The following is a 55199-nucleotide window of genomic DNA, read 5'->3' on the forward strand; positions in this document are numbered from 1 at the left end:
AATAGTATTCATGACAAACGTATTACAATGCTGCAGAAATGAAGAGCGGTTATAAATGATTAGCTTTAAAGGTCTAATTCAGAAAAAAGAACACAGTCATCCGTAATGCTACAAGCGGATGATAAAGGTGAGTTTTTTTTCCTTTCCTTTGGCAGATGAACAGAAGAGGTGCACCCTGAAAGAACAACACAGGGATGATTCAATTATCCACCTTGGCTCTCGCGCAGGGACGCCCCCCTCTCTCAATGTCAAAAAGACTAATGTTTTCCCTCAGTGCAATAAATAACTTTTTATTCCCACTGCCTCGGAAAGTTCACCTGCACAGACGATCACAATGTCTGCCCTCATATTTGTTACTGTGGCCTTTTAATCTGACCTGAGCCAACCTGTCATGCTCCATCAAACGTGGGAATCGGATACCTCAGGAACACAGGCGCCTTTGCTTTGCGTTATGCCATCCACCCCCTCTGCGCCTTAACACATTGAGCTCGGGAGCAGAGAGAAAGTCACCCGCATCACATGAATCAAGCACTGTGACAGGGGTCCGTTGGGTCTGGGATCACACGGAGGATCACAAGTCTTTCTTTTTACTGCTCCCTCTCCCATCTCGGTTAGCTGGGGATGAGACGGGCGGGATGGCCCTCTAAAGGCATATATTTCCGTTGATGAAGAGATAAATCAGATCATTTCTGGAGTAAGGAAGAGAGCACAGAGAGAGCCTTCTTGGTTGTCCCCCTTTGAGATGTAAATGGCACGGTGGCACTGAAAGAGGGCCAGGTGTCCGATGCAAAGAGGGAAAGCGTGACGGTGCATGCATTCCTCTGAGACCTAGACCATTAACTGTTGCTGTGCCTCATGTGAGCAAACATCAACCTGATCCCATAATGGTCCATAATGGCTTGGTAGAATGACAGAATGGGTAAGTATGATTATTAGTTATTGACAGGTATTGTTTTTCAAGTGAGATATTAATCATATGTACACACACCTGACCTACCTGCAGTTAGACTGGTCATATAGAGCAAATGGTAATTGTACAGACAATTATTTCCACATCATGTGCAACTGGCTCTTGTAATTACTGAGTCCCTTGTGACCAGAGGTCAACAGCTGCAGCTCACGCCTTGCTGGACGATTAGAAACCAGTTAGCGGGCTTTCTGAGGTCATCAAGGTAGCAATTTGCAATGAACTCTTTCAAGCCTGAGGCAAAAACCTTAAAATATACCCACACCTCAAGGTGGAGAAACGAGGCAGTCGGCAGTTCAAACAGTGAATTAAGAAAAGAATAACAACCTGTTATTAGTCTAAACGAGGAGACAGACCAGGAATGACTTCTTAGGGCAGGGGGACGGGGGGACGTTTTGTAGCTGAAGAAATAGCCTTGAGTAGAAAGGTCAAATATTTGTGTCATGACTAGATACACTATCTTTTTTTCATTTTCAATATATACCAGACCATAGACTCCCATTTGATAAGATGTTGTACTACGTAGTACTATCTGAGGTGATAGATTTGACTGCGCAGAATTACAAAGTTGATCACTGCAGAGTCTAAATTCCATCATTATACTAACAGTGGTAGAGAAATGTAACTAGTCATCATATATTTAGAAAGCTCTGAAATCCCAGACCCCACTTTGGTAACCACTGTTTAAATTTGTTTCAAGGAAAAGTTTCACATCTTTGGTAAATATACTGAATCACTTTTTTTTTTTAGCAGAGTTAGATAAGAAGTTTGATATCACTCTCATACGTATGCTAAATATGTAGCTACAGGGGGGCAAGCAGCCAGTTAGCTTAGCTTAATATAAAGACTGGAGACGGGAACAGATCCATCAGCACCTCTAAAGCTCACTTAGTAAGACCAAAACATTTTCCAGCACATATCCCATTTCTTTTGAATACATTAAACAACCAAGATATCACATGTCAATTAGACTGGCATTCCCAGTCTTTGTGCTAAGCTACGCTAACTGGCTGCTGGCTGTAGCTTCATATTTACCGTACAAAACATATGTGTGGCCAAGAGTCAATCTTCTCCTCTGACTTTCAGCAAGACAACAAATAACCACATTTCCCCAAATGTTAAACTATTCCTATAAATCGTGGCACCCCCATACCCCCCCCCCCCCCCACCCCACCCCACACACACACACAGCACCTGTGCAAGACTGCATGTGCATAGTTATAATTGATGTTAAAAACCTAACATAACAAATAACAGTGATGTAGAATATGTGTCAATATGTGCTTCAGACGGCTAGACCAGCACCTTGCTTGGTAGCTCGCTGACATCGAAAATTGTAAAGTGCTCTAGATAAAACACTATATAAATGCAGTCCATTTACTATATGAATTAATATTAAGTTATTCTCAGAAATAAAATAAGCAGTTTCAACCATAAATGTTGCTCTGCGCTGTAAAATATATTCCACCTCATTTACATAAATTATCCTGTGACAATCTTTCCATGTTTATTCAAGCATCCTTGTACTCTGCACTATTGCACTTTTGTCTCCATTTCATTACGATCATATATATATACTTTGTATATATATTTATGTGTCCATAACAGTTAAATGTTTATGCTTACCTTTGCTGTATTTTGTTGTCCTTGTTTTCTGTTTGTCTATTTCTGTGTATGTACGTTGAGAGCAACAGAGAAACCAGAGCCAAATTCCTTCTAAGTATTTGCAAACATGGCCAATAAAGCTGATTCTGATATGAACAAAAATGTAAAAAAGAAATTGAGTATGCTAATTGTTTAAATGTATTTCTAGAGATTTGTTTGAAGGTAAGGCTGTCACCAACCGCAGCTGTGAACTTACTGCATGTCTTAGACAAGTTTTAAAACCCGTAGGCCCTTCATTATGACGCCCCAGGGTGCCACAGCACCATGCACATAAACCACTGCTCAATTCAACGGGATAACTGGAGCTCCATCTGGTGGTAAAAACAGAATATTTAACCAACTTATGGTCATCAATTAAAACAGGCGAAATAAGAAAAGGTTTTATGATGGCTTTAAACAAAGATTTATTTGTCAAATTTAAGCTCATGATGATGCATACTGCCCCATGTTTGTCAAACATCTCTTTAATAATCCTAATGTGAATGATAAAGTAACACCAATTCATCTTTAGAGTAACAAAATCATTTTCACTTGTAAAAGTTAGCCACAAATTTCAGATTTTTCTAGTGTTACAAAGATATTGTCCTACACTTCAAATTATTTAGAGATGTGTCCTCGGTTTATGTAACTGCTGCATAAAATATAGCGTTATACATTGAAAAATAGATTTCATTACAAAACAAATTGTTATTTTACATGTATCTACACAATGAGCATTAAATTAAAATATAACATCAGCGAAATGTGAGGTGTGTAATGTAAGCAACTAAAAAACTACTGCATACAGGCAAGTGGCTGCTTGACAATGTGTTAACCTGTTAAACCGCACTGCTCTTTATAACTGACCCAACACATGCATTGTTTAGCAGACTTTTCTTTATATTAATCATATACAAAAACACATCTTACACATGTGTGCTCAAGCTTGTCAAAACTCCCTTTACTTTGTATCATTGTGGTGAAAACAGACTTGGACCGTCACAAAAAAAGGATTGTCCAATATGCTTTGAAAAAAAAAAGAAAGAATTAAGCCTCACAACCCCTGCACGTCGACATAGTTCGCAAACAAATGAGCCAGGTTTTCAAAAGAGAAATGCTACAAATATCCCAAAGACATCTTGAAATCATTTGCTCCCTCTTGACTGTTCAAACGGAGTACGCCTGGTCACAGGTAGCGTTTGTAGGTCATCTCAAAACAACAGTCTTGATCTGCTTTGGAACTTCTAGCATAATATATATATATTTTAAAAAAAAAACAGACCCAACACAAGATCTTCTTGGCTCTAACTGGATATTTGAGCAAAGCCAAGAGGAAGGTCAGCACAATTAAGGTGATTTGCACTCACTCGCTGTCACAGGAAACACATGCACAAATACACACATTATACACAATTGCATTTGGCAAGAGACAGCTTTCAGACTGATAAGCTTTTAACAAGGCAGGAATGTGTCATCCAGTGAGGAATGTCCAGTGTGCTCCTCTCTGCTGCCAGAGTAACGGGAGTTACCGCTGCTCTAAAGTGTCTGGAAGTGCCTGGCACAGTGAATATTGGGAGTTAAATCACATATATCCTACACATTCTGAAAAAAAAAAAAAAAAAAAATGAACATTTGTGCACTAGCAGGGTATGCACAATCAACTAATGTCATGTTTAAACTGTCCGTTAAATAAGGGTCGTAGGAAAAGACGTGCATGAACACAGTGTCGTGTGACTCGATCTCATGGGTCAATTCAAATTTAAGAACAAAAAACATGAAATGCACACGCTCCCTTACTGGAAACAAAACAACACAAAAACAGAAGCTCAATCTCAGAGTTGTACCTCCCAAAGTTAGTGAATCCTTTAAAGGAATCCCATCCCTGCTGTGACCAACAGGGAGTGTAACAGCTGAAAGCTCGGCCACGCTGCCCTCTAGTGAACGAAACGCTGAGTGAAAGATAATGGCGTTGATAAAAGCATAGAGTTGGACAATTTACATCCACCTTCTGCACAGTATGACTAATGAATTCAATAGTGTTGAATGTGAGTGGAAATGTATAGAAAGGCTGCATTAGCTGTGGCACCTCATTGTTCTTTAGGTCCCATTTTAAACCACACTGCTATGACGACATGACGTTGCTCCCAATGACTCAGTAACACGTCTCTCTTGCAGACAGAATACTTAAGGTCTGAATAACAGCATCAACAGGAGCTAACATCAGCTTCACGTGAAGAAATGGCGTAAGCATCAAAGTAGTTGTCGCCATGATGCTTTAGTGTATCACAGTAATGCAATAGGCAAAACGGTGTCTAAAATGAATAAATGAATACTAAACAGTCCAACATTAGAATAATAGACCTTGGCAAGGCTGGCTGGTCGTTGGCTGAAGGGTGCTGGTGCTCCGTTGACACTCACTCACACACACACACACACACACACACACACACACACACACACACACACACACACACGCACACACTGACTGCTGTAGAGCTACAGGTATGTATCCTGCTCTGTGCTGCTAAGGCTTTGTGTGGATCGCTTAAGAGGAGATTCTTTGGCACAGGGAAGGTCTGTAGGAGGCGCTTGCTGCTGATGAGATGGGTCTGTTTCAGTCTCCGGCACAGTCTCCGGCACAGTCTCCGGCACAGTCTCCGGCACAGTCTCCGGCACAGTCTCCGGCGTCTTGTTGCTGACTGGAGTAGGAGCTGGTGGATCTGAAGGGGGCGGTGGAACGTCACTGGGAAGAGAGTATGGATTAGGGATCTCCACAATAGGCTGGGATTTCTTAATGCTGCTCCTCTTCTTCATGCTTTTCTTTTCCTCCTTTTCCTTCTTTTCCTTCTTCCTGAGCTGCGGGGTGGGCGGAGGCACCTCAAGCACAATGGTGGGGTGCTGCTGCAGGTCCTGGCGTCTTAGCGGCTCGGACAACATGATGATTCGAGCGCCGTGCATCCTCGGGGGGGATTTGAAATTCAGCTCTCCGTGGTTCTTCTTCCAGCGCTTCAGCTGGCTGTGGTTCTCCCTTTCCACGTCTCGCGCCGTCACCGGCACCTCCAGAATCTGCGACAGGAAGAGACACGTCATTAGGTCATAGCTGGAGTCAATTTCATGTTCAATATATAAACCTTTTCAAAGGAACTGTGTGGGAAGAGACATACAGCAATACAGTTCCTTCCACATTTGGCCATTGTGCTCAAAATGTGAACTTTTTCAGTAAATGCCAAAGGGCCTCAAGGCTGCATGGTCATCCGCAGACAAGACAAGCCTTCATATAAGAGGTGGTATTGTTAGCCTGGACAGAGACTCACACAAAGCTTGGCACAGGAACCAGACACTGAGCAGCCAGCGCTCGGGTCAATTTGTCTCTGTATCACTTCAATTCACGCTCTCAAGAGTCTCAACTGTTTCCATGGCTGCATTTCTGAGAACCCAGTGTTCATGACCGCCACAACACTCCACATCTTTAAATGATTATGGCAGTGGAATAGGACTCTGTAGTAGACGACGTTAACAGAAATGGACAAAATATGAGGCAAAATATCATCCAAAACATCGATGAACTAATCGACAAAAACACTGACTGTATTTAGGTTGTTTATATGAGTGAATAGACCCACAACAACTAAAAAAAACAATATGCACGGCCCCGCCTATATGGCCCAGCACTTGTGTGACATAATTCTTTCAGCATTTTGATATATTTAACTAATTTAACTCCTCCTGCACCTGGTGGAGATTGAGAATGTCATGCATGGACAAATAAGCAGGGTGAATGTTTCCCAACAAGGCACTTGCACACATGCATTCAGGTTTAAGACTAGTCTCCCTTGTCAGTGCGCCATGTTGCTGCCCCTCTGCTGTTTACCTCTCGGACCAGGTAGCCCTCCTGCATGTATCGAGGCTCTATGGCCCTGAGAAGCTCCATGGTTTCATACTGGCCCTGGCAGGCCTTCAGCTTCTCCCGGGTCCCCAGCATGCACTTCAGAAGCACCAAACCCACACGAAGGATTATCTTCACTCCTGGGAGAGGGGAGAAGAGTCAGGACCAGTGTGAGGAAGTTGTACCTACAAAATCTGGTCTCACTGCAACGACAGTGCTACAAGCCGTCGTTACCGTCACAGAGGAACATGTCCCAGACACGCAGCACAGAGGCCCAGGGCAGCGTCCTGGAGAAGGCACACATGAACCACTCAGTCATGTAGAGGATGGGGTCAATCTTGTGTTTCTCCAGATGGCGGAAGGCTAGCGGGGAGACGCGTCGCAGCAGAGCAAACAGGATCTCTCCATCCAACTGTATAGCTTCCTGAAAGAGACACAGGTGGGAAAGCATTAACAGAGAAAACAAAAGCCATTGTACTCTCTATTGTCGGGGCTGACACCTGATATGCATGTAGATATTCAAGCAGCCCAAATGCGTCATGTTGCTGGAAACACAATTAATAAGTATCGTTTCCATTTTAAATTAATTACATAGTAAGAAAACAATAATGCTGAGCAGTAGACAACAGGAAAAATGTATTACGCAAGATTGTTTACTTGTGTTGTGACGCAATCATAAATTATGGTCTGACAAGACTGACGACGCCTATTGGTTTCATCAGAGAGTTATGACACTCACACTGTGACCACTGCAACGACTAAATGCATCACAGTTTCACTCTAATCGTAGCCAAAGCCCAGCTAGTTGATCTGGATTATAGTTGTAGCAGCAAAGTCAGATGATGTATTACTGTTTCTCTCTCTATTCCTTTCCAACACCTGGTGATGTCATCGTGCACGCTTGGATGTGTTTCGATCTTACCAGGCCAGGACTGTAGTAGCCAGGAAGGTACTTCTCACAGATTTGGACCAGCCCCCAGAAGGCTTCCTGTGGAAACACATACAGATGACGTCAGGAAACCCAGTAGAACCGTTAGTTTTACAGGACATTTCTGCATGCTCACAAGGAAAGCCGGTTCACACTGGAAATGTTAACGTAGCAAAACTAAATCTAGCCACTTCTAATAAAGCACTTTGGATACGCGGCATAACAAGACAAAATAATGTTAACACTTTAAAGACAAGAACAGTGACATAGTTCAAACACTACCACTAACGTAGGTCACAAACCTAAACAACGAAGCTGGGAATGCTAAACTAAAATGGCCGGGATTTGCACAATTTTAGAGACATTTATCTGAGTTTTATGGCTGTGAATTAGAAAACCTACATCTACAGCCCAAAAAGGTCACCGTGACTAGAGTCATGATGTTCTAACTATTATTCAGTCTCTTGAGCAGCGCCAAGATTTATCTCCAGATGACATCATCTGTGCAGGCCGTCTCTGTGCGGTTCAGATTAAAATAGATCCGTCTAAGGTCATAAATTAAGACAGAGCTGTAAAAACGTAATTAAAAAAGAAAACGTGTGATTTCTATCCACGGTTGGATTTTTCTTTCAAAGACCAAAATATTAATGAGCCTTACAACAAATAAACTCCACAGCCCACAAAGCCTACCAACATATGGGGACAGTACACAGTAGTTTATATGGCGTCTGTGGTGGAGGGATGTACCTCAGCAGGCATGTGCATAAGCAACACGGCAGCGATGGGGGCCTGAGCCTGGCAGTATCCCTCCTCTGGTCTGTACAGAGTGTAGGCCTTAAGAACACGGAACAGGTCCTGCTGCCTGCGGAGCGTCAAAACACCAACACTCAATCAAAACAGGACTGTGGCATCGATCCCAGTCTGTAATGTCACATCATGTTCAGACAGCGTACCCGTGTCCTCCCCGAGACACGAACATCTCATGGAAAGGAAACTGTCGATGGAGGTCTTTCTCAATCACATCTACCCATTTGGGGTCTCCAGGCTGGCTATCCAGCTCCTGACAAAACACACAGAGGACACAGTGAGATGTCTTTATTACACACCAACGGCTTTTAAACAATTCAGAAAGTTGATGTTCTCTAAAACTCCCTCAACACTGAAATACTTCTTGCTTAAAAAGATTTGTATTCCACTATCCTGAAAAAGAATGCAGGCTGTATTATTAGCTCCGAACAGTTGATTTGACTTTTTGTACTTCCTGAACTAAATGTAACCAACACATCAGGGTCCTCAACCAAAGATGTAACCCACAATTTCGGCAGCGATTTCTAAAGAAATTTAAACAAGAAGAGAGCCCAAGTACAGCGGAGAAGAAGCTGCACAGATGGAAGTGAAACAGAAATCTCTCTGACCTGAAACTTTCCTGGGTTCTGCTCTTTCTTCACCTTCCCTCCCGACAGGTAGAGCCATGCGCGGCCTCGGAGAGCAGGAGGGATTCCTTTCTGGCACCGCAGCCTCACCTGAGCCACAGAGAAACAAATCACCCAATAAAGCAGCATATAGAGAAGGAAACTAGTGTGACAATGGCTTGTCACATGTCAATAAAAGTTGGTATATGCACAGTCTGTGGGAAAAGCACTGGACCCATCACTTGGTATCGGTTCCTTTTCTTGAATACACGCGAGTTATCTGATCAAGACACTGAGTAACGGCTCACCGTCTGCTGTGAAAAATCCCTTTTGACAATATTTACAAAGATGAACTGTTTATTTTATAAGACATCTGACACAAGCCAAGATTAAAGTAATACAATATCCTTTTCTAGTCTGCGAACATAATTGTACCCTGGAGCCTAACAGCTGAGCTAAGGTAGGACTTCATACCTACTGTAGCAGTTAGGAGGGAAATGGTTTTGGTCAAACATACCTGCACACAAACCTGGAAACTCTACCGAGATACTTCCTCGTTTCTTTGCTTGGCATTGCATCAGAGGAGGAATGTAGTGGCCTTAATAGACCCAAACTGTGTACAGTGTTGCACAAATACATTTCTTAGAATACCTCAAGCATAACTTGGGCAGGGTGTCAAAGTAGCAGTGAAGCCATAATCTGTCATATACACAAGCCACCTTTGACGCAATAGATTGGTTGAACAAACACTGGTGTTGGTTTGAGCTGCATTACAATATCTGGATTATATTGTTGTTGTTTTTTATTTATTCTGATATGAAGCTGACACACTTCCCCAAGGAGGGTGAGCTGTAACATTATTATGAATGAAGAATAAAGGGATCAGACACCCTGACCTAGTCAGGTATTTGACAGGGTCTTGCAGCTCAAACACACCGTTTCTTCTTCCTGTGAGGAAAGGCTGTCCCTTGCATTCGAGTACAGCTATATTTCATCCTCACAGCACCTTTATTACATGGTTGTCTGTCTCATAGGAGGTCACCACGGCCCCACCCTGAATCTAAGACTGTCAATTTGTCACATGGGGCGTTAAAGGGATGGGTTGTGTCCTGCCCTGCTGCTGACTCATGAAATTGCAACTCTGTCCTGAATTAGTTTCACACAGAACCAGCTAGGCAAGTGAAGCGCTGCTAATAATGTGTCATGTATACAAACTAGTCAGGATTGATAGTTTTGCAGCATGGACACAATGGGTGTAAAGCTGAGATATTGGCTTTCAAAAAGGTTTTAAAACAAAGAGAACAAAGAGAACAAAAGCAGGTCTGGCCCAACCACGTGGCTACGAAACATACAAACGTGACATTTGACATTTTGTGTTCTTGAGTTAATACTTGCTGCTGACCTTATTGAATCTCTTGATCATCCACTTATCCCAGTGGCTGAGCATGTCCAGCCACTTCACCTCCCTTTGCCTGAGCACCTGTGGGGGTAAATCCTGAGCTCTGGGGACGCAATGGAGAAAAGGAAGGGATGATAAAGTTCATATTGTGTCACATTAATTCAACATTAAACCAAATGAGACTGAACAGCTGCTGAGGAAAAAGGCAGTGTCATTTCAAATAAAGGGAAGTCTGAAATAAACATTTTAATTGGCCGAACATAAATAGGCGGTGTGTTGGGAGGGTGTGACAAAAACAAACAAAACAAATCCCCAGCAAGGCTGTTCATCTTTCTGAGTGCATCATCAGATCTGCATGGGTGGCCATTGCTCGTATGCAGCCAGTAAGCTACGAACCTTGTTTTGAGGAGACTATAAAAGACACAAACTCAGATCTAGTTAATTTAATGGCAAAGCCTGTTAGACCTCAAAGATCTGCAGGATTTGACTGTTTTGTGATGTAATTTAACTTCAAAAAAACTTAAGGGACCGCAAATAACATTCTCAAGCAGAAAAAGAAAACGTAGGCAAGTCTAACCTACATTAGAATGAGGTCTGATGCTTTACTCGGGTATGTCATTATCTCATCAACACAAGCCTGTAATCGTAGGGTTCAAACGTCTTCAAAGACAGCTTTGTCAAACTTGGGAAAGCCCTCTTCCAGTTCAAAAATTAAAAAAAGTTGTATGTTGGGGATCAGTACAACAATATCTTATTCTCCAGCTTCAGCTTCTAAAGACCGTAAGCAAGGATGAGTTACCTTCAAATCACTGCCACACAGTGTAAGTTAAAGCCTGGATTTGTGACCAACTATAAAACTGTGAGCCAAAAGAGGCCCTCTAGTAACGGGGCACCAGAACTGTGGCTCCAAGTCTGCCAAAACTCCAGAAAACAGGAAGCTCCCAGCCAACCAGTGCTTGGCACAACTTACACTCAGTCCTTCCACTATTTCAGTGCTGTGGGTTTCAGGCCCCCAGTAAAAAGGGGAAGAAAGAGAGGCCTTCTTAGGAAAAACACAAAAAACACACTGCAACTTGTCTCAAAAGGCAATCAAACAACAAAACAAGATAGTGTGAATTGCTTCTTCAGCTTTTCCTACACACGAAAATAAGTAAAATATCTGTGAAAAAGTGGTTTACATGACGGAATGAAGATAACAAACCATGCTACATGTTGTCTTAATCTGCTTGCCTCCAGCTTTTATATTTGTCATATCGGGTGAGGCAAACACTGGGCATAAACAGCACATTGTGCCACGCAGCTGGTCGCGAGCGCTGTCGTGCAGAAGACAACGCACTAACACAACTAGTGGGCTGTAATCACAGCTGGATTAGCTTCTACTTTTTGACCCTTTTCTGCACTTTGGCTGAAGTGGAATGAAAACAATCTAGTTTACAGCTGTTATATAATTCAGATGAGACGACACTGGCAAGAGTTGAGACAAACTTACGACTCCTCCGTGTGCTGCTGTGCCCCACCAATGAATCCATATTTATCGGTTTGTCTGTCGCTGGTGAATCCGTTGATCTCCGAGTCGGATCCCAACGAGCTTTCATCGTCCATGTGACTGCTGCTGATAGTCCGGATGCTCCTTGTGTCCACCGATTGACGGCCGTTTTCTATTCTGGCCATGGTCGCGAGAGAGAGAGAGCTAGCTGGCTAGCCAGGATAGCTAACGTCAGCGGCGCTAATGTTGACAGCCCGAAGTCAGACTTGCTCCTCTGCATATGTTGTCGAGCTCAACCGCATCGACGCCATGATTCTTGGACGCGAGTTCAAACTTCCCCAACTACTGTTCCGTCTATAAATGTCATGAACCGTTACGCTTTCAACGCCACACATCAAATAGGTTAAGAGTTAAGTTAGCGAGGTAAACTGTAACGGTTTTTCTGATTTAACATTAGCTAGCTAATGGTGGGCTGCTAACGTAAAGTTAGCCTTAAAAGGCTAGTGCTCAACACGATCAACAACTATTGTTATGACGATCCTACCTTCAACAGACTAACCCGGTATTGTCAGCTTGTATTTCATAGTTAGACATGAACTAACTATGCTGGATGGTAAACGGACTAGTTTATCAGGACGTCTTGACTCGTTGTCCTGTCATCCAGAGTGAGCTGGACAGATTTAATCTCGACCAAGTCGACCAACCCCTAGTGGCTGCCTTAGAAAATAATTCTAGTGTCTGGAAAAATACGCTAGGTTACATGCACTTTATATAATCTTAACTGTCCAAGTAAAGTTTAGTTTAGACTAACCTTTTATTGTTGTAATTAGTCTACATCACTAATGATCGTGCATCAGAGCACGTGGCCTGCATTAATCACATTAACTAGTTGCTAACCTTACACATCATGAAGCAACAAGCAAATTATTGTTTTTATTCCTTTATTTAGCATTGTGTGTCTCTACACGTTGTTACAAGTTACTATATACTGTATATCATCATGAAGAAATCAAGAGTTGAACCAATAGTGTGAAGACAGTACAGTACAACTCATTTAGCATTACAAGGGGACAATTAAGAAAAAGAACACAAGCACATTATAATTTTTGAAAATTGTCATTAAACTAAAATGACATGACAAGAGTGAGTGAAAAACACATTCACACGTATAATATTTCTTCTTGCTGCATGGCTCACTTCTTTCTTCCGCCTCTCTCCTTCAGTGCCAGGTGAATGACCGCGCCGTTGATCATGTTGTAATAAGCCAGGGAGTTGGAATCTTTAATGAAAATGCCCTAAAAAAAAGGAACAAAGAAATAATGTATTATTCTAGAAGTCAGGTTTAAAAAGGTAAAAAAAAAGGAAAGCTAAGATTAAAATAACAGTTTACCTCAAACTGTAACTTCTGTTTCCCTGCTGGCATGCCCGTAGCTTCGTGGATTTTGACTTTAATAACAGACACCTGTGGAGAGATTGCATTTGCAGATCCATAAGAATGCAGTTGGTGCACTGGTTTACACTTTAAAACAGGGAAACAATATGCCACCATTTGCAAACCTGATCTGTGAGCGGGACAGTGAAATTCAGCACTTGGCCATTCAGCTTCCATTCGGTCTTGTCCTGCATGTTGGGTACCTGTACTTTAACCGCCACGGGACCCTGGAGAGGAAAAAGAAAAATCATGGTTTAAACTAAGACTATCAGTAATTTGGCCATATCAGTTACAGCTATATCTACTTTTATTACTAAAGAGATTGGTTTAGTAATGAAATCTAGGAATATTGACCTACTTTACTCATATTCATCACTTTGATTTGGTTGTTCCTCTGTAATCTGTATATTTAAACCCCTGCCCATAAATTTGTCTATAATAAAAAGTTTGAATCCTGTATTTTGTCTAAATGCAGATCGCAGATTTCACGATTAACTATTGGAAATAAACAAATAACATTTCACTGCTCTAACAAACCTTATTTCTGCGAAGGAACTCCTCCTCTGGCATAAGGTTGTCCTCGGTCTTCATCTTCTTGTTGACTGGCTCATCATCATGAGGTGGCGGTGGGTGGGATGGTGGTGCAGGAGCAGAGCTCGGGGGTTGTGGTATTGGAGGGGCAGGGACAAATGCTGAAAGAAAAAGCAGTTATTTCAATTTAAAATGATAATGAGGAGGCCTATGTGGGAAAGGGTTCCCTTAATGTCCCAAATATTTGCATGTATGTATTTTGATTATCAGTGATAAGTGTATGGAAACCTTCGTCTTACCACTTGGAACAACCATGGGAGGTGGTCTGGGGGCCATCATGTGAGGTCCTGATGACTGCATGGGGACCACATTGATGCGGGGACCAGGAATCATGGGAGGCATTGAGGCTATAACTTGTCCTGAAGCAAGGCGCACCACAGGAGCCATAGGCGGTCTTGGAATTACAGGTACAGCAGACAGGAGAGTGGTGCGCACCGGTCCCATCTGTTCAATCAACACATTAGTGAGGTATTAGTTTTATAATTTAATTTAATTACAAATTAACTGTTTTTTGTAGTTACTTACATTGTGGGGTGGGCGAGGCATCATCATTTGGTGACTGGGTTTAGGCATACCCATTTGGGAGGGCATGGGAGGGTGGTGATGAATATCACTCGGCTTGCTTGGGCCAATTTTCTCCTTAGTGTCGTCCTCTCCCACCAGTCCTTTGGCCTTATGAATGGCTTCGATCTGCTCTTGCAAGGTGATGTTGGCCTGAGCCGCCTGCTGGGTACGAGCCATGCTTCCTGAGTGGCCATCCCAAGTAACCTGGTAACGTGGAAAGACAAAACAACATACCGATTCAGAACCTCAGGAATTCCTTTAATCCCTTACTGTGTAATATAAACCCATGACTGTACCCACCTTCTCCTCTGGCTTCTGGATTTCTTCTTCGCCGATCTTCTTACCGATGGCTGTCTCTTCCACACCAAAGATATCTGTTCGCCTCTCAGCCAGTTGTTTCAAGCTACTCTCGATATCCAGACCAGGAGCGTAGACCTCATCTTCGGTCTGTCTCTCCCTGATGCTGCGGTCCCTTTGTTCCAGCCAGCGCGGATCCAGCAGACCAATACGCATGTGCTCCTGCATTTTGCTGGCTTGGATCTTCTCACCAGTAATTGGTGAGATGAGGTACTCATCTGGAGTTATGATTGAGGGTGGAGGCTTGGAAGCTGTAAGGAAAAGATGGCTTGAGATCAACACACTGTACAGCTTGTTATGCAATTGGTATTCCCTCATCTAAAGGAGCATGTGTTACCTTTGGGATCGTAGTCTTTGCGAATGATAACCTGGTCTGGAGTTGGGGGCAGTGGGGGTGGCATAGGGTTGTCTGGTGGCAATGGAGCCTTCATGCCATCATCGTCATCATCAGATCCCTTAAGAAAGCAGGAGGGGGTGGATATAATAATATGTTGTAACCGGCACGTATTTAATTTATTTTTAAACAGAGGGTCAAAAAGTATTTAGTTGGATGAAAATGAAATGGGGGCAGCCTGCGATTGGTCAAGCATCAACAGTTTACAAGGATTCATTTCTTCATCATTTCTTACCTCATCCATGTCCTGCACTTGTGTGTCTTGATCAGGCTGTGAGGGCTGGCCTTGGGCCCGGACCTCCCGCTCATCGTCGTCATCCTCACTCTCAACCTCCATCTCCACCTCCTCACTCTCTCCATACTTCTCATAGCGCTCTTGGATGAGGATGCGAGCGCCAAGCTCCTCTGGTGTGGTAGGTGGGGGGAAGTGGCCTGGGGGAGATAGAGATGCCAGTAAACATAAATTATTCAAGCTACATTTAGTAACCCCCCAATAATTATAATGATTGTGGATATATTACCTTGTTCGTTGGGCTGGAAATCCACCGTCTCAACCACTACAAAGTCATGCCAGTCAATTTGAGCATACGCCACACGTTCTTTCTCCCTTTCCTCCTCCTCCTTCTTTCTCTCGCGCTCCTGGAACTTTGCCCACTCAACACGGTACTTCACCTGGTGGTTGTGCAGAAAGACAGCTGCTTAACATGTGCAACGTGCTATTAAGTGCTTACTCGGAGAAACAGTCACAGTTTAAGGGGATTACCTGGTCCATAACCTCTCTGGGATTCTCAGCCTCTCTCTTCAGCTTGGTCAGAAGGCCTTTGGGAGGGATCAGAATCTACACGTTGCGAGACAAATCAAAACAGAGTTCAGCATCCCCTCCCAAACATACAATAACGGTAATATCAGAGGATCGATTTGTGCGGTCACCTTAGTGTACTGCTCAACCAGTTTGGTGAAGTAGTTGAAAAGGCTGTGCTGTGGCCGCAGAAAGTCAAACTGGTAGTTCCTCTGTTCTTTCTGCATAAGCTGAGTAAGAAACTGGCGGCCATTGCGAGCGACAAACTGGGCAGTGAGCTTGACAACATCGAGATCAAAAGCTGAGATTGATGGAGGATCCGCAATGAACTCGTACTCAGGAGGTGGTTCTTTGGGGACAACCGTCTCTTGAATCACCTGCGCCTATTGACAATTACAAAGGTACATTAGTAACAAATATCAATTAAAGGACATGCAAAAAAACACGCAGATTAAAGTGCTGTGTCTTACTTTCTGAGAAAGCTGTTGAGCTTGCAGCATGGCCTGCTGCATAACCTTGGGCACAGCTGCAGATGGTTCCTGTCCTTTGCCCTCCTTAAATTCATTGACTTTGTGACGGTAGTAGGCATGGTACGGGTCATTTGGGTTGAGGAAATTAAACTTCGGATTGTTGATTTCATTCTGACGGATTCTTGCTTCAAACTCAGGTCCATTCCTGTTAAATGACAAGGAATTTGTTTAGTCATAGACATAAAATCCATTGAAGACTGCAGCTGTATAAAAGACACACGTGGAGTTACCAACCTGGCAACAAAGCTGGCTGTCTTGTCAACGATGTTTCGAACCTCAGGAGGTGGATAAATGATACCAACGATGGGTTTAGTGGCTGGGGTTTCTTCTGCTGGAGCCTCATTCTGTTGGCATAATTCATAGGTTAGGTATTTGTAATATGCAAGATTAAAAAAATATGATTCCTATTATTAACTATCACTCACTACCAACACATTAGCTTCAACCTTCACCCAACTTGCATAACATTAACCTTCCTTACCCCTTGTAGGAGTTTTATTTGAAGATGTTTTGAACTGTCTGATGGTCATGCTTATGTCACCACCCCAATAAAGAGAGGAACATTTAACTTGCGGCACAATTCAGTATGAATGAACAGTCAACAGAATATCTCTTCTACACAATGATTTTCGGGTTACTGTAGACAATGCAGATGTCGCTGTAAAAGTATAAAAGTTTCAGGGGGTAACGTAAAATTATTTAAAATCGTCAAATTGCGTTTTAGTTAAAGCTAACGTTAGCTTTGTGCGTGAATTGACCCTGGAAGCTAACGTTAACTCCAAGCTAACAGGAGTTAGGCCTTGTGGCGATTATCCTAAATAGACGTCAACGTTACCTACTCTGCAATTCACGTTCGTTGAAAAATGTCACAGCAAAAAGTTAATTGTTCACTAGTTCCCCCTATCACAAACAGTATGTACAGTAGCTACATTGCTAGCATGAGCTAACTCGTCACCTTGTTGTTGGGCTCCGGCTGAACGATTTGAACAGGCCCAGGCGGCATGGCGAAGTCCTTTTTGGGGGAAAACTGGAAGTAACCTGCAAACACCAAACCAACAAAAAGAGTTATGTATTTAACATCCACCGATTATACTATATATTCAGCTAGAAACGCAATCTATAACAACTTAAAGTCTAAATTTGCTGTAGTTGGAACACTTACTGCGTCGCGCTTTCGTTGACCCAACAGAGACGTATTACTTCCGGACACACACCGCAAAGCATTATGGGACTTGCAGTACTTTTTTTGCAGGTTGCCGAGGAGATGTGATGCCAACAAGCTACACACCCTCGCCCTCATTGCTGTGTCGGACAGAAACAAACAAAGCTATCTTGTCAGATATGAGTCAGTTCTTGGGTCGTCAGGACTGCATCGAAAGCCTCCGAAGAGACGTCGTCGACCTTCAAGGTGCGATTCTGGACGTCTTCTCCAGAACCGGACCGGTCCGCTTTTCCTCGTGGAAGTTCCCCGATAAACTCTCCTGTCACCTGGACATGGGAACTCTACTGGAGCAATATGACTTTGTGGATGGGAAGGATGCATTCAATCAACACTCCCACATTGTGTTGTTGGAGCTGGTGATTGACAGGTAGTACATACATCAAATTAACACATATTTACAATAGTTATTTATTGAATAATTTACTAAAACATAACTTGCCTTTTCTCTCTGCTTTCGCTGAAGACTACTGCTTCTTCTACAAAGCTTCAATGCGTATGTTGAGCAGATTAGGTGCAGCCACAGGAGAGAACCAACCCAGCACAGAGGTCTGTCAGTTGGTCTTGTTGTCAGAAACTATTGGAGTAATTTTGTTCAGTTTGCCAACCTAAAGGTAGGGACATTTATTTATTTAAATTAAGATAAACATGTAAAGAGAATACCAATAGAAAATGGACAGATCTCTTTACTTGTTATGCTTTCTTTTTTTCTTTTAGGGGACATACAAAGACATCAAGAAACAAACAAAAGCAAAGCCATTTGTCTCTGATGGGACAGAGACAGTGTCATCGGTCTCCCCCCAAATGAGCACAAGCAAACATTCCTTATCTGCCTGGTCTTCAACAAGCTCCTTTAAGTTTTTGCCACAGAATGATGTACCTTCCAGTGCTCCCCACAACACCCCGTGCTATCCCAAAGTTTACAGCCACAACGTAAGCTGCCAGACTGTTGAATCATCCCTTGTTCCCTGCAGTGCATGCCACCAAGTGCAATCTACTTTGATAAAAACAGGGCATGCTGTGGTGGAACTGCTTCAGAGTGAGAGCCTGCCCTCATCTCTGCAGCCACTCTTAGTAGCTGTGGAAGACACCCTGGAGCTGGGACATATGACAGCAGGCGATGTCGCCCAGTGGGCCAATGAGCAGCTAAGGGACATGCGCCGGCTGGAAAAACATCTTGTAGATGTGCGGGGTACTGTGCAGCCTCTTAAAGATAGACTAGCAGAAGCAGAAGCTGAGCGGGAGAGATTCAGGTCTCAGCTGGAAGGTAAACGGAAGGAGTTCAAGCAAGAGCTGGAAAAACACCAAGCGAACACAGTCCAGCTGGAGTTTTCACTGAGGAAAGCACAAAGATCCATGAAAGAAACAGAGCAAAGGCTGCAAGGGGAGCAACGACAACTCAAGAGAGGTGCGGAAACGTCAAAAATGAATATGAAGGGAACTCATTGCAATCACATACTATATCTTTCATATTTTTGCAACAGAAACATTGTGCTTGGAGGAGAGTAATTCTGGACTGAAAGAGAAAGTAGCAGTGCAGCATGATGCATTGCAGGCACTTGGTAAGGACATAATATTCAGGTGCAGGTACTAAGACAACGAAATACATTTCTCTTACTTACTTAAAATAACTTGATATGCTGTTGTTTGATGGATCATTTTATTATGCGGTAGAACGAGAAACGAATGAGCTGCAGGACAAATTGAGGACCTTGCACATAGAGGAAGAGGCCTGTTGCAAACTACAGCAAAGGATCCATCAGTTAGAGAGTCAAATCTCTGAAACTCAACTTCATCTTGACAAAGAGAATGCCAAGTACCACAGCGCTTGTCGTCAGCAAGAGGTCAGTGACATCACTTACAAAATAATGATTTGTTATTTTTAGCTTGAGTCCAATGACGGTATTTAAATTGGTTTATACAGTTCTTCGTGTGTGTGTGTGTGTGTGCGTCTAGTCAATGCAGGCAAAGCAAAAGTCTTTGTTAGAGAGAGTTGATGCTCTCGACGAAGAGTGTGAAGAGCTGCAGAGGCAGTTGGTGGAGAGGGAGGAGAGACAGGTTGACCTTCACAATCAGCTGCAACAGATGACAGAGGAGAAGGATCAAATGCAGGCTCAATTTGCTCAGCAGCAGGTATATTAGAGTTGTTGAGTGCAGCTTTACATTTCATAATAAAGACTTTTTAACCGAGTGGTTTATGCTGTGATGCTTCTTTCCAACAGGACCTGTGTTTGGAGCTCCAAAAGGAGAAGCAGACCCGGGACACATACGCATGCGAGCTAAAGAACAGCGTGGCTGGGCTAAAGGAGTATGTGCAAGCTTTAAGGGAGAGAGAGAGGCTGCTGGTGGCTTTCCCAGAGCTCAGCCCTCAGACCCAACCAAAGAGTATGACAGTGATGCAATATTTGTTTATAGAATATTAACGTTTTGCACTCACTGTCTGCTGACTTGAATGTAAATAAAACTCGCTCAGGGCTGTTTACACTCCTGGAGCACCAGACAGAAACCCTTTTCTTTGCAATGCACACAAACGTGTATCCAGTCATTTATTTCCCAACTGCTTCTTTTTTGAGTCGTGCAGTCATGTTTTAAGTGTTTAAATGTTGTTCATTGTATATTTCAAGGTACAGGAAATGTGCTTTTGGATATGGAGCAACAATTGCAGGCAAATAACTTGCGTATAAAAATTCTGGAGCAAGAAAACACAACCCTGTACACCAGCCTTGTGAAACTGAAGCAAAGAGCACAACATAATGCCACCAGGGTAAGTGGATGAACATATGTGAATTGGTGTGTATCACACATGAATTAACTCTCATTCATCTGCTACATGTTGATTTTGTGGATGTTGAAATTGATATTAGACTGTATATTTGTATCAACAGGGAGCCTCACCTCAGCAGACCTCAGCTGTTGAAGAGCAACAAAATCACCGGACACAAATGCAAAATAGTCCATTGTGAGTTTGATTTGATAAAATGTTACTTTGGAACACATGTAGCATTATGCATCATTTTTTTAATAAATGATTAATCATCCCGCTGTGTTTTGGGTATTGCCTTATTTCTCCTCTGTACCACAGGCAGAGCAGCAGTGCAACAGGGCTGGAATACGATAACAGAAGGAGGGAAGCAAGACGTGGGGAAAGTGGTCTAGAGTCAGCCGGGTCAGAGGATTGTGTGTCCACTGCCTCCGCCTCTCCCTCGTCCCTGCAACTTCACCATCAAACCCTCCACCTCAACATGGACGCCACTGCTGCTAAAAGCCATACAAAAACACGCAATGGTTCTCTTCTCTCTCACTCCAGAAGCTCAAATCAGAGGAAAAAAATTGGACCCTGAATGCATAAATACAGTAAAAAAGAAGACACTTTTGAAGCTGGAGTGAGAAAGGACAACAACTACAAAGCTCATAAAAAGGCACATTCCTCACATTAATGTCAGGATGTCTTACTGTACATTATAGCACACGAACACTAATTATTTTGTATTTTTCAATTACATTACAAGTTATGACAATGGATTACCACTGCAGCCACTACATTTGTCATCATGTTAAGTTGAATACATACACTGTATATATAAAACTAATTGTGGACATATGTACGGAGCACCGTTATTTTTAATAAGGTATTAATGTCTGTTGAATATTAGGTTTCTGGATATATGATATGCTGGATGTATCTGGCTTCACAGCTGATGATGCACTCGGCTCAGCAGTTTGTACAACATTGAGTGGAACACAAACAATGACACAGATGTGTTGATGGATTTTTAAGTGCTATCTGATGAGGGTTCAGAGTAGGATGTTTCCATGGAAATGCAAGTGCTCACAGGATTCACGCTCTGCTGAATCACTACAGACCTTTATTTCAGTCAGTTAGTCCTCATTAATGCTCCGAGATCAAGACCACACATATTGTATATGAGGTAACAATTCTCTCTCGTCGTTTTGGTGTTTGCACCACACGGCATGAGGCTGGCTCTGCGGTGGTAATTTGAGATGCTCTTAGCTCAGTTGTGTAATCTGAGTCTAATAGGGAGCCCGAGAGACGTTATTGTGTCAGAGCGGTTCAAGTCAAACATATCCTCTCTTTGTTCTTGTATTAAATAAACCTGACAGATAGTGAAAATAATAAGTATTAGTAACTAACTCTAAACACCTGATTAACATTACTAGTCATACCAACACTCTGATTTCTCAACCTGAATGAACACCTGATCTATCATTCACTTAAAAGACAACCAATGACCCGAGGGTTAATCCTTAAATGGGGTTAAATACATAGGTGTGTCATCAAGCGTGCAATGGAAGTTGACAAAGCGATTAGTTCAGATCAACATTCAACATGGCATTTAGTCACGTTAATCCAGAGCAGTCGTGTCTTTTATATAAAGTTCAGTAATGAAGAGAGAATTGTTTTTGTACTGGACTGTTAACACCATAACCTATATGTATTTAAGTGTTTATCTGTTTAAAAAAAAATTGTCCATAAGGTTATGGAAAAAATGTCTCTTAGTGTAAGTTGCAAGAAAATGTAATGTATACAATCAAGAATTGACAAATGTTTCTATTTCTTGTTACATATTTTTTCTAAGCAGCAGGAGGCTTGATTACTAATTGTAAAAAATAAGTTATGCTACATTTTTGATAACATTAAAAGAAACTATTCATGTATCGAACATTTTAAATCAATAAATGGTTACACATTAGCAACAATTTGGGTTAATTATTTAGCAGCAAGCCATGTGTAGAAATGCCTAAATGGCCACGTATCAGACTATTTACAGGTGGTTGAGTGTACTGCAGACCTGCTTAGATATAATACTAGACATTCCTGCATGTATGACAGAATGTCTCGTAATATATATATATATATATATTCCCAGACAGTTTGGCAGGTCACGACCATCATGCAAATAACTGACTATCCTGTCATTCTAGAAATTCTATGCACAACACGCTGTTTATGTTATCTGCTAATTATAGTGTATTTTATCCACAATTTTAGTCCACTATTTATATTTTTGTGAATGCCGTTTCAAAACATTTATTTTGCATTTATAACACAGTCTTTTGCATTTTATACAGACCTACACTATAACAGAAATATTTGAGAACTTGTGTGCAAGTACAGAGTACAATAAAATTCAGAAGTAAGAAAAGAATTGGATAATTTATAACTGTGCTCCCTGCACAAAAGAGAAAGAGAAAGAAGTGACAGAACATTTAGCTTAAAAAAGCACCACAGTATCAATATCTGTTACTGGCCCCGACATCCAAAGCATAACTGTGAAACAAAAAATTACCAGACAATAGTTTTCAGTGTGCAAAGTTGTACAAAATTCTAGAAATGCCAAAATGACTCCTACTTTACCTTTTCTTCCATGTTTGTGTTTAGGTTTACTAATTACAACGCATGAAAGTCCGATGTAAGAGTTGTTTTTGATCTAACAGACAAATTTAACAACTAAATCATAAAGACTGAGAACTTCAACTTTGGGAATTAGTCTGCATTGATTACAACACATTTAAGGCCATCGGTTTCTTATGCAACACATGCAAACACAAATTGAAATGAATGAAAACATAAAATTCATTGGGATCTTTTTAAGTACATTTACTTATGTAAAAAACAAAAGAAAGCCTTCCCTTATTGACACTGTGTAGACTATGGGAATGCTATCTATATAATATGAGCGTTCTCACATGTGTGCCTTTCTCTAATCTAGGTCAAACTGCAGACAGGGACTGAAGCAAATCTGCTGGGATTACAGAGGCCTCAGAGAGATGGAACACATTCCAGGTTTAACATAACCAAAGTCTGCCTGCCTGCCAATATTCAACCCTGTGTGAAGATCTTCATTCAGAAGGTTTGTGCTTGCCATATATATATATATTCAATAATCAAATTATCTCTCAGGTTATTTCAGGAAAACACAATAAAATAAAGGCTCAATAATCTATAATTTTTTATAATCTCATACCAACAGGGAGAAAGGGTAAAGGGCTGCTGTTTAAATGTGTGTGAGAAAAGACTGGACAAGTGCAAGATCAATGACACAGAACAGAACAGGATCATGGGATGAGACGTATGAGATTAACTAAAGCACTGAAGTGTTATCAGCCACTAAAAAGGTGAACACAAATTACTGAGGAAGACTAATAGAGGTACATGCAAAACATATAACACAGATACCCTGACACACAAAAAGGACAATGACAACTCAGAAAAATTGAAGCTAATGAGATCTGTATAAAGCAATAATAGAAAATGAAATACGTATTTTAGAATATGGGATTAAATAACTTGCCAGAAACCACTTTTCTTGGGGCAGTCTATGAGTACCAAAAGGAGGAGATGGACTGAGAGGATCCAAATTATTAGAGCTTGTAGTTTCTCCTGAGGTTTGGGGGAGAATGTGAGAAAAAGGCAAAAATGTAAACTCACAAAAGCATACCTCTGCTTGGCTAAAAAACAAAAACATGCAACGTAAGATTGCTTAATATGCTCAAAATGATTTTCCAGCTCCAGATCTGTGTTAGCATTTAAAAAAAAATCATCGACTGAGTGTACTTAAAGGTTCTATATATGAAATTCAGAGCATATCTATTGCTTCCTCAGGGCTCTCAACATGGCGACGGCAGTACTGACAAAGCAAACAGTGTTTATCTTGAGTGGGCGGTGTATGAGCGCAGAGAAGAGCGGCAGGCATGAGCTGGCTGCTTTGTTAATGCTCTGAATATCGATTTTAGTATACCTTTAACTACACATTTGTCACAAAGCAAGCACCATATATAACCTATAACCATGTGTATTTTGACAAACTGGCAAGGTTGCAAGAAAAGAGGATATAACACAACTTTGATGCTAGGATCTTACAGGACAGTAATAAAGCTCCCTACTGTACATTCGAGTATTACAAGATATACAAATAGGCTTCACAACAAGACAGAGAGCGTGCATCCCATCCTGTGGTGTGCTTACATTTGGAGAGTATAGACTGTGGCAGACCAGTCACACGCTAACGGGAGTGAGATACAGAGAGAACACTAGAAATAGTAAAGCGCATGAGTGGGAGACGACAGACAATAACAGGCAGTAGTAATGACTATGTTAGGTCACACATCATCTATTTCCCGCGTACTCCTCAGCTGTCGAGGCAGCGGAGGGGTTGATGTGGTGCGCCGAGGTGTCCAATTGTCCATCGGGCTGGACAGACTGCACCGTCTCTACCAGGCTGCCGCTGGGTAGCACCACGTACCGGGCGGCCATGTCTTTGGGCTGCAGCTCCCGAATTCCCTCCTTACTGTGCCAGATTCCATAGCCAAAATACACAAAGAGACCTGGGAAAGGGACAACATGAAACACTTGTAACCATAATGACTCTAAATTAAAGTTAAGAATACTGCACACAGGCGTGTAGTGAGAAAAATGTCTCAAAATCCATTTAATTGTTATAGTAGTTGTTGAGATCGTTCAGTCTGCCCTCAATTAGTCACAAGCTTAATGAAATACAGTACTTTTATCAATTTCTATTTGTATTTACTCTTTGGTGTAATATTGATTACTTGGATTTAATTCCACCTAAACGATGAGTCGAATGTAGAAATCCTATTATTATTACCATTACCATTAATACAGGTAAAACCCTGTCAAGTGTAAAATTCCATGTGTGTGCTTCTCGTTAACTTGCTGCAGTGTGTGACAGTGGTCTTAAAATGGCTTATAGTCAAGAGAAGCCTTAAGCTAATGCAGCTAATCATGTTTCCCCAGTGATCCCCACTGACAGGGCATTAATGCGGTTTGACAACCATCTACATTCTCTGAGGGTTGTTGACGAAAGTAAAAACTTTCTCTATTCCCTTGCGGCCTTTACACACCTTGACAAATAGACAACACGAAAATGCAAAATACTCACCTGCGAATATTTTGCAACAAAACTACTCATACAGACAGTGATACAAATTTGCAACACTTTTTCACTAAAAGGTTTGAATAGATTTGCGCAGGCAGATTACCAACTGCTGGGTTCCTATTGACCCAGCGTCTGGCAGCCTGTCTGGGGTTAGAGGTTGTTATATAGCCTAAACTATTGTAAGCTATTTTATTGAGTTTCCTTTCAGCTAAATGCATTTTAAATAAGTCTATTGCAAATAACGTGATTGGTTGATCCATTTCTTCGCGGTGTGAAAACTCAGAAGAATCAACCTCGTTTTAAAGTTTAGTATTTGCATTCTGAATGAAAGTATTTATGAAAAAAACAAAACAACAAAATATAATGACGTGCAAACTAACTACACAAAAGAAATGCCCCCGGTGTGAAAGGTCTTTAGTGGGCAGAAAATGTTTGTTTGTTCTGAGGATGTAATGCTCATGCACATTAAGTTCACGAGGCAGATGTTTTACGATCATTGGCTGTTTATAAGAAGTGGACGTAGTCACCGCGACATCACCCATTTATTTGTGGACTACCGTTTTAAAAGGCCTCAAGTTTTTGCCATATCCATCTAGTTTTTTTTGGCGATTGGCTTTTTGCAACCACAAGTGACACGAGAGGGTGGAGCCAAGAACAACCAAAGACTTAATAAGACATTTTTAGGCGACCGAAAAGGTTACAATTAACCTTCATAAACTGAAAACACATTGTGAAAGGGTTAAAGTTGTAACACAAAAACACGGACAACTATCTGACCGGACAACGCCGTGGTAGCTACCTGTCATCACAAAGTGGCCATGCCCTAAAGCCTATCCTGCTTTCTCGTCTATTTTACTCTAAATGGGATCATAATTTACTATATGAAGATGTTGTATTTAGACTTGAAACTAGCAATTGAGAGCATAAACTCTCGATTGTTTACTGAAGAGTCGCCTCCTGCTATTAGACAGAATGCAAGTTTAAGGCAATTCGGCATTGGCTTCACTTTTCAGACCTGAAGGTGGCTGCCCGTTGATTACTTTGCATTCAAACTACCTACTGAGATAATATTCATTTCAGTTCATGTGAGTGCTGTCGATTACGCTGCCTTTAACCAAAATTAGATTAACAAAATGCAAAGCAGTGTTTGTTTAGAGGGGGTGTTGTATACCCACTGCTTGCCACCTTTGAAGTTTAGCCAAACGTATTTTGGAATTGCAGTATTGTTCTTGAGGCATTATGCAAATGAGGAGAGCAGAAGTTTTTCTTCAGCCAGTATGTTCTCTGTCTGAGTTCTGGTGCCTTCTTACCTACAGCGATCCATACGGTGAAACGAATCCAGGTTAGATAGCTGAGCTTCATCATGAGGAATATATTAATGAGAATACTGGCAGCTGGAGTCAATGGAACCAAGGGTACCTATAAAACAATAACATCAATTATACTCCAATCATAGTTGGTATAGTTTTCATGACTATAACAATTGGCTTTAAATAAATGTCTCAATTTCGTTGAGATTAAATGTTGACCATAATTTAAATGTGTGTTGCTGCCAGGACAGTGGATGCAGTGGAGCAAACAAGTTTATCTGAGGACCCAACAAAGTGAAAGACAGCAGTATTCAAAAATGATTTGAAACATAGAGTTGTGCAATAGTTGCAAAAACCATAAAGGAGCTCACCTGAAATGTTTTGCTGCTGGTTTGTGGCTCGTGTAACCATATGAGTGCCAGGCTGAGAACATAAGCTAAGCTGAAAATCACCAGCAGCATTGTGAAGCTCCAGATAGGCAGATGCAGCTGTTTGATTCCAAATTCTACCACTGCACACAAGGAGACTGAGCTCACTATTATAGTCAGCACGCAGTAACCCACCACCTCGCCCGGCTCACAGTCCCCCAGCAGCTGGCCCAGGTACGGTTCCCAGTAGGCCTTCAGCTGTCCCACCTCCCGCCGCTCTGTTGACGCCTGTCTCTCTACCAACTGGAGTTTGTCAGAGAAAGACTCGTACTGCTTCAGCTCCCCGCTGTCCTCGTTTATGGTCTGAGACTCTGAGGGGGCATCAGAAGGCTCAGCAGTAGGGTTGGGAGATGTGGAAGCGGTTCCCTTGGAGCTGGTTTTGTCAGGCTGGAAACGCAGCACAATGACACTCGCTGCCACAAAGGTGTATGCCAGGAGGGTGCCGATGGACAAGAACTGAACCAATGCCTCCAGGTCAAAGACGAGAGCCATGGTGGCCATGAGGATCCCAAACACCAATATGGCATTGACAGGGACTTTGGTGATGGGATTGACTCGTGCGAAAAAGGAGAAAAACAACCCATCCTCTGCCATGGCGTAGACAATCCGAGGGAGGGAGAAGAGATTACACAGCAGGACAGTGTTCATGGCTAGAAAAGGGAACAGAGAGTCATTATCAGAATATAGCATTGTGCAGTGAGGACTACTGCTAATCATTATGTATTACCATAATATACTTAGTCTAACAGCCATTTAAATTGTACTTCTCAATTGAAAATAGACACTCACCACAGATGGAACCTATTGCCACAATAACTCCAGCCCAACTGTAACCCCGGCGGAAGAAAGCATCTGCCAGAGCTGAGTTTGGGTCCAGCGTATGCCAAGGTACCATTAGTGTGAGCACCGTGGAGACCAGGATATATGCTGCAGCTGCCAATCCAAGGGAGATGGCAGTGGCAATGGGAACAGATTTCTGTGGGTTCTTTGCCTCCTCACTTGAAGACGCAATTACATCAAAGCCCACAAATGCGTAGAAGCATGTGGCCGAGCCCGCCAGTATTCCAGATAGCCCGAAAGGTGCAAAACCTCCTTCTTTCTGGCTCCAATTGGCTGGTTCAGCCAGCATAAAGCCAAATACCAGGATGAAAATGATGACAACCATGCTAATAGTGGAGAAGATGTGATTGAGGTAAGAGGATACTTGAACTCCAAAGGAAATGAAGAATGAGGCAACTACTAGAATCCCTGCTGCAAGGAGGTCAGGGTAATGGGCAAGGAAGGGCACATTCCACTGCATAATGTGCGTCTCTGTGAAGTTCTGGATGGCGTGGTTAAAAATGGAGTCCAGATAGCCACTCCAGGCACGTGCCACAGCGGCACCACCGATCATATTCTCCAGAATCACATTCCAACCAATGAGAAAGGCCCAGACCTCTCCCACAGATACATAGGTAAACATGTAGGCAGATCCTGTTTTGGGAATGCGTGCCCCAAACTCTGCATAACAAAACGCGGCCAGCAGAGAGGCAAGACCTGCAATAATGAAGGATACAATGACAGCAGGGCCAACTATGTCTTTAGCCACTGTTCCTGTCAGGACATAAAGCCCAGAGCCCACCATTCCACCGACTCCCAACAGAGTCAGGTCCAGGGTGGAGAGGCAGCGTTTCAGCGACGTGGCCATCATGTCATCATCCAGTGTCTTGAGTCGGTTCAGTTTCTGACAAAAGCGCACCGCTGGGGTGCAGCCCCTTGGACAGGTTTCCATAGCTACAGAGTTGGACAGCTGGACAGGATGTTGTTGAAACAATCACACTGGATCCATCGCCTGTTTATCAAGCTGATCTGCAAGACAGAGCACAAGCAGACAAACATTGTCAAATGCATAAGGAAAAACTACTGCAGGTTACGTGGTCTAAAGTTTTAAACCTATAGCATAGCCAAGAAACACAGAATGATGGTTTAATTTAAAGCACTTCATGTTTATATTTGAGCTTTTGAAGCACGTACAGCATGAAGAAATAAGGGTTTTGTATATCGTTGGTGATGGAAATAATAGGTTAGTTCAATAGGAACTCATGAAATCTTTTATGCATTAGAACCAAAAGTTACATTTCTAATTTTAAAAGCAGCATATCAGTAACATTTTGCTTTAGAGGTAATCGTGAAAAAAAGCTTATTTATTTAGAGCAAATAATTAAAAAGAAAGAAAATAATGCCATATATTCTATCTTGCCGTTCACCAAATTGAGTTAATCTATTTTATCTAGAACGCGCAATGAGGCCTGCATGTGTTACACTGGACACTCATCACTATAGCCGACAAGGCAAGTCCACGTCATCCGGTGCGCGGATAAAAGCTTAACATAATGTAACGACGTGAGATGGAGATAGTGCATTTTTTATTTGTTTGACTGTAAACAATGAGTTCAGGCTTGTCATCTGTGGGCTCCAGTATTCCTGGTCTGGGCGGTGCAACATCCGATTCCTGCCCTCGATGGGCATATGGCGACAACAGGACGCATCTGCTATAATTACGTAACGCTTTATTCCCTTCTAGAAATAACCCCCCGGCGCCATAAACTACACGATTCGTTTACACTACATAGACTATTCATCTTCAGTAGGCTATATATCTATGACCACATACTGTAGGCCTACCGTGGAGGGAACAGACGACGACAGGAATAAACGTTGTTTTAATGCCAAATTAATAATTTAAAACAAAATGGAAACGGACGCAAAAAGAAGATCGTTAGTCTATTAGACTTCCCTACTCCTGCATGTTTTGAACATAAAGAGCGACATCGCAATCATTCGTGCGTGAGCAGGTATGATTATATCCCGTGAAACCGTTTGTAACCGCATAGACAGAGACGTCCGTAATAACGGAAGAAATACAAGCATTGCTTTACCGTTGTTGTTCAGGGTCTGACATTTGTGCTGCAGGTCCGGCGTTGACTTAAGTTACCGAGGTTCATCGTCTGGTGATGGAGCCGAAGGTGCGCCGAGGAATAAAAAGACCTGCATGCGCCGTCTGGACTGCTTCTTAAAGGCACAGTCACCTTTAAATCAGAGGGCTTCCCCACTGCGCCCCACCCATATTACAGCAGAATGCGAGATTATAAGGAGCCGGTGCTCACTATGAATTTAAACATGTTTGAGAATTATATAAAAAAGAATCAGCTGACGTAGGTAAAAATGGTTGAAAGTAAAATTGTACTTTCATAGTTCAAGTGACTAAAATAAGAGCAATATTCGAAAATCAAACAAACAAATATAACACAAACCAGGTCAACCTGAAAAGGTGTTTATGCATGGTTCATCCCTTTAGGGTGCTCCCCAGGGTTTCTCAATAGGTGAACAGGCTCATGTTTTAATTGTCTCGTCATTGAGTGATGAGCAGTCGCAGCCTCCTAGTGAAATAATTTGGAACCCAGTGCGACACAAAAATGACTGCACTGAAAAATATTACTGTAAAATAATTCACAAAAGACACAAGACATTTTGAGAGACTTAATTTGTTTTATGAAAACAAATATTCATGCAATGGAAAATCAACACATACAAATATGTAATACTGCCAATATAGTCAACATCCCTAGTGCTCACACAACTAAAGCAAACTTAACAGATAAAAAAACATTATACACAATAAAGAAAAAGTAGCACAAATATGGGTAAAAAAAGTAGAAAATGAATTATAATACTGTTCATATAAATAAGCAATGAAGCGCCAGCACACTGGACCTGACACTTCAGTCAAAGGTATCAGGAGGCCTTCATGAAGTAGTCCCAGTTACAGCAGTCTGTGTGTCCGTAAGCAACATATTGATCCTCTAATTTCTGACAGAGCCCGCTCCCTCAATGCTCTTTAAATATGTAAACAATGTGTCTGTAAAGGTTTTGCAACACATTAACTTCCTAGTTTCACAATCTGTGATATGTCAGTTAAGTGCTTTACAATCTATGTTGTCACAAACTGCTACTGTTCTCTACCAAGACTACAGACGTCTTACTTGTACACTCGAGAACCAGCCTTCTCCTACGGTTTTTGATGGTGAATATTACACTTCCAACAAGTGATGAACACGTCGTTGAAGGAATCAATGCCACATGTTGACCGACACTTGTTGGATCTCACAACTACTGGAATGGAAGCATATGCAGTCGGTGGCTATTGTAGGATTGGGCCTCCTTCTCAAAGGAGTCCAGATTGTGACTCCTTCTGTTGAAGCTTGAGGATCAACTCGAGTAGGTTCATCTGCATCGTCAGCTCCTGAAATAACACATAATAGTTGAGGAGAAATTAGTTAGGACATACATTGCCATCTGCTGGGCATTCGTCTGTACCACAAAAGAGCATGTTTTCTATGCTCCCCTACCACTTGTGGTGTTAGTAAGCATTTGAACTACAGTGAGTAGACGGATGTAGGCTTTAACCTGAGGATTAGTGGTGATAAAAAACCCAGGGACTCCTGCTTTCTCCAAGGTGTTCTGCTGGTCTATCACTTTTTGATCCATTTCCGCTACAATCTTCTTATCCATCATTCTTTGTTCCTCTCGCACACGGATTTCCAGAGACTGACAACACAACACACAACTATTAGTCAACCAAAAAGAATGTAGCAATAATCAGAGCACCAGATTTCAATGCCTTACCTCTAGCTCTGCTTGTTGGTTGGACTTGAGAAGCGTGAGGTTGTGAGACTTGCATGACTGTATGGCATCCTTGTGTTTCCGTACGAGATCTTGTTTGAGTGCTGCACAGAAAAAGTAATAACTAATCAAACATCACACTGGGATGCAAACACAACCTTACACTGAAGGCCCGCTCCAAGAACCAGGTTTGATACTTGATATTGAAGGAACTCCTGGTTTGAATCAGCAATCATCCAGGTTAAAAGGGCACGAGCTTGCTTCTTGGAACGGGCCCCATTAGTCACGAAAAGAAAGAGAGCAGAGCACCAACCTTGGTGTTCACAGTGCAGCTTTTGCCTCTGGTTGTACAGATTCTTCTCTGTGAGATGCTGAATATCCAGGAGTCCTTGCACAATCTCATACACCGTCCCGTCTATGAGTGCTAGGGCCAGGTCACCCAGCGTGCTGTAGGACAGCCGCTGCTGGAAGGAGCTATAAACCAAGGAGGAAAACAAAACGCACAACAAATAATCATCAAGATCTAGTTATATTTCCTGGTACGGCTGATTAAGCAGTCTTTTGAATTCCGTGAAGGAAGTCTCGCTTGACAGGTAAGGCAGCATCACCTTGGTAAATCTTTGACTAGTGTTTGCAGTTCAGATAACAGGTAGTAATGTCTTTCTTGATGTTTAGTGGAGTCGCCGTCAGTGACTCCGGGGTAACCATCCATCTCCCTAACTGCAAAGATGACCGCAGCAGCGGGACGTTGGTTAACACATTCAGATAAGCTAGCTAGAAGTAGCAGGCTCGGCTAATTTAATTGTTGTATATTTAAACGTTTTCGGTAACCCGATAGGTAAGTTATATTGAAGACTAGCTTGTATATAGAACAGATAACGGCAGTTAAAGTTACTAAACCAACTTAACTGGAGGAAAGTGATTGTTTTGTTAGCTGTGGGTAAAGGACCCCAAGTTGCTGGCTGTCAATATGCCTGTCCGTAATGGCGCGTGCAGTAGCGTAATGTTTTCTCCAGGTGGCGCATTGAATCACAGAAGGGAGGCTCCTGAGGACCTGCTTACTAGAATATCACCATACGTTTACGAGCATTATAAATTAGCACGAAAGCGCTAAAAATAAATAATAACACAATAACGTCAATTGCAAACAGATAGTGAGCCATGTCAGATATGACAACACATAATGTATTGTGCTGTTGTGATGCAGTTTATTCGATCATGTTTATTTCAGAGTGGACATTTTTCTGACGGGTTCATTTGGCTCGTTTAAAAGAAGAGCAGATACAAGACTGACGCATCGCCTGAACACAGTTCATCTGCCCACACTGAGTGACCCTCTGTGCTCGACCTGCTGGACTGACTGGGGCTGCATGCGCGCCTCTGTCGCGCGCTACTGGTGGGCTGTGCGGCGTCACGCGCCCAAAGGTGCCATGAAATGAAGAAAACTCAATTGCGGAGGGGAAGAGCACTATTTATAAGAGCGAATGTGAACAGGATAAATTGGATTATTAGCTTCCTCGACTAAAATGGCCAAAAATACATCTCTTTATTTTCGAATTGTCGAGGGCAGGAACCTCCCGGCCAAAGACGTGTAAGTAATATCTGAATGGCATGTGTTTCTGTCAAGTCTTGTCTTATAATGTATATAGTCTCAACACGGTTTATTAATAGCTATTTATCGGGTTTATTAGATCAGAGAAAATTCATCTTAGATTTGAAACGCCAATTTCTGGTACGTTGTCTCCTGTGAATTATGTTAATTAAAGGAATTAGAGGTGAGTCTGGTCTGTCTGCTCGAATTGACCTCAGCATACTTAAACTGATTAAGTTTACCAACCGGCAAAATGTACCATCCTAATATATCTCATGTTGTCATGTCTTTTTATTGTCATCTTAAGCTCCGGAACCAGTGATCCATACTGCATTGTAAAAGTTGACAATGAAGTTGTGGCCAGGTGAGTTCTCTCTGATTATAAATATATATATATATATATATATATATATATATATATATATATATATATAGCTACAGCTAGAGAATGTATATTGCCTACAGTCAAAGTGCTCATCTATCATCACTGGAATATTTGCAGTTCCCACAACTCTCTGCACATGTAAGCCCAGAGTGCAGAGTGTATGATCACGGTGGTGGTGCCCACAGCGTGGCTCATCCTATGCAGAGAACCTGATACTGGTCCGGCCTTTAAAACACCCGCAGGTAACCATGGAGAGGGTGCATCAATTATTGCAGTGAGCTCCTGCGTGTAACCAAGGAAGCTGGTTCAGAGGTGTTCTCTGTTTGAGTGGGAAAAGTACAGATGTAGTACAGTGTGATATTTCCAAGTGGTGCAATTTGACAGCAATCCAGATTTATTTGAGAAAAAGAAATGTCTGACGTGTGAAAGAACGAACATGGGGTGAATGCAATGGCTATTGTTCCATCTGGCATGTTACAGCAAACAGCGCAATGATTCACTGCCGACACTCACTAATTATCTGACAGTGTTACTGGCCAATTGACTCCTCCACTGAGATGTTCATGGATGATGTGGCTGGTAGATTGTGGTGGGAAATAATGGGTACAGTACACTCTTAGAAACAGAAAGGTTGATACTGATAAAAGATTTTCCCTTGATAGGGTATTCTTTGAAATCCTTTGAACCTATTAACAATATGATGTATGTTTGCTATAGATACTGAAATATAGATATTTGTCAATATCTTTCTTTAAATAATATACACCTGTTTTTCTTTAAAATCATTTTTTATTTCGATGGTCTAATATTGGGAAAATAATAATCTAAATACTTCAATAATAATATCTGACCAGATATTCAGTGCCAACTTTCAGTACTTAGTGTTATGGACACATTACCGATAATAGGAGAACCAATGATAAAAGATAAAAGTCTGAAAAGTCACACATTTTTTTTTTCTTTTATCCTCTTCCATAAATCATCCTGTGGTCCAAAACCCCAGTATTCTTTTAACATATTACTGGAAAAAGCATGTGATCTGTCTATCCTCCGGTACAGTGAGGGCTCATACCGCTGGCACATTTACAACGAATTCTGACTCCTGCCGTTACTCTACTGGTCTCTATTGTTACATTCATGTGATGTGTTTCTGCGTAAGCTCTAATAAGCACCCATGTGAAACCTCTGTTTTCAGGACTGCCACAGTGTGGAAGAACCTCAGTCCTTTCTGGGGGGAAGAGTACACGCTGCACCTCCCGATGGGGTTCCATTGCCTCTCCTTTCATGTCATGGACGAAGACACAATTGGGTAACACTGTCATACAAAGCTGTATCAAAATGATTCCACATCCAACCACTGCTCTTGACTGACGGAGTTTGCCTGATGATTTGTAGTCCTTCAAGCCACGATTGTTTGCTTAACTTGCCTCATGATTGAGCCAACATGGACCTCATATAGTTTAAACGTTTTGGGAAAAAGACTCCGAGCTTTGAATAAACAAACATCATCAGGCAGATGGTCGCCCAGATTGAGTGATTAAAGCTTTTTTTTCTTCTGTTCTTCTCATGACCACCAGTACTCTAATCAGTCTTCAAATTCACCTCATTTACCTCTATCAAGATCAAACAACTTTGAAAGCGTTTTCAATTGATTACATTTGATAATCTCCGTTTCCTTCTTTCTACAGCCACGATGATGTCATCGGAAAGATAACTCTGAGCAAAGAAGCCATTGGATCTCAAGCTAAAGGTATGACTGAACAAATCTGTAACAGGATGGGTGCAAGCTCATAGGTTAAACACACATGGCTTCCCATGACCCAAGGTGAGGAGACATGCCTTTTTTTAGACGGAGTCTCTGGGAATGTTTCTCAGTGCTCTCTCGCACATTTCTTGTGATTTGCTTACATTTATTTTAAGAGTTGAGCTGAACTGTGTAAACTCGCAGGCAATGAAATTATCATTCACATGGATGCATGTGTTATTATGACGACTATCCTGGTGCTTGTCTGCATAAACTGGGGTTTATTTTCATTGTGCATCACAAACCCTCCTTTTGTGATGAAGCCTGCGGCGCTGTGAAATGAGGAGAACAACCAAAGCATTTCAAATAGCTTCAAACCATTTAACGTCTGGCTCTCTCATAGAGGCTTTCACATTCAATAAATGAGTCCCACTGTTTACCTCCACATGCACCCAAGCACGTTCTGCACTGTCCTGGCCCGACACACGGCATTTAAAATATCGTATGTCGTGATGAAGTTGCAGTTTTATTAGATTGCTCAAAGTGTTTACCGGGGAATATTTGCTGCGTATTGATGCGTCTCTCCTCAGAGCCACCTGGCATGGCCTTCAGTCGCGTGATTCATTTCTATCATGGCGATACACCGAGTCAGTTAGTTACTCACGGGAATATTCCCCCAGTCTGTCCTTGACGTTGTACCCTCGCTTATGTGTGATATTTCTGAAATAATAAAACAGTGAATTTGACTTGACTGACAAAACAATATCACATAGCTGGAACAAGGGAATGTTCGGCATTGTTTGCTTGTAACGTTTAAATAATCAAAAATGTTTCATATTATTGTTTTGGTGATCATTTAAGTGATCAATTGACTAAACGGTTCAGCTCTAAACTCATTTCTGCCATAGGAGATCTTAATTCTTTCCTTGTTCAACTCTCAATTAAGTTTAGAACTAACTGTTTTGACGTTAGTTCTGAAGCAATTAGTTGATTAGTTGGAAAAATAAGATTTGCATACTTAGTTTTTCTGTTTTTTATCCTCTCTTAATGTGTGATGTTTGAGAGGAGTATTGTTTTAATGAATAATGTCTCTATTGTCAGGACTAGACAGCTGGATGAACCTGACGAGGGTCGACCCTGATGAAGAAGTCCAGGGAGAAATCCACCTGAGCCTGGAGCTACTGAAAGACACAGAGAAGATCAGCCTGCGATGTCAAGTCATTGAAGCCAGGTAACATCAGTGTGTGCTTTAAATCCTGCCTCTGCTGTGAGGGAAAATGAGTTCTCATTCAGAGATAACAATGGACAGCCATGGCCTAAACATTCACATGCAAGTGGTGAAACTATCACGTATCTATGTAGTTTCAAAATGATTACATTGTTAATTAGTCAGAAGTTACACGACGGTAGCTGAAGACCTGGCAATGCCATCAGTGTTTCTGTGCTGAAATGTAATCAGCATCGACCCGCAGGCCTCCACACTCTCCTCCTGAGTCATACTGCCACTATCACACCCCTCACTGCCCCATCTGTGCATCCCAGGCTACAATCTCTTCCTCCCAGGCAGGGCACTAATGAGCATGTCAATCAGAGCTCGACACTCTGTTATACAAACATGCTCAGATGAATGTGAATCAAGTTCGAAGAAATAAGGTCAAGTGGAAAGTTTTAGCTGTTTTTCTTTGTTTACCAATTGAATTTGGAGAACGGGTAATAGGAGTTTGTTGAGCTTTTCAAATGCATTGATCAGTTCCGTTGTCTTTTGTTCTGGTGATTCCCGCAGAGACTTGGCTCCAAGAGATATTTCTGGAACCTCTGATCCTTTTACAAGAGTTATTTTCAACAACCACAGTGCAGAGACCTCGGTGAGCTCTATGTGCCTGCATGTGCAGTATTGGTTTCAGACGAGCCAGAGATGCATGTTCTGCTGTTGTAATTGGTGGTTGTTTGGTTGTCTGTCATTTTATTTCATATTAGCGTACACATGTAAGGTTTTAGGAACTCCTAACACCCCGACCCTCTGGGTTTTAGATTATCAAGAAGACTCGTTTCCCTCACTGGGGAGAAACCCTGGAGCTGGAGTTAGATCCAGAGGAGCTGAGTGAGGGGGGGACTGTCACTGTGGAGGTCTGGGACTGGGACATGGTGGGCAAAAATGACTTTCTGGGAAAGGTGAGGATGCAATTATTATGTAGTATGGGATCTTTCTTTTATAGGTTTCATGTTGTGATCACTACAAAATATGCTTCACCTGGACGCACAGTATTTTCCCACCAAAATATGCATGACGTTTGAAGTTGTTTTTCTTGTCTGATATTGTATCCTTGTTTATTCTTTTGTTTCACAGGTGGAAATCCCTTTTGCTTGTTTGCACAAGACACCTTTGTTAGAGAGCTGGTTTCGTTTGCTTCCCTTGGGAAACAATGAGGTTGATGCTGGGTGAGGATTATGAGTGTGCTTGTTTGTCCAGTGTGGTGATTTTGTGTGTTTGCATAACTAAGACAAACATTTCATCTTTAAGATGCAAATTGAACAGCAATCAGTGTGTTAAAAAGCACTCAAGGAAGGTATTTACTATTGATTTGATTTTGTCGGTTACATTTTTACAAGAATATGGAACTTTTCTAAGGTCGTTTAGGAATTATATGCAATTATACGTAAACAGTTGAATCAGTTTTAATGGATTTCACACACTTCTTACATACAATGCAAACACAGTGCAAATGACAGTGCAAGTGTCCTTGGTTGTCCTCACTCACAGAACAACAAGTAGTCTTTTCCAGATAATATTCTGGTTGCTGTCATAGACACTTTTCCCTTTCTTTTCCATGATATTATTTATTGGGAGCCTACCTCATAATAAGATCAAGGTGTGCTGAAAATCTCTATATTTTTTTTGGTTCTGTGGTATTTTCCTCTGTTGCCAGTGGCAAGCTGGGAGCGCTGCGTCTGAAGGTGCGATTGGTGGAGGATCGGATCTTGCCGTCTGTGTACTATCAGCCCCTCATTCACCTTCTGGTGGAGTCAGTCATCTCCCCTACAGAGGTCAGGATCACTATTTTTGTTTAGTAGTGTAATGCAAGTCACTAAATCTGTGCTGGATTTCAGGCAACAGAAAAACTCCATGTACATGTTAGTAGTGGTTCATGACCTGAGTTCTCTTCTCCGCAGGTGGAGGATAGCAGTGCTCTGACCATGCTGGAGGAGGTGAACACGGTTGAGAGCCGACAGGATGTGGCGATGACTCTGGTGAAGATCTACCTGGGCCAGGGCCTGGTGGTGCCCTTCCTGGATTACCTCAACACGCGGGAGGTCAACCACACCAGTAAGATTAAACTGTTTCAAATGTTAGATCACTGTCAGTCCGAACATTTACCAACGGAAACGGCGGATATGCAGAGATATTAGTTCAAAACATTTAGCATGTAACAACTGTGATTACATAATAAACACACATACACAAGTTTATCGCTATTAGTCAGTGTTTGTGTTAGTCAGAGAAACCTTCTGAGGGATGCATCTATTTAAACTCTGAATTGACATCAAGGTCTCTGAACATTTGTTATCTATGTGTGGGCAGCTCAAGTCTAACAGCACTATGTTTTATACCCTGATGCCAATTATTTACTCACCCAACATTCTTTTCATGGCTTCTCTGTTGTCTGTGTTAGTCATGATTTTGCCTCCGCACCACATCCCCATTGCAAATTCACACAGAGTTGTGCTCTGGTGTGCGGGTTCGGTTTAGTTGGTGTAGTTTGAGATAATAAGCATAGTGCCCATGTTACCATAGCAACTCCACATGATCCGAACTGTAACTGCTTGGTCAAGAATAGATGTCGCAAGCAGCTAGACATTAAAATTGGGCACTGGGTTAAAGAAAAGGAACGTGTTCAAAAACCCACATTTCTCCGCACGTTCTGATCTTTAAAACCAAAATATTTTACCCGGCAACCCAGTCCTGTCACTGTGGATTTTTACGTATCATAGAAGGATTTAAGTAATGCTGCAGCAAGGTCAGTCTTCCCTCTGGACACTGGGCTCTGCGTTTCTAAAAGAAGATTGATTCTTAGCCGATAAACAGAAGAAAGAAAGCATGAACACGTGAGACCAAAAGCCTGAATTAAGGGCAGAAACAGACAAAGGAACCACACACTGTATTAATAGCTTTCAGTTAAATTTAATAAAGCACTCTCAGAGATTTACGCCAAGTTGATTATGTGCCTGATGAGGGTCTCTGTGAAAGCTTTAATGTTGCTTTATTACACTCATTGGAAGCTTTTAATACAGTGGACAGACAACAGTAGAGAGTTGACTGGAAATGAGGGAGATGGAGAATGACGTTCAGCAAAGGTCCCTGCCAGATGTAAACCAGGGACATTGTGGTTCATGGTCAGCCGTGTTGTTTTTTTTATTATTTTTATCAAAAGCTATGGGGACATGTTAAATGATGCTATTATTTTCTAAAAACCTAATCAATCTCTCTTCTGTCTTGCTCTCACAGCTGATCCAAACACTTTATTTCGCTCCAACTCCCTTGCCTCCAAGGCCATGGAACAGTTCATGAAGGTGCATTGATGTATCTGTTGTTTTATTTAATCAGGAATTGTAAGTGATTGATTTTTCTGTTAGTACTTTGAGTGAAAGCATGATCTAATTATTTCTAATCTTTTGGCGAATCTTTTGCTATTTTCTTCCTTAACATTTCCTATCTCTATTAAATTAATCTACTGGGTTAGTTACATGTCTTATGGTCCCCTTGCTGCATCATACTGTACCTTGTTTGCTCTTTGTATTATGCAGATTTACACATTTAGAAAACAATCCCTGTATCACAGATGCAAATGAGATGTATTCAACATATGGTCTTGTTTTGCTGTCAGGCTGTTGGCATGCTGTATCTCCACGAGGTGCTGAAGCCCATCATCAACCGCATCTTTGATGAGAAGAAGTACATTGAGCTGGACCCATGTAAGATCGATCTGAACCGCACAAGGTAACACAAACCATGATTTTTTTTAAAATTCTGAACTAAAAACAGTCCAGATCAGCTTTGGACGCTTGTCTTAAGCCACAAATGATAAGTGACGGTTGTGTGTTCATGCGTGTACTTCACAATCTATGTGTTAAAATGGTTAAAATGGAAAAGCTGCCACAGGAGACTGCCCACTTCCTTTACACTTCACCTCAGAGAAGAAGACATCAATGTGAGAAAATGGGAAAAAAAAGGAATGTAAAAAGGGGGGAGGCTGTTGCTTGGCAACTGCTATGAGCCCCCTGAGATGTCTATCGAGGATCTAATGTGCCGTCTGTCTGCAGTAGATTTACCTGCCATCACCTTGTTTGTTGTTTCCACTCGCTGTCTACTGTCTACCGTCTCTTTCCGACATCTTCAATTCAGCTCTCAATCGCATAGCATGCTCTCACATGTAATGACATAATCAGGAACAGAGGGGTTATCAGTTATATGATAAGAGGCTTTGTAAACTTGACTATATTTTAAAGAAATCTATACACAAAACGGCTGGTGCTGTGTCTTAGGATTGTGTCTACTCTATAGTTTTCTGACACAGGGATTCAGTCATTTATGCCATCTGTCCTCCCCTGTGAAGACGAATTTCATTTAAAGGTGCAGTGTCAGAGGCAGAGGTGCGGGACAGCAGTGTGGAGATGCTGCAGAGCTACTTAACCAGCATCATCGAGTCAATCGTGGGCTCAGTCGATCAGTGTCCTCCTGTCATGAGAGTGGCCTTCAAACAGCTACACAAGAGAGTAGAGGAGCAATTTGCTGAACCTGAGAATGAGGTCAGTCTGGAGCAAAACACGCAGAAGAAAAACAGCTGGAAACACCTCTTCAAGGCATTTTTATAACTCTGTGGAGCTTGTTTGTTTGACATGTAATCATGTATGCATTACCATTACAGCTGTTCATATCATTTTTACAGGATGTGAAGTATCTGGCCATCAGTGGATTCTTTTTCCTGCGTTTTTTCGCTCCTGCAATCCTCACACCTAAACTGTTCCAGCTGAGGGATCAGCACGCTGATACACGTACAAGCAGAACGCTGCTCCTGCTGGCCAAGGTACAATTCACAATGCAGACACGCGTACACACACTGTTATGGCTAAATTATTCCAGACATCACACTTGTCTGAAAAAGTAAACAGGATGCGAGGACACATGCTGTCTGGCAACGTTGAGGAATTTTAATTTGCAAGTGTTATACAAATAAATATGAAGCAGGAATGCAACGTGCAATGTTTACACTATATGTGCAGGCAGCAGTGCTTTTGTGTGGAATGATGCCCAATAACAGCAGGCAAAGCACTCAGCCATTCCTTGCTTTTCACCTTGTGAGGTAATTACATAATGCTGTTAAGTCAGCAATGTCTGCCCAAAGTTTAGTTTAATGTCAATATAAAAACTGTACTTCCTGGAAATGTTATTGATAACCTATAAATACACGTTTCCTTTTTGTATAACACGGTTTTTATGTCCCAGAGGCTGGAATCTGTGGATTGCTTTACCAACTACACCAAGTATGCAGTAGTGCATTGCCATTGTTTGCCATAAAGTTTAAACAGTATACCCACTCAAACATCCTGTTTCATGTGGAAATCGATCAAATTAAACCATCGGGGGAAAATAAATCCTTTTTGACTGGCAAGAAAGGCATCTAGTATGTGACAGAACTCATGATTTTGAAAGAAAGGGACCCCCGACTGTCGCTATCATAAACACCCTCGATATCGTTATAAACCGAGGTGTCATTTTAGAAGAAAAGTGAAGTTGTTGTTCTCCCACGTGTGGGTTCTGTGGTTGCTGTCCATGGTGCTGAAGTGCTGTTGCCATGGGTCCTCTACAGAGAAAGAGAACATGCTATTTTTACCTCTGTGTGTGCCACGACCAGCCTGCGGTTCAAAGCCGAGCATCAGAGAGAGGTGTAGAGAGGGACTTCCTCCTCGCCCTAGGACAGGTGTGGGCCGGACAAAGGGCCTCTCAGCATGCTTGGCCTCAGGGACCCTTTTGATCTCCGACTTTGAGATATGCAGTCACTCACACTGAGTTCTGTCAGTTACTGGGGATTTGATGTGGAAGATGTGAACGTTGCGTGGAAATTGTGTCTTTATGGTCACCAGGCATTGCAAAGTGTCGGGAACTTGGGCCTTCAGCTGGGTCACGGAAAGGAGCAGTGGATGGCGCCTCTTCATCCCATCATCCTACGCAGTGTTTCTTCTGTCAAAGACTTCCTGGACAAGTTGATTGACATCGATCATGACATTGGTAAGGATGACGATAGTAAACACACACCGCTAAACTTAAAAGGAAAGCAGGTCATGCTGTTGAGCTAATCAGCCGCAGGCCAGCTGCTAGTGAGCACCTCCCAGCTGATATCAGGATTAAGCAAAACAATACTGTAGTGGTGAAATATTCATAACTAGCTGGAAGACTAGAAAAGAAATGACATAATTAATGAGCTGGCAGGGAGCTGGAGTGAGAAGGCGTTTGTACACGCCACACTGGTTACCCAACATGTTCTGGCCTGCTTTCTTACTGTCGTGTGTCAGCGAGGCTGTTGTTGTGAAACTTCTTCCCCCTCTGATATATCATGTTTCAGCCGCCTCCTGCACACCACACCTACTCTTTTCTCTTAAAGGCCAGTTTGACATTTAATGCTCTTCAGGTGGATTTGTTGGACAGAAAGAAAGAGGCTTGTTATGCCTCTTTGAAGCTGTCCTTCATGTGGTGATGAAGGAGGCTGAGGTACCAACACTGACAAATGATAGAAAATGAAGACTTGAACACGCTAAAACATGTGCTTCTTTACATTCTCTGTTTAAAACTATTCCAACTTCATTCTGCAGTGTCTGAGGTGCCACAGAGGGCTGTATTCATGCCCTCAGTCACAGTTAAAGAGGGGTACCTCCACAAACACAAGGCAGAGGGACCACAACTGCTCTCCCGCTTTGCCTTTAAGAAACGCTACTTCTGGTTGACTAGTGAGACGCTGTCCTACGCCAAGACGGCTGATTGGCAGGTTAGTACTGAACCAGTGGGTTATAGCTCTATATTGTTTATATTTACATATGTTTATCTACTTTACTAGCCATTTTGGCAACCAGCCATTGTTTCAAGTTTTCATCTTTTTGCTATGTAGCTTAGTACTGTTCTTAAATCTGTCTTCTCCTGTGACATCTGCACCAAAGCGCAAGTGATGTCTGCCAGAGAGATGCCTATTTATTCCCCTCGTCTTGTATACAAGCCAAAAATAGATGAGTAAACTTTGAATCAAAGTCATGTGAAAGTGAATCACCCTATATAAGAAGCTGATATGCCCTCTGAGGATGAATTAATCACCGTGTGTCTACCCTTTTTAAGGACGTTTATCAACGTGGCTCATAAAAAGAGGAAACATTTCAGTCATCCCCAGCTCACGTTACTGTATTCATGTTGATCTCCTTGAGAGAACATCATTAGTAATATTACCATGTGGTGCCTAACCTTGTGATAATGATCTCCTCTCATTCACCAGCCAGAGACAGAGAGGGAGACGGAGAGGGGAGCAGGCTCTCTCTAGCCCAGTAAAAAGCTCTCTCTTTGAGCCAGTCTCGGCTTTGTGTGACTGGAATAAAGGCGCGGGGTAATTGAAGGCTGTGGATATTCATGCTAACATTGCAAATCAGATTGTAGACAATGTCCTGGCCCCTCTACTCAATGTTGGAGCACTCCAATCTCAGTGAAGCGAGCTCCCACTGGAAGTGGCTGATTTACACTTTAAAGTGGCCTTTCCTGCGATGCTGATTTCATCTTCACTTCCTCCTTGTCTCAAATGGTTCATCCTAATCTAAAATCTAAGCCTAATGTGTGCAAAGGATCTCAGTATAAGACACTGCTCCAATAATTTGCTCTGTGATCAAATGTTATCTCACTTAAACCTTAGTGTAGGCGCCTGATGCAAAAACATGATCCATCCTTAACAGCCTGCATACTTCTGTTTATTGGCGTTGTGGTTTGTGGTTAAATTGTTGCAGGTGCGCTCCTCAATCCCTATTCTTTGTGTGTGTGCCGTGGAGAGGGCGGATGAGAATGCCTTCCAGCAGCAGAATGTAATGCAGGTCATCACCCAGGACCACGACGGACAGCTGCACACCATGTACATCCAGTGCAAGGTGCTTTGGTACTGACACCAGTCAGTCACCAAAAAAGTTCTTGACCTTTTTCAGTTTGCCACGAAAATGTTTACAGCTTGTATTTTTATTGTGAAATCATTAACATGCTCTGTCCAAATCAAATAAACAAATTGATGAATCCATATTTAATTGTTAGTTTAATAAGACATATATATATATTGTAAACACAAAACATGTCATTTGATTGACCATTTACTGTAATACTTCAAGGATTATTAGTTGATTACTTTTGCATAGCAACATTTTTCCTGCTTTGATTTCAGAATGACTTTAATAGACCACCAAATGGTCCAATGGTTCATGGTATATTTGTGTCTATGTAGAATGTCAATGAGCTGAACCAGTGGCTGTCGGCAATCAGGAAAGTCAGCATCTACAATGAGCGCATGCTGCCCTCTTTCCACCCAGGGGCTCATCGCAGTGGCAAGTGGACCTGCTGCCTGCAGGCGGACCGTGCTGGTAATCCTGCTTTCATTACTTCTTATAGCTGCACACACTTTTAAATCCTTCTATTAGGACTCAGGATGTAATGTATCTATGCAAACTACTTTTGAATTACACCTACGACTCCCCCAGAAGGATCATCAGGAATGAACATAATCTCAGCATTGTTGACCGTCAACATACATTATTTCACTCCCGATCAACTTACTTGTAGATGGCTTCAAAGAGCAAATGAGCTCCTGCTGATCTGTATTTAATGACTAAACCCTCAATTTGTAGCTGCCATGTTTTTGTTGCATCAGTGGAGAACAAGCTCTGAGAATCATAATGCAATTTTCTCTGACCAATTACATTTAGTCACCGTCTGAAAGCTACATCTGATTACATTTCTTGTGTGGGTTTTCACAGTCCTGAGCAACAGAAATGTTTCATCAGTTATTGTTTACACAACATGTGTTCCCTGGGTAATAGTGTGTGCTGGGGTTTGAGTGCCACCAGGAGCATTAGCATTAAAAATGTACAAACTTGTATTACCATGAGACCTCCGTCAAATTGGCAAGTTGAATGATATGTAATGTTTACCTGTGTGGGGTTCAGATGAAGAGCACCACTGTTCAATAAAAGGCTGGCTCTCAGTTATAGGCTGCAGTAGAACCCACTCAGCTGTGACACTGGGTGACTGGAGTGACCCGCTGGATCCTGATGCAGAGACACAGACCATATTCAAGCAGCTTCTCCAGGGCAGAGACAAACTCAGGTCGGTGGAGGAAACGCTCTGTAAACATTCCCAGCATGCAGTTACTTTACTGCACACTAGAGGGCAATGTTGCAACACAGGAATGCATTACCCTGCAAAGACAAAACTGCTTTTGGAGAATAGTCAGTGATCATAAGATTCATATTTCTGATATATATTTCAGGAAAAAATATGTAGAGATGCCAGACGCTGATCAGACATCCAGCAATAGAGAACCGATCAACTCTGACATTCACCCAGGTGAGGCTGCATCTAAACTGTACATTGTCTGCCATGGTGGAGGGACTTTTATTAATGTGGATGGCCTTGTGTTGTCATCAAGATGATCTATTTCTGTTGGATAGCATTGTACACTTTCTGCCTCACAGATGGTGCAGAATGCAATGTTCAGCTGATGAAGCCAGGTCAGAGCGTTGCTGCCCGGCTGTTGGTGGTGATAGAGGATCTGGAGCAGGCTCATGCCACCTTCCAGTGCAGAGAAAAAGAGGACGGCACCAGTGTTGTTCTGAATCCCTAGACTCGACACAGACTTGGATCCCACTACTAATGCCTGTAAAAAGGGAATCCTGCCACTTTGAATCTTTTGTATTCTCTTGAGTGCCACTGACTTCAACAGCGCCGGGGAGAGATTATGATACCTGACGACAAAAGAGGGGGGGGGGGGGCGAGGGTGAGGGTCTTTGAAGCATGACTTGACAATCTCTTGCATGGCCTACATACACTTGTTGTGAAATGTGAAAAGAAGCTTTTATATTTTGAGATATTGTACAGGACCTCAGTCAGGGTCACACATTTTTATGCAAAAAGCTTGTTGTAGTGTAATCTACAGTACCTGAAGGTGTTTTGATATTGCTTTCATCAACGTTTTGTATTTTATTGAGGCAATTTATCACCATGGTCGCAATGTAGCAGTCACATTAACGTTATAGATCATAGCACCATGAGTTTTTGAAATACTGGTGCACAGGCCACAGTATAATGCTGCCTGTACAATGAGCAGAAATACTATTAATGTACTTGTTGCTTTGGTCCCTTTATACAAAACAATGTGCTTTTGTTTCGGTGCTATGGCCAGTCAACTTAAATGTTTGGTTCTGATGTAATTTGCATATTTAAAAAGTCCTAACATTTGATGTCGCCATTCCTAAAGTCATAAGGGTAATATCTACATGTTAACAATTGTATGTCCATACATATAATTGAGACAATAGAAGTAACAATCATGTGAGATGTTCCCATTTGATACGTTTACAGTTTCTTTCGATTTTTGTGCCACAATATGTGGCTCACAGGTGTCAGGATATGTTTGAGAGGCCAAATTTGTTTTTAAAATGCTTTTTGAAGCACTCAAATCACACAATTTTCTCTACGTATCTGTGAGACACACGAACTGTACACAGGCATGTTGTAAGGCCATTTCCATATAGAGCAGTGTTCAGTGTCTTTCCCTTAAACGGAGACGGTAAGTCGAAATCAAATCTGTGATCTCCCAGACAGTCCTGTCTGTGCAGCTGTTTCCATTATATTCTGGCACAGCTACTGTCGTGTCTCTTTCTTTTAGAAGAACTGTGGATATTTATGAGTGTTGTAAACACTCTTCCTGTCTTTAGATGTAACTCTTAGTACACATGCCAGACATGACAATCACATGTTCTACATTCTTCAACTAGAGTAAACTTCAGATGTCACTTAAGAACTTGATACTCCCCGAATGAGGGCTTCTATTCTAAAACAGAAGAGAAAACACTACTGCCTGTACTTTATTTTGCAAATACACCATGATGGTTTGTTCCAAGTGGATTTTTAATGTGAAGTAAACGCAACTGCATTGTTCAGTAAACTATTATGTCAGCTAATGTGTCTGGTGGCATTTTTTCCCCCTGAAAAACTAAAATGACACCTTATATATTTATTAAGTTAACTTGGGTAGAATTAAGGTCAAGGAGGCAGCGATAATCATAACGCAATTTTTTTGACCATATGACCCCAACCATTCCTCGCTCAGTCGAGTCAAACGCTGATGTTTGCCATTTCGGAGGAGAGGATGAAGCTGAACTAAAGATAAAAACAACCCTGAGATTGAATTGCGGGATTAACAATCAGGTAAACTTGTTTTCTTTACCCTCCAAGTTTTACTGCAAATAACAGTAACTGTAAGTCAATGCACGAGCTTGCTAACGTTAGTCTTGTCTATCTTGCTAACCTAGCTGGCTGCACAGTGCATCGCGTGGTGTTTTGCGTGCTTGTCAGCCACTTCCGGGTTGTGTTCTGCGACTTTGTGCATTGTGACAAGGACCGTGAAATCACAGACTGTATATGAAATACAACTATTTATTACGGCGGTTACGGGAACCGCGTTAAAAATTGCAGCTTGGTAAAGATAACCGTGTTGTCTGTGAACATCTGTGTGAGCAAATGCAAGATGGAAAACAATGGATGACATTGACTATTGATTAAATTCGGGCTGGCCAATGGCCAAAATCTTCTATCACGAGATAGCATGTTTTCTGGTGGTTTAATACATACATGATCTACATGAAATAACGACATGAATATATTTTGTGTAAATTAAATACTTGACAAATTAAAATAAATATTTTTTTTCTGATTTAATTGAGAACGCAAGTGCAAAATTATCATTTCAAACAGTTTTTAAGTGAAATCATAGAGAAAAAATAAATAAACTATGTTTAGTCTACATGCATGCACACAAGTAGGGTAATCAGATTAAGACAATTAATAGCTTGATTTAGTTTGAACAGATTTTCTGAGAAATTAAAATGACCTTTTTACTATAAACGGAACTTGAAACTAAGCCGTCATGCTTCCTTCTCATATCTGTTCAGAGCTGCACATTCACAGTACCTATGGGGCAAATGACAGCAGGTAAAGACAAAGTTTATGAGCTGAAGTGCAGGCGACATTTCAAATATCCTGGAAACAGGAGTTTAGTTGGGTGGTGTTAGAGATTTGCATACTGTGATAAGTTTGAGAGCACACCAGAGAAAACATCTGCAATTAACTTAAGTTTTTGTTTTTTGATAACTTCTGACAATAATAACAATTTGTTTAGGGGCACGTTTAAAAATTGACTGTGGGCATGTAGAGTCCTGACTTACTTGCCCAACCATGCAAGTAAAAATTACATATTAACATTGAACCCTGAATAGCCTTGTTATCTATAATTTACAGGTCCTATATGCAACTATAGCCTGTAGGTTTATGTTTACGTTGTATAGCCAAAGCTGATTGTATAATATTGTTAGGACCAGACTATTTATCAGGCAGCAGAGCCAAAGCTCAGTGTTATGTTTTATTATTTTATTATGTGTATGTTAGAATTCACTTTGTATAGTATGCCATTAAATAGTCAGAAAATATCATAAGAAAGATAGTATGCTATAAAAATACAATAGTTTATTACATCATTCAAATTTCATAAAAATATGATACTATAATATGCCATAAAAATGGTAGTATATTATGCCATATGAGTAGGGCTATGTATTGTTAGGATTTAATCGATACTAGTACTCAGCTAGTACTAGTACTGCTTATCAGTTAGGTTCCATGTTGATACTGTTATCAGTTCTTTTTGATTATTTTGTGAAAGAAAAAGACAAATAAATAGAAAAGAATCAACATTGCTTTATTATTAGTATGTAAACAAATAGTCATTCTTGAGCAGCAACAGCAGCAATGTTTAAATAACTCACTGTTATACAATATACTATTGAAATAAATATATTAAATAAACAATGTTCTTGGCAGATAAGGGCTAAATAAAGTTAAACCACACATTTCTATGACTATACATACATACTATACTTTTACTTTAAGATTTTTGTAATGGCATACTATGACTATGACATTTTTTCGACACAATAAATATGAGTTTTAATTACATTCTGCAACTCTACATTATTTTTTACATGCTATACTATTTATGACATTTTTATGGTTTTCTTTCAACATACCATGCTATGACCTTTTATGACATACTTTAATGTGCCATTTTATAAACATATTGTACTATGACTTTTTTAAGGAAATACTGTATTACTATTTTATAACATTTTTATAGCATATTATGAGAGTTTTAAGATTTGACATACTGTACTCTTCTTTGACATACAATAGGATTATTTTTATGACAATTTATTTTGACATACTATACATTTGCCTTTTTGTGAATAATATATTATATTATATTATATAATTATAATTTTTTATGACATATACTGTTAATTGTCAACATACTATCCTATTACTTTTGTATTCCTTTTTTAGACATACCATTCAATCACTTTTATATGATATATTTTATTATGACTTTATGACATATACTATGACTTTTTAATGACTTTTTTAAAGACTTTACAATAACTTCATTCAGCAGTCTGTACTTGTTCCTCTTCTTTCCAGATCATCAGCCTCATCTGTTGAGTCTGAATATCCACAAGTATATGACAAATTAAACCACCTGTCCTACCATGCAACACAACTGGCAGTTAAAGAAAAAGCATACAACAACAATAATAAAACACCTTTAAAGAATTTATAGTCCTATTTACCGCATTGATACTGGAAAGGCAGAATAATGTAAACTAGATCCTGTTCTACATAATTCAGTAGGTGGCAGTATGCACCTAAAAGTTGGCATTGCAATTCCACAAAAAGCGCAGAGAAGAAGACGGCAACAACAATGCAGGAAAGTGGAGAATTGACAACAACAATGATGGAAAGTGGAGAATGAAGAAAATGACAAATATACGCAGGATTAGGACAAACCTGAGGACTCTTCCATAATTCCCATAAACACCAGTCCTCCTGCAACCGTCTCAATGATGGATCAAATAATATAAAGTCATGAGAGTTAAAGCTGCATTCATTTCAAGTTGAACCATGTTGCACACATTGAAACCAACCTGGATATCTGAACTTTTTATTAATTATTTTATTTCATTCCTGTATATTTTGTCGTTAATTAATGAATCATTTTAATACAATTAAGCTTGTATGGAAGTGTGTTTTTAGGAATCACTAAATTACCTATTTCTGTGACATTGGAATATGGCATCTGCCTACAATTATAGGAAGCAGATATGCTGACAATAGGTGTAGCCTATGAATTGCCTCAAGAAAGACACTCACCCACCACTTGTTTCCAACTATCTTCCTGCCAGATGCAGTTGTGGAAAGATTCAATCAATCAGCCCTTAATCTATAAATAATCTGTCCCTTGAGTGGTAGAAGATCTTATAGGTCTAGTCCCCGCCCCCCCCCCCCCCAAATATATCATTAGTGTTCAGACTGTAAAAAGTAAAGTGGTCCAAAACTGCCTTGTGAAATTACGCCCTTACTTCTAGCTCTCTCATTAGGCATGAGAGGTGAGCAATGGGAGGAAAAAGGGAGAAGACTGAAACCTGAACTGATGGGTAAGTGCATGCCTGACGAAAGAGGGGTGTTTTAAACGGTAAGCTGATCTCCCTTGGTGAAAGGCCTGTCTGTATGCGCCAAGCACTGCAACGACATATAGTTACAGAAAAATGACCGTAATGCAAATTGACTGCCATTGAGAACTATTTCTGCTGCACTCCACAGCTCCAGCAAAGCTCCTTTATAACCATATAATGAGACCAGCACAGAGCTGCCTGGGCAGAAGGAAATGGTGGAGTTAAATGGACATGCTACCAAGTGGAGGGAAAAATAAGGGGGGAGCCAAGACGACAAAAGGTCAAACAAACTACCCCAGTCCAGGGCACATTTATTTTTCCACAAGAAACACACAAACATGCAACAAGGTCATCACAATTCAATAAAGACCGATAGATTAAGAAGCCCTTTATAGTTTAATCAATGTCTCTCTATATCTTGCTTTTAGTTGATCTCAGTTTCTCTTTACGAACCATTTTAAATAGCAATATGTAGAGACCGCTTAAGAGAAATTAAACCACAAAAATCATGATTTGAAAATGTCAATTAAAATGGGTACTTCGGATGTAAAACTATCTTGTGTTTTACATGTGGTCAAAAGAGTGAGGAGAGGAGCCAAACGCTGCCTCGTCCCCTTAAATCAAACACGATAGAGGAACAAACCTTTCTAACTAACTGGAGTAAGATGCAAAACCACAGTGCTAAATCACCAGGAGACCTGGGTGATATCTCTAAAGAAGCTATGATGTTTCATATGCAAAAAGCTATGCATATGAAGGCAAATCAATGTCAAATCCGTGAGCACAAATGAGATCCACGTGCGCGCGTTTTAGATCTCGTGGAGTACGGTTTAGTGGCGGATTGAAACCCACCTTCACACCGCCACCTAGCGTCTGTGTTGAGAGTGATATTCGGCCAATCCAAAGACGATGATTGTAACCAATTCAATTTAGTGAGACAATGGTGACTGGGTCCGCCCACTTACTGTCAAAAAGGAAAAAAAAACACTCTCTCACGAGCAGGTGAAAGCTTTGCGAGCAGAAGAGCAGTGATAGAAGTCATGCACCAGGGGATGCTCATCGCCCTCAAAGCATGAGTTTTCTCCTCGCGGGCTTCAATCTTGCTCGTGCGTGGATGTCGTTTGTGCTTGCGTTTTTTGACATTGATTGGCCTTCATATATATATATATGCATTGTCAATAAACTTGCTCACAGTTGGTTAACATGCACCTCTCGGAGAACATTACTGTATCTTTAAAAGGACATGAACCGAAGATTTGTATAAGATGCACTCGGCACACATTCACACACACTCGCACAGAAGAGATATCAGCACACAGTATATCCACACAAAATGTTATGGTATCATTTAGAAAGAGAGTTTGCTGTTGATACTATGAGAGAGTACAACTGTATACGTTAGGATTAAAGTGATTCCACCCCTCATTCCACTTCTGATCAAATGGAAAGTAGTATGGTATGAATCTTAATCAGAGTTATACAGCAATGTTGTGTAATAATTCTTTTAGAGACAATCATCATTAAAAAAAAGACATCAAAAATATATGTTTTCTAGTACACAGAATGTGATCTTCGGATCGCAACCCCTTTGTTTAGAATCCATGAGGTACAGCAGGTACCCCATAAAGAAAACATCCATTGTCATCTAAAACAAAAAAATGCCTTCTTGCTACACAAAAATCATGTATAAGATTTTAAAAATAGTAAATTGCATATACACCATCTCTCTGTATCAGACCAATACCATACCATGTTTTATTCATCAATCCCATATAAGTCTGTACACACCTGAAAAGTCTTAAGGGGCTGCAATCACTCATACTACAAGGCCAACCCATGGAAAGGAAAAGTCGAAGAAGCAAACATTTGGATTCCTCTGGTTAATTAAACTTCTCTCAACATGGAAAGAAATTCCCTGATAGGTTGGAAGCATTCTCTCTTGCTGTCCCGTATTATAAAGGGAGTCAAAAAGGTTGTGAAGGAGAGAGCTTGAGATGGAACACGCCAAACAATATTTTGTTTTTAACACCTGGGTCCAAAATCACACTTACAAATACTTTAAGTAGTTTGTTGAAGCCTTTGCAGTTGCCAGAAAGTTGAAGTTTAACACAGAAAAGTAGTTGAAAGCCCCTGAAAAAGAAAAGAAAAATATATATATACAGTATATTTATATATATATACTGAATTTGTGCGAATAATGCCAGGCGAAAATACACTTTGCTTTGTGTCTGAACACAAATGCAAGGACACGCATACCACAAAAAATGTTGTGTAAAATAACAAAGCTTAACTTTGGGAGAAAACTGTATTGTGTTTTCAGGTTTTCAGGGCCTTTTTAAAAATGTAATTCAGTGTACTTTGATTGACAACTGACTTAGGTCAACCGCACCAATCTGTTGTTCCAGCGAACGTAAAACAAACCTCAAGAAATAGCGTCTATTTAACCCAGGCGTGCAGTTTTCACCATCAAACTGAACAAAGATCGCTGACTGCATCCATTCCCATGTTCTGGACAAGTAGAAAAAGAGAAATGGCCCATTTGGGGGGGAACGGACATCTTCATGCTGCTAAAGCTCCCCCACCAATAATAAAGACACATTTACTGTATTTATTGGAGTCCCACAGGGGATCAACTACACAGATTCTACATTAAGGTAACGAGAGCAGCATACGCTAAGACTACTTGTAATATAAGACGTCCATAACATGTCGTACATATTTCAACAGTCCCTGACATACTGACAAATTCATCTTTGCCAGATTTTATGTATTCATGTTAACATGTGCCTGTGTATAGATATGTGGGCCATCTTTATATTTACTATATAGAAGAGTATAAAAATAAATTAAACTTACACCATCGACTCAAATGGAGCTTGAATTTAAAGATATATCACATCTGCAAATGTATATCATAGATCGGCCTATTTTTCAAAGCATCGCAAGCCGGTTTATAAACAACTTAAAAAAAAGACAATTTAGTTGCAATTTTATATTTTCCTAAAAATCGAATGACTGATTGAACCAAACCGTTGCCTCAAAGTGCTATGGAAGACTATGATTCAATCCAAAATTAAGCTCACAGCTAGGTGCCCACACGATAAACCTTACATCAACACCCCATCTCATTAAAATGTATCAGATATATTAATGGAGAATTATGCAGCACTGGGTTATCTTTTATCTCAGAGCGTAGAAACAGCACAAGACCTCCTCCAAGGACGTTCAAACAGTCTTCACCCCATTGGCATAAAATCTGAGGGGGAAAAAGGGGAGCGTAGGAAAAAAGTGAACTACTAGAAGAAGGTTCCTAGAATGAAGTGCTCTGAAGGGGAAGGAAAGTGGGGGTATACTTAAGGATCGGCCCTAACAACTCTGAATGAGCTGACGCAAAGAATAAGATGTTTCCATGCTCGCTATACAAGCAGTGGATCCCCGTGTACTGCCCAGCAGAAAACAAGTTCACAAGAGACGTGTGGATCTCTGGCAAGCAGAAGCCCAAGATGGATCTCCAAGGGAGAGCTGTTGGTGTTTGAAAGAGAAACGTCCATCTGCTAGAAGCGTGTTCAGCTTTTCTCCTAAAGGACCTCATGCCAGCATATTAATGCCACAGAGCCTGCCCTCACACACTCACCTCTTGGGTATGGTCAGAATGATGGATTGTAAAGAGGCCAGGATTTGTCTCCAACAGGGAGAAAAATAA

The 55199-nt window shown here is 41.3% G+C and overlaps 6 protein-coding genes across 6 annotated transcripts; 2 read left to right on the forward strand and 4 right to left on the reverse strand.

The window, feature by feature from the left end:
* Positions 1 to 3023: 3023 nt before the first annotated feature.
* LOC306697431 (TBC1 domain family member 10A-like) lies at positions 3024 to 12399 on the reverse strand. Its single transcript, XM_079161331.1, has 9 exons — positions 11726 to 12399; positions 10240 to 10339; positions 8841 to 8948; positions 8379 to 8485; positions 8173 to 8287; positions 7420 to 7485; positions 6732 to 6921; positions 6483 to 6637; positions 3024 to 5677 (listed from the first exon to the last, which is right to left on the reverse strand). Exons 1-9 carry the CDS (start codon positions 11905 to 11907, stop codon positions 5108 to 5110), a joined length of 1593 nt encoding a protein of 530 aa, XP_079017457.1. The 5' UTR covers positions 11908 to 12399; the 3' UTR covers positions 3024 to 5107.
* Positions 12400 to 12655: 256 nt separating this feature from the next.
* On the reverse strand, positions 12656 to 17604 carry sf3a1 (splicing factor 3a, subunit 1). Its single transcript, XM_079161608.1, has 16 exons — positions 17552 to 17604; positions 17345 to 17427; positions 16624 to 16733; positions 16330 to 16534; positions 15991 to 16242; positions 15824 to 15898; positions 15582 to 15732; positions 15296 to 15492; positions 15004 to 15121; positions 14610 to 14917; positions 14271 to 14513; positions 13985 to 14189; positions 13692 to 13846; positions 13280 to 13381; positions 13113 to 13184; positions 12656 to 13017 (listed from the first exon to the last, which is right to left on the reverse strand). Exons 2-16 carry the CDS (start codon positions 17390 to 17392, stop codon positions 12916 to 12918), a joined length of 2343 nt encoding a protein of 780 aa, XP_079017734.1. The 5' UTR covers positions 17393 to 17427; positions 17552 to 17604; the 3' UTR covers positions 12656 to 12915.
* Positions 17605 to 17730: 126 nt separating this feature from the next.
* On the forward strand, positions 17731 to 20949 carry ccdc157 (coiled-coil domain containing 157; the record flags this gene model as incomplete). The annotated part of the gene is made up of 10 exons (XM_079160752.1): positions 17731 to 17978; positions 18075 to 18222; positions 18326 to 19016; positions 19093 to 19170; positions 19283 to 19452; positions 19565 to 19741; positions 19831 to 19993; positions 20233 to 20372; positions 20494 to 20567; positions 20691 to 20949. 10 exons carry the CDS (start codon positions 17731 to 17733, stop codon positions 20947 to 20949), a joined length of 2148 nt encoding a protein of 715 aa, XP_079016878.1.
* Positions 20950 to 24709: 3760 nt separating this feature from the next.
* Positions 24710 to 29036, reverse strand: slc7a4 (solute carrier family 7 member 4; the record flags this gene model as incomplete). Its single annotated transcript, XM_079160816.1, has 4 exons — positions 24710 to 24955; positions 26838 to 26946; positions 27209 to 27915; positions 28055 to 29036. 4 exons carry the CDS (start codon positions 29034 to 29036, stop codon positions 24738 to 24740), a joined length of 2016 nt encoding a protein of 671 aa, XP_079016942.1. The 3' UTR covers positions 24710 to 24737.
* Positions 29037 to 30833: 1797 nt separating this feature from the next.
* Positions 30834 to 32830, reverse strand: dgcr6 (DiGeorge syndrome critical region gene 6). The gene is made up of 5 exons (XM_079161141.1): positions 32536 to 32830; positions 32241 to 32401; positions 31931 to 32031; positions 31712 to 31852; positions 30834 to 31547 (listed from the first exon to the last, which is right to left on the reverse strand). The coding sequence occupies exons 1-5, from the start codon at positions 32637 to 32639 to the stop codon at positions 31470 to 31472; spliced, it is 585 nt and encodes a 194-aa protein (XP_079017267.1). The 5' UTR covers positions 32640 to 32830; the 3' UTR covers positions 30834 to 31469.
* A 623-nt stretch (positions 32831 to 33453) lies between these two features.
* rasal1 (RAS protein activator like 1) lies at positions 33454 to 46557 on the forward strand (the record flags this gene model as incomplete). Its single annotated transcript, XM_079161140.1, has 21 exons — positions 33454 to 33518; positions 33826 to 33882; positions 35099 to 35212; positions 35592 to 35653; positions 36749 to 36878; positions 37431 to 37512; positions 37679 to 37819; positions 37995 to 38086; positions 38575 to 38692; positions 38819 to 38972; positions 40152 to 40216; positions 40531 to 40643; positions 41260 to 41452; positions 41593 to 41730; positions 42788 to 42932; positions 43514 to 43686; positions 44681 to 44818; positions 45163 to 45298; positions 45908 to 46040; positions 46204 to 46280; positions 46409 to 46557. The coding sequence occupies 21 exons, from the start codon at positions 33454 to 33456 to the stop codon at positions 46555 to 46557; spliced, it is 2475 nt and encodes an 824-aa protein (XP_079017266.1).
* Positions 46558 to 55199: the final 8642 nt, after the last annotated feature.

Source organism: Pholis gunnellus (genome assembly GCF_910591455.1).
Source record: "Pholis gunnellus genome assembly, chromosome: 6".
Taxonomy (NCBI): domain Eukaryota; kingdom Metazoa; phylum Chordata; class Actinopteri; order Perciformes; family Pholidae; genus Pholis; species Pholis gunnellus.

Coding starts and splice junctions, on each gene's coding strand:
- dgcr6 (XM_079161141.1), bottom strand. CDS start 32,639: ATGGATGGTTACCCCGGAGTCACTGACGGCGACTCCACTAAACATCAA. Junction 32,032..32,240: donor GCTGCACTGTGAACACCAAG/GTTGGTGCTCTG, acceptor TTTTCTGTGCAG/CACTCAAACAAGATCTCGTA. Junction 31,853..31,930: donor ACCAACAAGCAGAGCTAGAG/GTAAGGCATTGA, acceptor TTGTGTTGTCAG/TCTCTGGAAATCCGTGTGCG.
- LOC306697431 (XM_079161331.1), bottom strand. CDS start 11,907: ATGGCCAGAATAGAAAACGGCCGTCAATCGGTGGACACAAGGAGCATC. Junction 7,486..8,172: donor TTATGCACATGCCTGCTGAG/GTACATCCCTCC, acceptor GTGTTTCCACAG/GAAGCCTTCTGGGGGCTGGT. Junction 6,638..6,731: donor GGACATGTTCCTCTGTGACG/GTAACGACGGCT, acceptor CCCCTCTCCCAG/GAGTGAAGATAATCCTTCGT.
- sf3a1 (XM_079161608.1), bottom strand. CDS start 17,392: ATGCCGCCTGGGCCTGTTCAAATCGTTCAGCCGGAGCCCAACAACAAG. Junction 13,382..13,691: donor AGTTCCTTCGCAGAAATAAG/GTTTGTTAGAGC, acceptor TTTCCTCTCCAG/GGTCCCGTGGCGGTTAAAGT. Junction 13,018..13,112: donor AACAGAAGTTACAGTTTGAG/GTAAACTGTTAT, acceptor CCTTTTTTTTAG/GGCATTTTCATTAAAGATTC.